Source organism: Lytechinus variegatus, chromosome 18 (genome assembly GCF_018143015.1).
Source record: "Lytechinus variegatus isolate NC3 chromosome 18, Lvar_3.0, whole genome shotgun sequence".
NCBI lineage: Eukaryota > Metazoa > Echinodermata > Echinoidea > Temnopleuroida > Toxopneustidae > Lytechinus > Lytechinus variegatus.
The window spans coordinates 12,031,067-12,103,155 of NC_054757.1; the positions used below are offsets into that span (position 1 = coordinate 12,031,067).

The window sequence follows — 72,089 nt, forward strand, 5'->3', positions numbered from 1 at the left end:
AAGCATGATAAGAAACTTCAGGGACCCGTCTTACAAAGAGTTACGATTGATCCGATCAACCTAAACTGTATTGTAATCAATATTATGTCATTTTCTACAGTTAAGTTTCACTATGTCCTTTTGTAAAGAAAGAGGAGGCACTGAATTTTTAAGAAAACGAAGAATGTATATGAATCTTATCTAGAAAACATTTTGAAGAAACGTTTCTGGGTTTCTAGAGTTTTGTTAATCGGTACAGTCACGCGATTCTTTGTAAGAAGGGTCAACATCGAATCCAGATACCTCTGTACGTTATTTTTTAATGATATTATCATCAGTCGGTTTGGGATTTGTTTCGTTGGTGAGACTGGAGCATTGATTTTGTAATTTTGTCATGCTACAGTCACATCGATGAAACCGACCTAAAACCGATCAGGGCTATCACGGTTTGTATTTGATTTTCAATTGGCATATCAGTCGGTTTGGAGCGCTTCGTAGGCGTGACTGGATAGCGCAACAAAGAAAACCGATCAAGGCTACCACGAAACCGACATCAAACCGATCAGGGGCCCGTTGCAGAAAGAGTTGCAATCAATCGCAACTCTAAAAATCATGCGCAACTTGATTTTCAACCAATCAACAGCGCGCATTTTGGACTTGCAATTGATTTTTTGGCTTGCGTTTAAACGCAACTCTTTCTGCAACGGGCCCCAGGGCTATTATGGGGGGGGGTGTTGCACCCACAAATGTAATAACGCCCACAAATGTAATAACGCCCACAAATGTAATAACACTTTACCCACAAATGTAATAACGCCCACAAATGTAATAACACTTTACCCACAAATGTAATAATTTCACCCACAAATGTAATAATGCACTTTACCCACAAATGTAATAATTTTTGATCGCCCACAAATGTAATAATGACTTTACCCACAAATGTAATAAATTTGAAGGGATTTTTGGCAAATCCGTTTTGAACTAAAATCGTATAGTAATGCGTTCATATAGCACACAAGTGCAAAGTCTCTTTTCCTGACCCGGTTAATTAACAAATTATAACATAAATCCAAAGTCTTTATTCCAGACCCGGTTGTTTCAAAAATTATAATATAAATCCAAAGTCTTTACTCCAGACCCGGTTGTTTCAAAAATTATAATACAAGTACAAAGTCTTTATTCCAGACCCGGTTATTTAAAAAATAATCATATGAGCCTAAAGTCTTTATTCCAGACCCGATTGTTTCAAAAATGATAATATAAGTCCAAAGTCTTTTCTCCAGACCCAGTTGTTTCAAAAATTATAATATAAATCAAAAGTCTTTATTCCAGACCCGGTTGTTTCAAAAATTATAATATAAATCCAAAGTCTTTATTCCAGACCCAGTTCTTTCAAAAATGATAGTATAAGTCCAAAGTCTTTTCTCCAGACCCGATTGTTTCAAAAATGATAATATAAATCCAAAGTCTTTTTCCAGACTTGGTTGTTTCAAAAATTATAATATAAATCCAAAGTCTTTATTCCAGACCCGGTTGTTTAAAAAATAATAACATGAGTCCAAAGTCTTTATTCCAGACCCGGTTGTTTAAAAAATAATAATATGAGCCCAAAGTCTTTATTCCAGACCCGGTTGTTTAAAAAATTATGATATAAGTACAAAGTCTTTATTCCAGACCCGGTTGTTTTAAAAAATAATCATATGAGCCTAAAGTCTTTATTCCAGACCCGATTGTTTCAAAAATGATAATATAAGTCCAAAGTCTTTTCACCAGACCCGGTTGTTTAAAAAATTATAATATAAATCCAAAGTCTTTTTCCAGACCCTGTTGTTTCAAAAATTATAATATAAATCCAAAGTCTTTATTCCAGACCCGGTTGTTTAAAAAATAATAACATGAGCCCAAAGTCTTTATTCCAGACCCGGTTGTTTCAAAAATAATAATATGAGCCCAAAGTCTCTATTCCAGACCCGGTTGTTTCAAAAATTATGATATAAGTACAAAGTCTTTATTCCAGACCCGGTTGTTTAAAAAATAATCATATGAGCCTAAAGTCTTTATTCCAGACCCGATTGTTTCAAAAATGATAATATAAGTCCAAAGTCTTTTCACTAGACCCGGTTGTTTCAAAAATTATAATATAAATCCAAAGTCTTTTTCCAGACCCTGTTGTTTCAAAAATTATAATATAAATCCAAAGTCTTTATTCCAGACCCGATTGTTTCAAATATTATGATATAAGTCCAAACTAAGATACGATAATGATGTTCCGGTGGAATAAAAATGAGAATCGAGCCTAGTCTTCTCTCCAGACCCAGTTAATTAAAACTGGTGGAATCAAAGTCTTTGTTGTTGTTTTAAATGATACTGAACGTATTGTAAATATACATATAATATATATATATATATATATATATATATATATATATATATATATATATATATATACATATAAAAAACTAAAACCCTATAGTAATGCCTTTATATAGCACAAAAGACCAAAGTCTTTTTCCAGACCCAGTTATTCAAAAATTATAATATAAGTCCAAACTAAGATACCATAATGATATTCCAGTGGAAAAAAAGAAAATCGAGCTTAGCCTTTTCTCCAAACCCTGTTATTCAAAAATTGTAAATAACAATACAACAACAACAACAAAAGACCCCATAATCTTATTAATGCTGGATAACATGGACATATAGCGTAGTCATTCAGCCAGACCCAGTCATTTGTTTTTCAAAATAAGGCTAAGAGTAAAAATATAAATAACTCCAAATCTAACACCAAGCAATCCTTGAACCTAAGAACATGTTTTTAAAAAGAGGTTTAGAACGTTGTCTTTATTCCAGACCTAATCATTACAAAAATTACGAAAAAAAATCTTCTAACATAAGACCCTATCATATTCTCTTGGAATAACATGAGTTGTAAAACGTACTCTTTCCTCCAGACCAGGTTATCTAAGAAATGAATTAAAAAAGAAAATCAAATCTAAAACCAGTTTTCAAAAGTTACACCCAGTAAAAAATATGTCTGTACCCCACACCCACACTCTTTTTTGCATAACAATACTAAGACCCCTACAAAACATTGTAATTATTCATTTGCAAAGAAACCGTCCATTTTCCAGACTTGGTTATTATTTAAAAATAAAATTGTCTAAAACAAATACCCAATAATCTAACTACTGTGGAATAACATGGAGATCGATTGTAGACTTTCCTGCAGACACAATTATTTCAAGAATAAAAAAACAATAAAACCCAACCCCCAACAACGAATCTAAGAACCAACAATCCTCCAAATTAAGACCAAGTACAAAAGCACATGTTTAGAGCGTTGTCTCTATTCCAGACCCAGTCATTTAGAAATTAATTCAAACAATCTTAAAAACATAAGACTTTGTCATATTCTTATTCCTGTTAAATAACATTATCATTATGCTTAGACCTTCGTCTAGACCCAGCTATTCATTAGATAAACAAATATTGAAAAAAAAATCAAAGCTAAGACCAATCTTTAAAATTAAACCCAGTTAAAATGCTTGGGTTTCGAGAGTTGTCTTTACCCCCACATCCAGTTCTCTTAAAATACAAATTAAGCAAAAGATTAATCTAAAAACTTAGACACCAGCATCTCCCAAAATATAAAACCCTGTGATAAGGCATACCACAAAAACGTCAAATTAATAAAAGGCGTCAATATTCAGATCTGAATGGTACGCGCCTTAAAAACCCAAAATAACAACAACAACAACCTTATTCTACATCAATGATGTTGTGGCGTCTTTGTTAATATTGTTTGTCTGTTTTTATCGTTTCTAATAATTTCCTATTTTGAAATAACTGCATGGGTCTAGAGCAAAGACTACACCATATTTAAAGACTGGGCGTTGTGGCGTGCGCCTGTAATCCAAGCTATGTGGGGAAGTTACAAATTGATGCAGAGGTTCGAGGTTCGAGCCCTGGTCACGTCTTTCGGATGGTGACGTTAAAGGTCGGTCCCAGACGTAAATAATCATATCTGATTGAGACACGTCTGACAAAACTCAAACACACACACGTTTGCCCCCTGGAAAGATTAAACCTCAAGATATTGATGGACCTGAATCCACCGACGGGACAGCCTAACTCCGTAACTATAGTACGGGTGTGGGAGGGGGCTCTTCTTTCTTTGCCTGTCTCTCTCTCAGTCATTTCAAATCAGTTTTTTTTCCTATCTTATCACTTCTTGATCACATAAATCCTCTCTCTCTCTCTCTCTCTTTACTTATAACCCCAGAAAATATATCTTAGGCCACTGAGATTATTGGAATTGTAAGTAATAAAAAAAATGCTGAATATATTACAAATGGTGCTTGGGACACTGAAAATTTAAAGTACCGAAGAACTTGTTAAAACGTTATCCCCTCTTGTTAGAATGATTTTCTTAATATAATATCTCATAGATCGTCGATCAACAACCTTATCGTTTACGGGAAGTAATCCCCATATTGTGTGCTGATATCTTATTCCTCAGTTTTTTGTTTTATATGTATTTAAAGGTTTTGTGTTTTTTTTCATAAAAAAAGGAATGAATATACAAGAAATAATAATAATAAACAAGTGGAATGCCTCTGACCATCTCACCTGCATCACGCGATTCAACATAGCAGCAGTGCTGACTTTGAAAACTACTATAACTCGCACAAGATGTTAAGTGATACTTGGTTACTCTTATTTCCATGTTTTATGAAGTAGACCAATACACTTACAGAGATAGGATGGTAATTCAACAAAAAAAAACAATGTGGCCAAAATTCATTGACCTCACATGACCTTTGACCTTGATCATGTGACCTGAAACTTGCACAGGATATTTAGTGATACTTTATTACTCTTATGTCCAAGTTTCAAAAGTCAGATCAATAAACTTGCAAAGTTATGATGGTAATTCAACAGATACCCCATTATGGCCAAAGTTTATTGACCTTTGACCTTGGTCATGTGACCTAAAATGCACAGAGGATGTTCAGTGATACTTGATTAACCTTATGTCTAAGTTTAATGAACCAGGTCTATATATTTTCTAAGTTATGATATTTCAAAATCTTAACCTCAGGTTAAGATTTTGATGTTGATTCCCCCAAAATGGTCTAAGTTCATTGACCCTAAATGACCTTTGACCTTAGTCATGTGACATGAAACTCTAATAGGATGTTAAGTAATACTTGATTAACCTTATGGCTAAGTTTCATGAACTAGGTTCATATACTTTCTAAGTTATGATGTCATTTCAAAAACTTAACCTTAGGTTAAGATTTGATGTTGACGCCGCCGCCGTCAGAAAAGCGGCGCCTATAGTCTCACTCTGCTATGCAGGTGAGACAAAAAGAAGTAATAAAAATAATACTAAAAAAAATTGCTACCCTACTTCTCATACAGTGGGTGGCAAAAATAGTCAATCATGACTTATTGCCAAACAAAAACATGGAATGGAATGGTTATCCCCTCTTGTTAGAATGTTTTTCTTTTATATAATATATCATAGATCGTCAATCAACAACTTTATCGTTTTCGGGAAGTAATCCCCCTATTGTTTACTGATATCTTATTTCTCAGGGTTTTTTCATATGTATTTAAATGTTTTGTTATTTAGGTTTTTTCATAGAAAAAAGGAAGGAATATACAAGAAATTATTTTTTTAAAGGACAAGTCCACCCCAACAAAAACTTGATTTGAATAAAAAGAGAAAAATTCAACAAGCATAACACTGAAAATTTCATCAAAATCGGATGTAAAATAAGAAAATTATGGCATTTTAATGTTTCGCTTCATTTCACAAAACAGTTATATGCACATCTCGGTCGGTATGCAAATGCGGAACTGATGACATCACTCACTCACTATTTCTTTTGTATTTTCTTAAATGAAATATGAAATATTTTTATTTTCTCGTCATTGTCATGTGAAATGAAGTTTCATTCCTCCCTGCAACACGTGGACATTTATTATTTTAACATTTTGTGCTTTAGGCAAGGAGGTCCTAATCGTCAAATTCGTAAAAATTGAAATAATGTATAATTCAAACAATTAAAACCAAAAGAAATAGTGAGTGAGTGACATCATCGACTCTCTCATTTGGATGTAGCTGGCTCGTTCATATAAATATTTTGTTAAAAATAAGTGAAACTTTGAAATGTCATAAATTTTACATCCGATTTTGATGAAATTTTCAGCATTGTGCTTGTCTGATTTTTCTCTATTGATTCAAATCAACATTTTTCTGAAGAGGACTTGACCTTTAATGGTTGCTGGGTCTTTGTTTTGTTGTTGTTGTTGTTGTGTTTTAATGACTTTTATAACTGGGTCTGACAGAAAGACTACGCTACATTTCCATGTTATTCAACATAAATAGGATCGTGGGTCTTTGTTTTTTATAATTATTATAATTTTTTTAATAAATGGGTCTGGAAAAAACACTTTGGACTTATAATTTTTTAATTAACCGGGTCTGGAAAAAAAATTCGCATTTTTGTGCTATATAAACACATTACTATAAAGTTCCAGCTTTTAGTTACTGGGTCTGGAGCAAAGACTATGCTTGATTTTCAATTTACAATTAGCGTCTGGAGAAAAGACTAAGCTCGATTCTCATTTTTATTCCACTGGAATATCATTAATGTATCTCATTTGGGACTAAAATTATAATCTTTTAAATAACCGGGTCTGGAAAAAAGATTTTGGATTTATATCATGATTTTTTTAAACAACCGGGTCTGGAAAAAAGATTTTGGATTCATATCATGATTTTTGAAACAACAGGGTCTGGAAAAAGACTTTGGACTTGCATTATTATTTTTTAAACAACCGGGTCTGGAATAAAGACTTTGGACTTATATTATCATGTTTGAAACAATCGGGTCTGGAATAAAGACTTTTGGATCATATGATTATTTTCTAAACAACCGGGTCTGGAATAAAGACTTTGGATTTATATCATGATTTTTTTAAACAACTGGGTCTGGAAAAAAGATTTTGGATTCATATCATGATTTTTGAAACAACAGGGTCTGGAAAAAGACTTTGGACTTGCATTATCATTTTCTAAACAACCGGGTCTGGAATAAAGACTTTTGATTTATATCATAATTTTTTTAAACAACCGGGTCTGGAATAAAGACTTTGGGCTCATATTATTATTTTTGAAACAACCGGGTCTGGAATAAAGACTTTGGGCTCATATTATTATTTTTTAAACAACCGGGTCTGGAATAAAGACTTTGGATTTATATTATAATTTTTGAAACAACCGGGTCTGGAATAAAGACTTTGGGCTCATATTATCATTTTCTAAACAACCGGGTCTGGAATAAAGACTTTGGATTTATATCATGATTTTTTTAAACAACCGGGTCTGGAAAAAAGATTTTGGATTCATATCATGATTTTTGAAACAACAGGGTCTGGAAAAAGACTTTGGACTTGCATTATTATTTTTTAAACAACCGGGTCTGGAATAAAGACTTTTGATTTATATTACAATTTTTGAAACAACAGGGTCTGGAAAAAGACTTTGGACTTACATTATCATTTTTGAAACAATCGGGTCTGGAATAAAGACTTTTGGATCATATGATTATTTTCTAAACAACCGGGTCTGGAATAAAGACTTTGGACTTACATTATTATTTTCTAAACAACCGGGTCTGGAATAAAGACTTTGGGCTCATATTAATATTTTTGAAACAACCGGGTCTGGAATAAAGACTTTGGATTTATATTATTATTTTTTTAAACAACCGGGTCTGGAGAAAAGACTTTGGACTTATATTTTCATTTTTGAAACAATCGGGTCTGGAATAAAGACTTTTGGATCATATGATTATTTTCTAAACAACCGGATCTGGAATAAAGACTTTGGACTTATATTATTGTTTTCTAAACAATCGGGCCTGGAATAAAGACTTTTGATTTATATTATAATTTTTGAAACAATCGGGTCTGGAATAAAGACTTTTGGATCATATGATTATTTTCTAAACAACCGGATCTGGAATAAAGACTTTGGACTTATATTATTGTTTTCTAAACAATCGGGCCTGGAATAAAGACTTTTGATTTATATTATAATTTTTGAAACAACAGGGTCTGGAAAAAGACTTTGGACTTATATTATCATTTTTGAAACAACCGGGTCTGGAATAAAGACTTTGGATTTATATTATTATTTTCTAAACAACCGGGTCTGGAATAAAGACTTTGGGCTCATATTATTATTTTTGAAACAACCGGGTCTGGAATAAAGAGTTTGGGCTCATATTATTATTTTCGAAACAACCGGGTCTGGAATAAAGACTTTGGATTTATATTATAATTTTTGAAACAACCGGGTCTGGAATAAAGACTTTGGGCTCAGATTATTATTTTTGAAACAACCGGGTCTGGAATAAAGACTTTGGATTTATATTATAATTTAAAAAAAACGGGTTTGGAATAAAGACTTTGGACTTATATTATAATTTGTTAATTAACCGGGTCAGGAAATAAGACTTTGCACTTTTGTGCTAAATGAACGCATTACTATACGATTTTAGCTTAGAACGGATTCGCCAAAAATCCCTTCAAATTTATTACATTTGTGGGTAAAGTCATTATTACATTTGTGGGCGATCAAAAATTATTACATTTGTGGGTAAAGTGCATTATTACATTTGTGGGTGAAATTATTACATTTGTGGGTAAAGTGTTATTACATTTGTGGGCGTTATTACATTTGTGGGTAAAGTGTTATTACATTTGTGGGCGTTATTACATTTGTGGGCGATTATTACATTTGTGGGTGTAACAGGGGGTTGAGTGGCATACCAGTCGGTTTTGTTGGTGACATTACAACTGATATCAAACCAATCAGGGCTATGACGTTTTTTTTTCGAATAGCATTAGTCGGTCGATTAGGCCTTTATCCGGAATAATAAAATTGTTATCTTTTGTCTTGTAATTCTTTCAAACAGCATGAGTTTCTTGTGATTCCCCCTTTCTCTCTCGCTCTCTCTCTTTCTCTCTTCTTCCTCGCTCTCACATTTTCTATCTCACACTTTCCCTCTCTAGATTTACCTATTCATTATTATACTTCCATTTTACATCTTGCCCTTTTTCGCATCTCTTTTAGTTCCCATTATCTACCCCTTCTGCCCCCTCCCTTCTTTCTTTCAATCTTCATTTTTCTTACCCTTCCTGCAACAAATGGTATGAACATTTTGCCTATATTTATCGAGAAAATGGTAGGGGCTACCACTCCCTATACGATTTTGTACGTAGTGACAAAGGAGGAGAAAAATAAGGAAGGAAAGGAGAGAATTCAAGAAAAAGAATTAAAATGGAGAGGTCTGGACCATGAACCTATAAAACATCCCTATAATTCAATCTTTCGGTGCCCCCCATCAAAATAATATGGCGCCGCCCTTGATTATTATTATCATTAAAATTGAAATCCATTAAAAAATAATTAATGGAAATAATCAGTTGGTTTAGAAATCTTATCATGATAATAAAATTATTCGCTTCTATTATGATTTGAATATTTGCAGCGTTAGTTTTTATTGGCTCCACCGTAATAGGCTATAACAATGGTTGAAATAATTCTATCTATTTCATAGAATGAAAATCAGTCAGCGTATTATGGAGAGATTACATAAACTCGATAGATATGTCGTTACAACCGATAATGTCGCACCAACGCATAATGTCGCAGCAACGCATAATGTCGCAATCTGCGACATTATGCCAAGAGCGTCCGACGCATAATGTCGCAGTCAACGCATAATGTCGTAGTTTTTCTAACGCATAATGTCACATGTCGCAACGCATAATGTCGCAGCAAATCGTTAACGCATAATGTCACATGTCGCAACGCATAATGTCACAGCGGTATTTTCTTCTGGGGTGGTATTCTGAGGTCATTTTATCTTTAAAATATTTTATTTTATCTCTTAAAATGAAATTGGTATTCTGAGATGAGATTTTATCTCTCAGATAAAATTTTAGATTTTATCTTGCGTATAAATTTTATCTTGCGTATCTACAGATGATACGCAACAACAATGCCTGCGTACACATACCCATCGCGTATCTGGCCATTGCAACGCAGATGATGTGCTTGCGCCCATGTTACTTTGAAGAAAAAATAAAATAAACTTAAAAGAGGGTAGAGGCTATTTTATCTCTGCGACGTTGATTTCACCAATATTTCTAGGAGAAGTAACCCCAAATGGTGACATGAAAATGAAGAAAAATTATATATTTATTGAGAATAACACCTTAACGTTGTTCCTGTACATTCAGAGAGTATTTCATAAGACTTTTCTTGACTAATATTGTCTTTGAAATGATGCTTGAAAAGATGGGATAAAGTCTTCGAAAAAAGATGAGAGTATTGTCCTTTTTGTTAAAAAGAAATCTCGGTAAAGACGCGTAAGCGTATAGTGCAAGCGTATTTGAAGTCAATAAATTGACGCAATCTCACCCCTTTGCCACACCTCCTGGTGGAATGGATTTTAATTGGTTGAGTGATATGAGAGAGCTATAAAAGCGCGTTTCTAATTGGATATTGATTAAAAAATAGGTGTGTCTTACAGAGATAAAATGAAGATAAAATGGTTCTCAGAATACCAATTCGGAGAGATTTTAAGGGTATTTTATCTCACTGATTTTAACGGAGATAAAATATTTTATTTTATCTGAGATAAAATGGATCTCAGAATACCACCCCTGGACTTGAGCTACAGATAAGATATAAAACATGCTTTTACTTAGTATTTTGAGACACGAAAAAGAGAATGAAATTATTTTGAAATCAGGATTACTCTTTGTATGGATATTTGTCGCTTTATTGCCATTTCGTCTACTGCCTTTTCCCCACTATCGCATGGTCTGATATCATTTCGTCTACCATTAGTTAGTCAACTATCAACATAGTCCAATAACCATTTCGTCTAATTACCATCTCGTCTAATAGCCAGTTGGTCTAATAGCCGTTGTGTTTATTATCATTTAGTCTAATTGTATTTTTTTCAGTTGGTCCAATATCCATTTTGTCCAATATCATTACGTCTATTACCTTTTGGTCTAATAGCCAATTGGTCTAATAACCACTTGGTGTACTCTCATTTTCGTCCATGTTCCATTTGGTCTAACTTCAGTTGGTTCGCTATCACTTTGTCTAAATCCATTTCGGCTAATACTCATTTGGTATCGTTGCCACGGGTCCAATCACCAATAGGTCCAATCATTGGTTCTAGGACAATTACCCCACGGACAATCACCCTTCCGGACAACTAATCCCTGACAAATTTACCCACCCGAGGACAATTACCCCCTAGACAATTACCCCCTGAGGACAATTACCCCCCGAGGACAATTACCCCCTGAGGACAATTACACCCCGGACAATTACCCCCCTAGACAATTACTCCCGGACAACTACCCCCTGTAAAACTACCCCGAGGAGGATTACCCCCTGAGGACAATTACCCCCCCGCGACTACCCCCTAGGGCAATTTCCCCCGGACAATTACCCCCTGGACAATTACCCCCGGACAATTACCCCCTGAACAACTACCCCCCGATGACAATTACCCCCGGACAACTACCCCCGGACAATTACCCCTTAGGAAAATTACCCCCCGAGGACAATTACCCTGCCCCGGGGACAATAACCCCCTAGACAAAGGGAGTGCACAGAGTTAGGGCCTAAATAGTAAAATTACAAGGCGTTCTTGTGTATATTATCTTTGCATATTTTTTTTGCTTACTGTATTAAAACTAAAGCCACATCTTAATCTGGAATGTGCACCAATTGTTTCATAATTCTTAGCTTCTTGATGGATGAATTGTTTTTAAAATAACAGGTTTATAGGATTTTCTTGTCAATAGTAGTGTTGATGGTTTGCGTTACCGACTTTCAATATTTCTACCTGTGAAGGTGTCTTTTTTAATGTTTTATCTATTTTCCCGATTTTTTCCTGAAATTAAACCCCAAATGAATCAAGAAAAAAACAGATCAGTTGGAATCAGAGAAATTAGGCATTTGTGATTATTATGTCTAATCGTGTCTTTTCATGAATGTTCAATTGTTCTATGAAAACTTAGTATGTGGGCCAGTTTACACATTTTCTAATGTACATATGCGTAGCTATATAGCGCAAGCCCCCACCCCCATTTTTCATGATGCAGAAGGCAATGCTAAACAAAAAGAAAGAAGGCGGAAAAGGAAGAAAAATGAAAAAGAAGAAAATGAGAGAGAGGGAGAGAGAAAAAGGGAGAAAGAGCGATATAAGAGAGAAAGTTATTAACATAAGATAAAGTAGAAAATATATTGAAAACCTGTGCCACCGACCCAGACCATTATAATGGTTCACGCCCGGGGGGGGGGCACTCAGTATATGATAATGTGCAGCGGAGGGGACCCCTATTTTTACACTCAAATTTCCGTTCCAAGGCATAGCATCTTTGTCTTATTGACAAAAAGAACAAATAAAGCCGCTCCAAGGCAAAACATGTTCTTCTTATCGAGAAAAAAGAAGAAAGAAATCCGCTACAAAGCTTGTCATATTTTTCGTTACGCCGTTCCGGTCACATCGATCTGCTACAATGAGCTTCAGATTTGGTGAAATGCGGCCGCAGAGCGCTGTCCGACCATCACCTCTGCGCGAGCACACCCGGCGGACGTTCCAAGGACCCCGTTTTTTGACTCGCCCGCGGCACATCCCTACCACTTTTTTTGTCGAGTGCCCCCTTCCCCCCTGGGGTCACGCTTGATTCGATGCCAGAGAGAAATAGGGGGGGGGATTTTCGGGGGGTAATTTTTTGGCGGTAACTGTCTGAGGAGTTATTGTCCTCGGGGGCATTTGCTGGGGGGGGGGGTAATTGTCTGTGAAATAATTGTCCAGGGGATGATTGTCCGGGGGTAATTGTCCGGGGGGGTAATTGTTCTCGGAGGCTAAATGTTAAGAGGTGGTTGTCCGGAAGGTGATTTTCTGGGGGGTAATTGTCCTAGAAACGGTGATAGGACCTAATGGTGATTGGACCAATGGCAACGATATATACCAAATGATTGTTAGCCGAAATGGGTTTAGACAAAGTGATAGCGAACCAACTGAAGTTAGACCACATGGAACATGGACGAAAATGAGAGTACACCAAGTGGTTATTAGACCAGTTGGCTATTAGACCAAAAGGTAATAGACGTAATGATATTGGACAAAATGGATATTGGACCAACTGAAAAAAATACAATTAGTCTAAATGATAATAAACACAACGGCTATTAGACCAACTGGCTATTAGACGAGATGGTAATTAGACGAAATGGTTATTGGACTATGTTGATAGTCGACTAACTAATGGTAGACGAAATGATATCAGACCATGCGATAGTGGGGAAAAGGCAGTAGACGAAATGGCAATAAAGCGACAAATATCCATACAAAGAGTAATCCTGATTTCAATATAATTTCATTCTCTTTTTCGTGTCTCAAAATACTAAGTAAAAGCATGTTTTATATCTTATCTGTAGCTCAAGTCCTGAAGAAAATACCGCTGTGACATTATGCGTTGCGACATGTGACATTATGCGTTAACGATTTGCTGCGACATTATGCGTTGCGACATGTGACATTATGCGTTGACTGCGACATTATGCGTCGGACGCTCTTGGCATAATGTCGCAGATTGCGACATTATGCGTTGCTGCGACATTATGCGTTGGTGCGACATTATCGGTTGTAACAGACATGTCGTTAAAGGAGAATGAAACCATTGGAACAAGATAGCTTGTGTGAAAACAGAAACATCAAAGAAACAGATCAACAAAAGTTTGAGAAAAATCGGACAAATAATGAGAAAGTTATGAGCATTTGAATATTGCGATCACTAATGCTATGGAGATAGCAAATTGGCAATGCGACAAAGATGTGTGATGTCACTTGTGAACAACTCTCCCCATTACTTTAGTATATATTTCACTTGAATTGCCTCTTTTATCACATCTATCCATAGATCATGTGTTCTTTCTCCATGAGGGCATGTAATACATATTCTTTTAAGAATACATCATGGATAAAGAGTTTGTATCATCATAAGAAAAAGCAAAAAGAGACATTTTGAGGGTATTTTATAGTCCACCAAAGGGAAAGTTGTTCATCAGTGACATCACACATCCTTGTCGCATTGCCAATGGGAGGATCTCCATAGCATTAGTGATTGCAATATTCAAATGCTCATAACTTTCTCATTATTTGTCCGATTTTTTTCAAACTTTCTTTATTCTTATTTTTTTATTTTTCTGTTTCTACACAAGCCTATTTGTTCCAAAGGTTTCATTCCCCTTTAAAAACATAAAATGATAAACTATATTATGTTATCTGTAGGGCCAACACTCCATCTGTCAATTCCTCCCCCCCCCCTCACTCAGTATATTCGCTTCTATTATGATTTGAATATTTACAGCGTTAGTTTTTATTGGCTACACCATAAATAATTCTGTGTATTTCATAGAATGAAAATCAGTCAGCGTATTATGAAGAGATTATATAAACTCGATGGATATGTCGTTAAAAACATGAAATGATTATGTTATGTGAAACATGTAAAATAATTATGATTGTGCAAAATAATCTATACTCTCAGAGTAAAGCACTTTTTGTTGACGCAAAAAATATCCGATTTCTCAAACTGAATTGATAACATTCATTAAGTCAAAATTAAAACAAACACTTAATTGGCGCAAAATGTTGGTATTATATTCATCTCAAATTAAAGAACGTTGGGTAAAAAAGCAATCTGGTTTGATAGAACGTTCTCTCTTTCTTTAAATAGACGGGTTTACTAGAAATGAAATTCGTCTGTGAGAAGGTATTTTAGTGAGATTTGAGATATTTTACGTTTATTGATTCTTATAGTTCTAAATATGCAATAAAGAACATTCATATTAAAAATACATCGTAAAAAATGTCACAACGAGTTCGATGCCAATAATATACATACTATAAAAAAAAACTCGGATGAAAGGATATTAAGGTGAATAAAAGTGACTTTGTGTAAAAACAAATGAAATAGAGCGGACGGGCTTGCCAAGAAAAAGCCCATGCTTGTATGATAAACAAACCCCTGTGTCTTACTTTCGATAATTATATGTATTTTACAAAATCAGTCATACAATAACGGATAGAGACGGAAGAAGATACCACCAAAAAATAACAATATATGATATATCAAAAGTTAAAACGAATGAAGTACAAACATTCATTATAAAAATATAATATTCGCTTGAGAGAAACATTATGCCAGTGCAGGCAGCGAATAGTTTAACCAACCTATTTAGAAACCAAATGATAAAACTATACAATTTTTATTCATTCACTTAAAATCCCCCTTCGTCATCATACCAATATGGTATAAGCAATAAATGTCAAACTAAAATATTTCGCGTGACACAGAACAAAATATCGAATATAACTTATAGACTAACTTGCCAGAAATCCATTTCCAAACGACAAAAACCTTAGTATTCACGAAGAGAACAAATTACTTTATTTACCAAACTGAAGACATCAGTGATATTTGTATGGGGACAGTTATCATGGTTATTGTTTTTCTATCAATGAAATATTTACAAAGTATCCTTTTCAGTCTCAATAGTTCTACAAGGTTGAACTTCAAAATTCACGTGTACGATGTTTTCTTTTAATAATAATAATAATAATTAGACCATTTATATAGCGCAGTCACTATATAAATATACTCTACTGCGCTGTAGTGTGACAGAGCTCCCAACAATGCTACTGCTCAAACAAATTAAACAAAAAACTTCTGAAAAAAGATGGGTCTTCAATAAATGTTTGAAGATGGTAACAGTTGGTGCTTTTCGTATTTCCAGGGGTAATTTGTTCCAAAGCTTTGTAGTCCAGTCAATCTAGCCAGAATAGGGGGGTGACCCGCCACTAATTGCAACACTTGATTTTCCACTGCAATGCTTTCCAGGAAGGTCCCCTTAACAACATACTAAAAGTCCCAAAAAATCCAAGCAGTGGAAATTTATGAAATTTGCATATTATGCAAATTAGCCATAAAAAGTTAGAAAAATAAGGAAAATAGTCCAAAGATTACAAATTAAGCGTCCAAAACAATTTAATTTGAGCGAAAAGTAATGATAAATAACTGTATTCAATGTTTTTATTCAAAAGCGCAAACAAATCTACCTAATTTGCATATTATGCAAATAAGCATCCTTATATGGTAATATTTCAAGATATTGTAATTGTTCTCATATAGACTGCTTGAAAACATTTGATTTATGTAGACATTTATATGCTACTATCACTAAGCATGAGAATTCATCACAATGCCTGAAAATTAATTTGCATATTATGCAAATTAGCCATTAAAAATAGGAAATAAGGAAAATAATCCAAAGATTATATCATTAAATGTCAAAAGCAATTAACTTGAACAAAATGTTAATGATGAATAAATAAGTACAATGTTTTTATTTTAAAAAGCTAGCAAAATCTGCCTCATTTGCATATTATGCAAATAGGTATCCATATATGGAAAATGTCAAGATATTTTGATTTTCTCACATTGACTGTTGTTCAAATCATTATGCTGCTATCACTAAGCATGCATATTTATCCTAATATAGTTTGTATTTAAGGGAAATACTGGAAATGTGCTCTTCACAACCTAAAGCCATGTTGTTAGTCTGACAAGATGATGCGATTGGCAAGAACAAAGCACATTATTTGAAATTGGTGAGTAGTTTGTTAGAGCTGACATCCCTTTCTTATATCGATGAGAACGACAGAAGGGAGGCCAAGAAAAGCAAACTTATGGCAGGTGAGATCTGATGAGTAGTCTCATTAAGAAGTGTAACAGAGATTCCATCTGGCCTAGTAGCTTCATGCAGATTGTTTTCTTTAACAATTTCTTCAGTAGTTTGGCTACACCCGCTTGACTCTGGTTGTGTCTGGGTCACAAAAGGGTTCCAGGACTTGCAGAGCGGCGTCATCATCATCATGATTAGTGGTAAATACTAAGACTAAAAAATCTGTTGTCTTCCAATGTAGTCATAGCGCATGATATTAAGGGCTTCCAACATGCTAGTTGTTACAGCCTGGATCATTGCCAATCCGGTCAACAAATTATGTACTATAGGCTTGTCTACAAACCATTCTATGGTCCTCCTTCATGCATTGTAGCTATTCTGAGCTTCACCTTGCTGATGCTCAACATGCGCAAGCCTTCCTATAAAACTTTTCTTCCGACACAATTTATGTCCAGTGTCTCATTGAGGCAACTTGTGTCGGAAGAAGACAAGGGTAATGGTTTGGTTCTTGTCAAAGTCCTCTTGATTGACATTCAATCTCCTATGCTCGACTTGTCGGATTTCAGTACAGAGAGTTGTATGATTGTCCAAAGTACATCTGCATGACACTATGAAATTCAGCATTCCTCCAGAAGACATCCTTAGTCGTACCATAATTTCTGAAAGGTTTAGTCCTCTGTATACCCTCACGGTATACCAATGAGTAACACAAAGTGGCAAACAAATCCTGGAATGGGTACACACTGTTTAATCAATGTTGGATGGTATTTGATAGTGATGTTAAAGGTGTTCCGTTATGTTGTGTCCTCTTGTTGGAAAGGCAATAATCTGGCTTAGTCCTTCATCTGTTAACGTCTACTTGGTTGTTCATTGTCTCACTGAGGATTTTCCATTTGCCATAAATATCAGGAAATTTATATTATTTGCATACGATTTGCTTAGAAACTATAGCTACAATATATGGAGATAGTAGCCATCCTTAGGAGATTCATCAAAGAGGAAAGAACAGAAAACGGATGCTTCATCCTGAAGCAGCAACTGGATTCAGCAAGGACGTCTAATCATGATTCCTGTATCTGAAAAGATGTCTATATACACTTTAAGCCTTTATCGTGAATTTATGAATGGCTTTCATGTCGCTCGTATGGGCAAATGCTCATTGGTATTTATAAACCATGCCCAGGGATCTCGTGATCCAAGAAAGTTACTCATATTCACCACCAAGACAAGTGGTGTGCTACAAGGACCAAATATTCAAAGCTAACGAGCTTTTATTTGTACTGGGTGTGACATCTTGTACTGATCACTTGACAATCAAGGAGCATGCTAGCGTGGACTATACTAGCAAGAAACGCAAAGACTCTACCAAGTAAAGGAGAGAGCAGGACTTGGGTAGATATATGAAGCATTCAAACAGTAAGACCCATGTAGAACTGACTCATCATTGCACAATATGAGTGGGGTATCTGCTCCGGTGGTAACTGCTCATGAAAAAAGTCAATATCAACCAAGCAAGGTCATCAAGGTTACATAATCTACGTGGAATTTTAGAGGAAAATATCACAAGTTTTCTTGATTATTTATAACATGCCGGATGCTTATTTGCAAAATATGTACATTCCACTTCAGATATTAAGCTGATAATTAATGTACTAGGCATTCTTAGTAGTCATATATTGATCTAGATTCACAGAGGGGAGACCTTTGAAGGGCCTTTCAAAGACCAAAAATTGGCAAGGTCTTATACAGCAGTCTCCAAGATCACTGAATTTTGTCATCTCTGTGGAATGGCTCAGAAAGACCCCTCGAAGAACTCTGAAAGACACCTGTCCTAGAGATCTTTCAATGGTCTTTCAGAGATGTCTATGCATCAAGTGATCCTTCAGATTTCTTTCCATAGACTTTGCCTGGTCTTTCAATTATCTTTTGATGATTTTCCAATGATCTCTCATGAGTCTTACAGTAATCTCTGAAAAAAATCTCGAGAGACTGCCGAAAGATCATAGAAAGACTAATAAGAACTTTGAAAGTTCATTGAAAGACCACTGAAAGGCCAGCAAAAACAATTTTCCTGTAAGACCGCTGAAAGACTGTTTTGAACCGTTTCAAAAGGTTTTGGACTCACGAGGATCACAAAGACCATTGAAAGATCTATCAGGAATCGTGAAAGACATCAGAGATCTTCGTTGAAAGATCAAGCAAGTTTTATGGTCTTACAGCAGTCTTTCAGAGCTCTTGGTCTCTTTGGAATGAGGGTTTAACTGTTTGTATGAGAAAAATACAAATTTCTGGGTTGTTTTTTTCATCAAGGATGCTCATAATTATATATGCAAATGATGTAGATTTATTTACATTTTTTTTATTTGAAGAATTATTAAATTTGTAAAGATTATCATAAACTTCCATTCAATTTATATTGTTTTCCGCACTTGATTTCCAAATTTGGGATTATTTTCCTCATTTGCAAATTTTTATGGCTAATTTGCATAAAATGCAAAGTTTGTGATTTTCCTATGCTTGTCTATTTAATGGCTTTTAATATGGTGTTAACTTCCTGTAACTTAAGGCATTGCCATATTCAAATTTCAATAGATAATCTACTTGCATTTTTTAAGGAATGTATCACCAGTGTGTTTTCTTGAATATTTATTACATACTTATTTGCATAATATGCAAATGACACTACAGAAACTAAGCTTAATATGAATCTATTCAACGTCCTTAGTGATAGCAGCATGTAAATTTCAACATTATTGAAATTTTCAAGCAGTCAATGAGAGAAAACTCACAATATCTTGACAATTTTCCATATAAGGATGCTTATTTGCATATTATGCAAATGAGGTAGATTTTTTGCACTTTTGATTAAAAACATTGATTAAAGTTATTTATCATGAATTTTTGCTCAAATAAAATTGTTTTGGACACTTAATTTGTAATTTTTGGACTATTTTCCTTATTTTTCTAACTTTTTATGGCTAATTTGCATAATATGCAAATTTCATAAATTTCCGGTGCTTGGATTTCTTGGGACTTTTAGTATGTTGTTCAGGGGACCTTCCTGGAAAGCATTGCAGTGGAATATCCAGTGTTGCAATTAGTGGTGGGTCAAACCCTATATTGACTGGACTATTGGAGCAGCACAACTGAAAGCACGATCCCCAAGAGTTACTTTTTGTTCTCAAGTGAGGTAGCTTTAGAAGCAGCTTATCCTGTGTACTTCGTAAGTTATGTGCATATGAATGTGACCTAAATGATATTAATTCAGACAAGTAATTCGGAGCTTGACCATTCAGTGCTTTGTAAACAAGCAAAAGTATCTTAAATGCAATTCTCTGCCTTATTGGCAACCAATGTAATTGAATCAGAACAGGTGTAATATGGGAAAACTTTGAGGAACCGGATACAAGTCTTGCACATGCATTCTGAACATGCTGCAGCTTGTTGATTTGCGAGTCTGGTAAACCAAAAAATAATCCATTACAATAATCTTTTAGTGCTATAAATACACTGTAATTGTTACTTTATTCAGCATTTCGACAAAAAAGCAATTTACTTGAGAAAAAATGTACATACACAAAAAGGACAAGGATGTTTACTAAATCTCAAGGGGCCCGTAACACAGAGCTTAGCAATGATCGTAGAACGTTTTTTTTACGACTGATTCCAGTGACTTTACAATGTACAATCAATCGTAAAAATCAAGTATACGATTGATCGCTAACCTGTGTGTTACTTTGAATTAATATTCTCAGCCCACAGGCTTTCCACCCCAACCTGGACTTGTAAGGCAACATCCACAAGAATAAAACACATTCATATACATTTTGTTATACATTAATAATTCAGATATAGAAATCGCATTTTAAAATTGAATTGATATGTATGAGATCAAGAAAATGTAATGGAATTAGAAACAAAACATGGGTCAACTTTAAGCTAATCAAAAAGGTTTGAAATTTATATTTCATGGTAATTTTTTTATTTTTTCAGGTAAATAAATTATTCAATGCATGTATTTGAAGATGTCTTAGCATTAAAATGAAGAATTAAAAAAAAAAAATCTTGCAATTCAAATGGTTTCGAATAAGTAACCAAAGAAATGAAAAGGTCATTATGGAATTGTGCATGTGCGCGCGCATCTAAAATCAGAGTTTATCAGGTTTATACATACAGTGTTCAAATTACGCAACATAGAGAGAATATAAGTATGTACATTCCAATATATTCATATACATGCAAGACATGTCAATGACAACATTTAGAAAGTAATCAATTTAGAAAAGCGAATATCAAATTAGTGCATTGATTCATTTTAACTACTATTCAATGCTTCATTATCAGAGTACATCATGCTATCATTACCTTTGAAAGAAAGACCTTATAGTATGTCAGATACATCATCTTATATTACATAATTTACAATATAATATATTCATATTGAATCAATATGTTTTAATAATCATTCATTGTTTTATTATCGGAGAATTATGTATTCTTATATTACATTAAAAATGACCCTATAACATGGCACAACACATCATCTTGTATTACATAATTAACAATAGAATATGTTCATATAGAATCAATATATTTCAATAACCATTCAATGTTTCATTATCGGACTATTATGTTATCCTTACATTATATTTAAAGGAAGACCTTATACAATATAGTATGTCACAGCACATGTTCTTTTACAATATATACAGTACTTATCACTCTATCGCGTCTTCAGTAAATACAACAACAAAGAAAGTAATCACTTTCTCCTTTTATTTTTGTTATTTATTCTCACTTTTGTTTGCTGGACAACTATGTAATTTTGTATTTGTTTTCTTTTCATCAACTATTTTCAAGCAATGATATTATAATTGGTTTCTCCAGAAAAATATCTTATATATAATCTTTGGATAGAATCAATTTCCAAGAGATACATTCTCATCAGGGAGGTGGGAAAAAACTTATTTTATCCATCTCTATGATTCTCATGTTGTTCGTAGAGCATGTCCGGATTCTCTCGAAAGAGGGCGTTATGAAACGAGCGACAATTATTTATAAAGACATAATCCGATATTCATCATTTTTATATTGAGTAATTTAATAAAATACACCATGCCATATTGGCATGATGTAACCCATTCACAATTTCTTATTTTTTAAAGAAAATCTTTATTCAAATCATCTTGATTTTTATTGATTTCAACGATGCTCAAAGTATTTTTTTTATGATTCCTTGATTAAATTATTCTATTTCATGAAAATTATTGTATTGTTTGGAAACGGTACAGGCACTGTCTGCTTTATTCATTTATCAATCTAACATATTGAAAAAAAGACGTATCATAATGTGCAATGAATCAAAATACGTATCATAATGTGCAATGTATGAAAATATTAAGTTCTTATGTGCTTATTCTTTGTTATATTATAATGTATTAAATTCTGAATAAGGCAAAACAACAGCAAAAAAAAACCCAGTTTATTTGATAAAAATATTAATGCCCTCGTAAAATTGTAATATGTTAATATCATATAATTTCTAGTGGCTATTTGTATCATAAAATCATTCAGTAAGGCGTTTTATTATAAAATAAGTATAATAATGTTCCTGTAAGTCATATTTCATAAAAACAAAATAATTATGTAGGAATCGGTTTGTGAGGACTATACATCCCACACAAATAGCTATATAGGTCTATTCATATTAATGGGTTTATGGTCGAATAGGACAGAATTCGCTGATATCCCTAATTATTATCCCTTTTCTTCAAATCATACCACTGGACAGAAAAAAATCTAAAATTTCGAGATCATATTTACGTATATCCACAACTAATAAAGACTGGCTTGCGACAAAACAGCAAATCGATTGTACACAATTTTCAAAAGAAAATCTTGACACTCACAAAATATAAAGTTCATTTAATATATTAGTCTTTCATCGATTTCACTATAACAGAGACCACAAAATACGCTGGCTTAACCATGTTAATTACACGAGTTGAATGACAATAAAAGCAATGCACTGTAAAAACGTTGTTTAAGATTTTAAGCACGTTGTTTAAAGCTTGTGTATAGTTTTGGTAAATCCACCAAAATGCACCTATCACTATTCCAATTCATTGCTAGCTAATATGAATGGATATGCCCTATAACAGTTATGATGTGGAGGATATGAAATGAAAATGTGTTTTACAGGATAAATTTTGCGATTTTTCATGGAAATTTAACTTGATCGGGTCACCCGATCAAATTAAAATATCTGTGTGTTTTTGTCTTTCAATTAAATCCTATTCCAAATCATGGAATGGGCTGAAACTTTAAAGATATGTTCTTTGTCTGTAACTTTTGGATATCTAATCACTAAATTTATAAGATAAGTGCTTGAATGCCCATTTTTTTTTAAATTTAAAACAAGCATCGCCGAGAGAGGGCGCTATATATCCAAGATTTGAATATTTGAAATTTTCTCAGAGAAGTGCAGTTGGAAAAATATCTAACGGTCTCTACGCTTCAGTAAGACTGTCATATTAGATGATATTCGATCATCAATCACATTACTGACCCTTTACCAAAGCTATACACAGGCTTTAAGCCCGTCACACTAACAACTAGTGTTTAAACTCTTTAAGCATTTTTATTTTTAAAACAACTTAAAAACTAGTTGTTTAAAATGTTTAAACAATTACAAAGAAAGAGACACAATTTGTTATTAGAGTGACAGGCTTAAACAACGTATTTTTTACTGTGTGGTTAATTCAGATTCACGAAATAGATAAAAATAATGGTCTTTTGATACTCGAGTTACATTCATAGAATTATTTTATGTGTATGAACATTTTTTATTTATGTTTTAAGTTATGTGCATACACACACCAGAAAATGTAAACAAATTAAGAAAAGTGTTAACAAAGATATTGGATTGTCATTTCAGATACACTATAAGTAATCAATAATTCATGTTATACACACTAGTGAGATACTCTTCATTACAGCGATACCTTGATGAAATATAACTTCTTGTAACATGCAAAGGCGAGTAGGTCCGGAGAGAGGGAAACCAAGTAACACCATTTCCAACCCAATGTCATATCAAGTGCTTTGAACTCAACTCTCTCCTTCAGGTTCAGACCATCAAGATCATAGAGCCTGATCACCACCTTCCTATTCTTACAATCAACACTCGCTACATACACCCTGTCCTGCTCATCCACGGCAGCATACAGGTAGACATCCTTTAGAGCTTGTAGAGACTCACCAGCATTCCCATCCCTGTCATAGACCGTCACCACGCCTGGATTGGTGAGATCACATGAACTGGTGACGATCAAACCCGACCTGGTGGATGATACCTGCCCCGTCACGTGCTTTGTTGGAACAGTGTGTTTGAGAGTGGATCCAGTCGGGTCATAGATGTAGACTTTGTTGGCAGCGTTAGCAATGAGGATCTCATTTGATGGACTTCTGTTCAGTGTGAGATAATAACCAGTCCCACTCACGTTGATTGTTGCTTTCCTGGAGCCCTTGGGAGAATACACGTGTGCTTCTGTAGAACCAGTTGAGACACATAATGCACTGTCTCGTTGAAACACAATATCTTTATAACCCACGTCATGTGGTATGTTTGTATACTGCTCCGTTCTACCAGCTGAATCAATGATATCAATACCTCGTGCATTACTCCCATATACGATGGCCACACTGGTATGAGAGTAAGATGCCATTCCAACCATTTCTCCCCGTAGATCTATACACTTCATGATTTCTAACTTGGGATCCGATCCAGAGATGCTCCCAAGGTCAAGAAAAGATTTATCTGCAGGATTCAATCTCTTCTGTGCTTTCTCCGTGGTAGCAACAGTAGAAGTGTGATCGATAGGTTCTGAGATTTTTCCAAGGTCAAGACAAGTAGCATCTGCAGGATTGAACCTCTTCTCCTGTGCTTTCTTTGTAATAACTTCCGCAGTAGTGCGATCGGTAACCTCTTTCAGCATGGCACCTAGCTCATCACAGAGCAAATTATGAGCAGAAAGACTGTCCGTCTCAAGATGACCCAGTCTGTCATTATCTACCAATGTAATCGAACTACAAATGCTCTTGATCCTCTGTCGATCCTTGGACTTTAAGATGTTGAGATCATCCTCGAAACTTCGCTTCAATTCATTTATTTGCTCGATGAGATCTTGAAGATTTCCTTCCAGCTCCTTGACCTTGATGCTGTAAGCCTGCCTGACATCATCTAGTAGTTTCTGCATGGCAGTGTGTACCTCATGACGTTGTTCTTCTATATTCTGAATGTTCTTTTCCAGCTCAGCTTTCTTAGCTGCACATTGCTGGGCAAGGGCTGTCACCTAACAGAGAGAGAGAGAGAGAATAGTTACCGTTTGCTGTAAAATAATCATTCACGTAAACATGGTGAAAATGTAGTTTCTATATTTAGAGAAAAATCAATTAATATGCCTATTATAACATCTGACTTGTATGTACACCCAGGAAGTTGTCATATCAATATTTCCGATCTCTATTCTGGACGAAGGGGGGGGGGGGAAGGGGGAATTGGGTAACAAAGGATGTGATTGACAGTTATTATCATTATATGAGTGGTCGTATTACTATTGTTATGTTATCTTTATTAATTATAGTTTTTATTATGATTATCACCATTATAATTAATAGAGATTTTCCTAAAATTGATAGAAGTATGATTATTACTATAATTACCACTTTTATTATTATTTCTAATCATTATCATCATCATTGTCATTATTATTATAAATATTATTATCATCATTAGCATTATAGGCCTAAATATGTCTTGAAAGCATAATCATTATATTTGCAAAAAGTGTCACCTTCCACATATTTTGATACCATATTTATGTGGTGTGTCTTCACGCTTAGATAATCAATAGGTATTCTTTGCAGTGGAAATTTGATTTGCGCCAAAGTTAGGCATGACTGTGATGAATGAATCTATATGCCAATGATTTCATAATCTTACATGAGAACTAGACCTAGACCAATAAACTTACAGAGATATGATGGTTATTCAACAAAAAACCCCAACATGGCCAAAGTTCATCAACCTTACATGACCTTTGACCTTGATCATGTGACCTGAAACTCGCACAGGATGTTCAGTGATACTTGATTACTCTTATGTCCAAGTTTCATGAATCAGATCCATAAACTTTCAAAGTTATGATGGTAATTCAACAGATACACCCAATTCGGCCAAAGTTCATTGACCTTTGACCTTGGTCATGTAACCTGAAATGCGCACAGGATGTTCAGTGATACTTGATTACTCTAATGTCCAAGTTTAACAAACTAGACCAATAAACTTTCAAAGTTATGATGGTAATTCAACAGATACCCCCGATTCGGCCAAAGTTCATTGACCCTAAATGACCTTTGACCTTAATCATGAGACCTGAAACTTGCACAAAATGTTCAGTGATTCTTGATTACTACTATGTCCAAGTTTCATGAATCAGATCCATAAACTTTCAAAGTTATGATGGGAATTCAACAGATACCCCCAATTCGGCCAAAGTTCATTGACCCTAAATGACCTTTGACCTTGGTCATGTGACATAAAACCCATGCAGGATGTTCAGTGATACTTGATTAACCTTATGTCCAAGTTTCATGAACTAGGTCCATATAGTTTCTAAGTTATGATGACATTTCAAAAACTTAACCTCAGGTTAAGATTTTGATGTTGATTCCTCCAACATGGTCTAAGTTCATTGACCCTAAATGACCTTTGACCTTGGTCATGTGACATGAAACTCTAATAGGATGTTCAGTAATACTTGATTAACCTTATGGCCAAGTTTCATGAACTAGGTCCATATACTTTTTAAGTTATGATGTCATTTCAAAAACTTAACCTCAGGTTAAGATTTGATGCTGACGCCGCCTGTTAAGGCCCTAAACCGCAAATTGCACCTAAACCGCAAATCGCCGCCTAAGCTTGTAGAGAAAAAGTATTTTTGAAACGAAGGACCTTGGATGAGAGGTTTCACTCCCCTGGTAACATTTAGTATTAAAGATTGAAAATTTTTTAAAATAAGCTACTATTACTACTACTACTACTACTACTACTACTACTACTCCTACTACTACTACTACTACTACTACTACTACTACTAAAACTACTACTACTACTCTTACTGCTACTACTACTTCTACTACTGCTACTCCTACTCCTACTACTACTACTACTACTACTACTACTCCTACTCCTACTACTACTCCTACTACTACTACTACTACTACTACTACTACTACTACTACTACTACTACTACTACTACTAAAACTACTACTACTACTACTCTTACTGCTACTACTACTACTACTACTACTCTTACTGCTACTACTACTACTACTACTACTACTACTACTAAAACTACTACGACTACTTCTACTACTGCTACTCCTACTACTACTACTACTACTCCTACTCCTACTACTATTTGATTTGATTTGATTTCTTGTTTTCTTCTGCATCCATAACATTTGTATAATACATTTTTCATAACATAATACACATAATATGTTAGCATTTTTGGCATAAATTGTAAATAAAGATTACTAAAAAGATAATTCCAGACAAAAATGATTAACTATATGATGTTCACAATTTGCAGGAGAAGGATTGTCATCATAAGCAGATTGCTTGAAAAAAATGACAATCCCAAACTTCTTCTACTCCTACTACTACTATTAAAACTACTACTACTACTACTACTACTACTACTCTTACTGCTACTACTACTACTTCTCTTACTGCTACTACTACTACTACTACTACTACTACTACTACTACTACTTCTACTACTGCTACTCCTACTACTACTACTACTACTACTACTACTACTCCTACTACTACTCCTACTACTACTACTACTAAAACTACTACTACTACTACTACTCTTACTGCTACTACTACTACTACTACTACTACTCTTACTGCTACTACTACTACTACTACTACTACTACTACTACTACTAAAACTACTACTACTACTACTACTACTACTACTACTACTAAAACTACTACTACTACTTCTACTACTACTACTACTACTACTACTACTACTACTACTACTACTACTACTCCTACTCCTACTACTAAAACTACTACTACTACTCTTACTGCTACTACTACTTCTACTACTGCTACTCCTACTCTACTACTACTACTACTACTACTCCTACTCCTACTACTACTACTACTACTACTACTAAAACTACTACTACTCTTACTGCTACTACTACTACTACTACTACTCTTACTGCTACTACTACTACTACTACTACTACTACTACTACTACTACTACTACTATTTCGTACTGATTATGACTATAATAATATGAGTACATGGCTTCATTACCCTCGTAACATTTTGTATTAAAGTTTTAAAAAGATTATAATAAATATTTTAAAAATTATTTATAGCGATTCTTTCTTTATTTTCCGCCTTTCATTTCTTCCCTTTTCCTTTTCCATTGCTTAAACCTACAGGCGTTACATTATACTAGGGGAGGATACACAAAAAAAAACACCCAAAGGGCGGCAAACATAAATCGCAGAAGGATAGAGGTTGAAGAGCGAGGAATTAGAACTAGGGCGCTGATCTCATTTTTATGAGAAATGTTGTTGTTGATCCCTTTGTTGATACACGTATTTATTTATTTGTTTATTTATTTAAATATTTTACCAGGGTGCTCATTCAACATAAAGTTGGTCTCCCATGGGGCCCTAAAAGGCTATTATTATTGTTCTTCTTGTTTGTTGGTTTTGGACTCTTGGTTATGGTGGGAGTTGGGCAACTTGGGCTGTACATAGTGCCGTTTTTTGTGTGTTTTTTTTGTGTTTTTTTTGTGTATCCCTAATTCTCCCCTAGTATAATCTAACGCCTGTAGGTTTAAGCAAAGGAAAAGGAAAAGGGAAGAAATGAAAGGCGGAAAATAAAGAAAGAATCGCTATAAATGATTTTTTAAATATTTATTATAATCTTTTTAAAACTTTAATACAAAATGTTACGAGGGTAATGAAGCCATGTACTCATATTATTATAGTCATAATCAGTACGAAATAGTAGTAGTAGTAGGAGTAGGAGTAGTAGTAGTAGGAGTAGTAGAAGTAGTAGTAGCAGTAAGAGTAGTAGTAGTAGTTTTAGTAGTAGTAGTAGTAGTAGTAGTAGGAGTAGTAGTAGGAGTAGTAGTAGTAGTAGTAGTAGTAGTAGTAGTAGTAGTAGGAGTAGCAGTAGTAGAAGTAGTAGTAGCAGTAAGAGTAGTAGTAGTAGTAGTTTTAGTAGTAATAGTAGTAGTAGTAGTAGTAGGAGTAGTAGTAGGAGTAGGAGTAGCAGTAGTAGAATTAGTAGTAGCAGTAAGAGTAGTAGTAGTAGCAGTAAGAGTAGTAGTAGTAGTTTTAGTAGTAGTAGTAGTAGTAGGAGTAGTAGTAGGAGTAGTAGTAGTAGTAGTAGTAGTAGGAGTAGTAGTAGGAGTAGGAGTAGTAGTAGGAGTAGGAGTAGGAGTAGTAGTAGTAGTAGTAGTAGTAGTTTTAGTAGTAGTAGTAGTAGGAGTAGTAGTAGGAGTAGTAGTAGGAGTAGTAGGAGTAGGAGTAGTAGTAGTAGTAGTAGTAGTAGTAGTAGTTTTAGTAGTAGTATAGTAGGAGTAGTAGTAGGAGTAGGAGTAGTAGTAGTAGTAGTAGTAGTAGTAGGAGTAGCAGTATAGTAGAAGTAGTAGTAGCAGTAAGAGTAGTAGTAGTAGTTTTAGTAGTAGTAGTAGCAGTAAGAGTAGTAGTAGTAGTAGTTTTAGTAGTAGTAGTAGTAGTAGTAGTAGTAGTAGTAGTAGGAGTAGTAGAAGTAGTAGTAGCAGTAAGAGTAGTAGTAGTAGTAGTTTTAGTAGTAGTAGTAGTAGTAGTAGTAGTAGTAGTAGTAGTAGTAGTAGGAGTAGTAGTAGGAGGAGGAGTAGTAGTAGTAGTAGTAGTAGTAGTAGTAGTAGTAGGAGTAGCAGTAGTAGAAGTAGTAGTAGCAGTAAGAGTAGTAGTAGTAGCAGTAAGAGTAGTAGTAGTAGTAGTTTTAGTAGTAGTAGTAGTAGGAGTAGTAGTAGGAGTAGTAGTAGGAGTAGTAGTAGTAGTAGTAGTAGTAGTAGTAGTAGTAGTGGTAGTAGTAGTAGTAATAGTAGCTTATTTTCAAAAAATTTCAAACTTTAATACTAAATGTTACCAGGGGAGTGAAACCACTCATCCAAGGTCCTTCGTTTCAAAAATACTTTTTTTCTACAAGCTTAGGCGGCGATTTGCGGTTTAGGTGCAATTTGCGGTTTAGGGCCTTAACAGCCGCCGCTTTTCCGACGGCGCGCCGTCGGAAAAGCGGCGCCTATAGTCTCACTCTGCTATGCAAGTGAGACAAAAACGTATTCTGAAATGGATTTTGCACCCTTGTAAGATTCGGCCATCATTGACATCTGGATTCATTAATTGCAGCCATGTCTTTGGCGCAAATCAAAATTTATATCACTGCACAGAATACCTCCTGATCATCCAAGCGTTAACACATACTACACAGATATGGTATCAAATTATTTTCAGGCCATATATAATTATGTTAATGACATATTTTCCCCCTTGAATTAGGGATTCGTGAGGTGTCTTTTATTTTTACTCACACAATAGTTACAACATTGGGGCCTTGGAATAGTTTTGACAGCGGGGGCTCATCCAAGGGTTAATTGCAAATCCGTCCACTGCCAACTCGTCCACTCACCACATTGTCTCCAGTCATTTAGTCTAATGCCATTCCGTCCATCAACATTTCGTCTAAAAACCATTTGGTCCAATAACCATTTGGTCCAATCATCACTTCGTCTAATCACAATTTCGTCCAATCGAAGTTGGTCTAATGCCCATTTTATTTTCATTCATTTCGCAAAATTAACATTTTAGTTTTATTAGACAAATGGTATATGTACTAAATGGCTATTGATCCAACTGGTTATTAGACGGAATGGCATTAGACTAAATGAAAGTAGACCATGTGGTGAGTATATAACTGATGATAGACCAAATGGTAGTAGTCAGTAGAGGAGTTGGCAATTGGACGAATTGGCATTAGACGAATTGGAAATGTATAGCGATCCGAGAAGGAGGGGGGCGGCATGAAACATTTTACAATGAGATTGTCATTTTAGTTTTTTGTACATTTTTACTGAAAATAATCGGAGGTCTTTAAGTAGGCCTATACCCCAAATTGGTTCCGCCCCCTATATAAGGAGGGAGGAGGAGGTCAGCGATATTAGTAAAATAATAGCTAGCATCATCATCTTTTTCTTCTCCTTCAGCGGCAAAATCTACATCAGTATCTTCTTAAAATGTTATTTTTCTACTTTATATAATTTTTTTTGAATGACCATTACCTTTCGCCTCAATTCCTGCTCGAAGTCAGACTGGTTCTTGATGTTATGGGCCTTATGACCAACGACCACGCACCTGAGACAGACACGGACCTTACAATCATCACAAAACATATCTTTGTTCTCTTGTTTGTGGATGGAGCATTTCTCAAATTGATGACCAATGCTGACCTTCCCTTCGATGACATCCTCCATGGAGACAATCTCGTGATCTTCAAAAAGTGCCATGTAGTGATGGCATTGTAAACATTTATCACATATGTAGTTATTACATGTTCTGCAGAAGGAGAGAGCGTCTTGCTGAAACTTGCAACCAGTACATTTTGGACGCATCTCAAGGACAGCATTCATCCCTCCACCCTTGGCGTGGTAGTCGTCTACACATCCGTTGATGGAGACATTGAGGCGGAGATCGTCGACACGGTTGGCAGACAACTTGGTGATCTCCCTGCAGAGAGGACAGACCATGTGGTCAATGTCCTGGTGGGTCAGATCATATTTCTTGAGACACTTTCGACAGAAAGTGTGTCCGCACGTCAGGATCGTCGGTTCATCAAAAATATCAAGACATAGCGGACATATCAGGTTCTGTGATGAACTAGAGGTTTTCTCTATTTCAATCTTTTCAGCCATTGCTATATAAACTCTAGAGAAAACTATTTCAACGAAACTGTGTAGCTGTGAGAGATATCTACTCGTGACACCATGATATACATGTACACATAAATGTATTATAATTATCATGCACGTTGTGAAAAGACTGTGTGTGCGAAACTCATACTACACTATGAAAGAGCGAGCTGTGATATAATTATTACAATAGAAGATCGTCTGCCAGAACTATAAATAGAACTGGTTTTTCCCAGCTACCTTTGAACTTGATGGAAGCATTTGTCATCTTATCGAGAGAGGGCGTACTATATTTACCAATTTTTGGATCATTGAGAGATACGCGTACTGTATTATCTCTATACAGTAAAAACACTGTACAATGCTGTTTACTGTATGAATCGTATAGACCAGTTCGTAGTTACTTCATGGGCAATTTTGGTCAAATGACCTTTGATTTCTTTCATCATGATAGGCAGATTTCAAAGCAAGATATTACGCAAGCTTGCCTTACATAGAAAAAAGAAGGGATTGAATAGACCAGGTGACTAGAATAGCACACCAATGGACACTTAATAAAGGTATTTGTTGCATTCCTACTTTGAATGCATATCTTAAGCATGTTGCACAATGTACTTGACAAACTGTGAAATACCAGTCGTTCGTGGAAGCATTGTTGTTTTTTGTGGATGTAAATGAAAACGACAATTCGAAAGAATATATGAATAATCAAGACATCAAAGTTGGTGCTTATTTCGTTAGATTTTAAAGCACCATGTCACTTCAGTACAAAATGACCTTCCTCTGATCATGCGTAGAATCTTTTGATCATGCGCAGAAAGGAACTACGAACTGGCTGATTGTTTGAACAGTTTAACAAGTGTGTAAAATCTTAATCAATACAATATATATATATATATTGTATATTGATTTCTCAATAAATTAAGCATAATTGTTAATGTTCACTCTACACAGTAAACAGCATTGTGTCAATTCAAGTCAGCGTTTTTACTGTATTAACATGATTAAGGGGATCCTCAAATTGGTAAACCTTCTTTAAAGTTGCTGATTTTGTCTTCAACTTCCCATTTGTTTGAATACTTAGTATCTTTTTTTTCTTTAATTTCTCAGATCTCTGGTTACCTCTTTTTGTTTAAGATTTCAAACTCTTTTTGAATATGTTTAAGCTGTTTATACAACTTCTATGAAGTTTATATAGTACAGCGTATTGTAAATGTTTTTTAAACATAATTTCCATAATCCATACTGTGTATGAATTATCGATCCCAGTCGGGGTCATGATGTAGCTCCCTTTAATATCAGACATTTTTTTTTACTTAAAAGCTTCCTTAAATATACTTCCAATATTTTATCAAAACGTCTTGAAATTAATTCGCAAAATAACTTTTTAAAAGGCTCATGATAAACATACTTGTATACAAAATAATATCTGTAGCTTTTGATTTACTCTGTTTGGAAGGATGAGGAATTTTAAATTCCTTCTACGTTATTTTTCGACAATGATCCCTTTAAAAGGGGGAGAAAATAAGGGAAGGTTAACATGTAAATGAAACGAATAGATAAACCTTATTATGGATTACATTGATTGTTAGGAAAGAAGGGTCATTTTAAAAATTTTGGATAAAAAATAATGATTAGACCTTATTTTTCCAAACGTGGGCCACCTAATATATGCTGCAATTCATTTTTAAGTGAAAAAGGGGCAATTGCCCTCCCCCTTTAAAGGGGGAATTGTGAAAACTTACACTTCTCTGAAAATCTTATCAAAATTTACCAAAATAGTAATTCACTTATAATCTTTTTTACCATTCAAACTCAAAAAGTTCCTCTAGTGATTACTCGGTCACTTCAATCCTTTGCTTTCAGGATTCTAAAAAAAAAAACATAATGACATGTTCCCTCCTTAAACAAATGAACTAGGATCCTAAAAATTATGACTTGCCTCCCCTATATACCTTCCCTCCAAAAATGATAACTCCCCCATCCAGACTTCCTTCCATTGCGCCTGCATTCTTTATGTCTTTCTTGGTATTTCATTCCTATATCTCTATTTCTCGAAATGATGGTAACATTTTTCTTACTTTCTTCATGTTACGTGCCTTCGAATACAAAAAGATATTTCAGTATTCCTTGCACAAGGCTGAACAATGCTGAATTGGTTACTAAATTATTTTGAACAATAAGTGTTTATTACAATTCCACGCCATGTCATCCGTTCCCAGGAATATCGTCTTCATCCCTTTTCATTGATCAACTCGTTCTTCCCCGTCCCTAAGTCCCTCATTTCAGGCGTCAGTTCATGTTAAATTCTACTTCCCAAGCACCCCCATTTGCAGAGTGCATTCTTTAGCACCTCATTTCATAAGAAACTTCAGGGACCCGTCTTACAAAGAGTTACGATTGATCCGATCAACCTAAACTGTATTGTAATCCATATTATGTCATTTTCTACAGTTAAGTTTCACTATGTCCTTTTGTAAAGAAAGAGAAGGCACTGAATTTTTAAGAAAACGAAGAATGTATATGAATCTTATCTAGAAAACATTTTGAAGAAACGTTTCTGGGTTTCTAGAGTTTTGTTAATCGGATCAGTCACGCGATTCTTTGTAAGAAGGGTCAACATCGAATCCAGATACCTCTGTACGTTATTTTCTAATGATATTATCATCAGTCGGTTTGGGATTTGTTTCGTTAGTGTGACTGAAGCATTGATTTTGTAATTTCTTTGTCATGCTACAGTCACACCAATGAAACCGGTTAGGGCTATTACGGTTTTTTTTAAATGTCATATTAGTCGGTTTGGAGTCGGTTTCGTTGACGTGACTGTAGCGTAGCAAATAAAACCGACCTCAGACCGATCAAGGCTGTTACGGTTTTTTTTCGAATGGCACATTAGTCGTTTTTGAGTCGGTTTCAAAGGTGTTATTGAAGCATAATATAGAAAACCGACATCAAACCGATCAGGCGTCCGTTGCAGAACGAGTTGCGTTTAAACGCAAGTCAAAAAATCAATTGTAAGTCTCAAATGCGCGCTGTTGATTGGTTGAAAATCAAGTTGCGCATGATTTTTAGAGTTGCGATTGATTGGGCTATTATGGGGAGGGGGGTTGAGTGGCATACCAGTCGGTTTAGTTGGTGACATTGCAACTGATATCAAACCAATCAGGGCTATGCTTTTTTTTCGAATAGCATTATTCGGTCGATTAGGCCTTTATCCGGAATAACAATAAAATTGTTATCATACGTCTTGTAATGTGATATTCTAAGTACTTTCAAACAGCATGAGTTTCCATCCCCCCCGCTTCTCGCTCTCTTCTCCCTCCCTCTCACCTTTTTCTATTTCACTCTTTCCTTTTCTAAATTTACTATTCAATATTATACTTCCATTTTACACCTTGCCCTCGTTCGCATCTCATTTAGTTCCAAACCTTTCCCTCTTCTGTCCCTCCCTTATTTCTTTCAATCTTCATTTTTCTTACCCTTCCTGGAACAAATGGTATGAACATTTTGCCTATATTTATTTATCGAGAAAATGGAAGGGGCTACCACTCCCTATACGATTTTGTACGTAGTGACAAAGGAGGAGAAAAATAAGGAAGGAAAGGAGAGAATTGAGGAAAAAGAATTAAAATGGAGAGGTCTGGACCATGCATGAACCTATAAAACATCCCTATAATTCAATCTTTCGGTGCCCCCCCCCATCAAAATATCATGACGCCGCCCTTGATTATTATTATCATTAAAATTGAAATCCATGAAAATGATTAATGGAAATAATCAGTTGGTTTAGAAATCTTAATTGTCGGATTTGATTATGTCATTCTATAGTAAGGCCAACACTTTGTCAATTTCTCCCCTCACTCACATGATAATAAAATTATTCGCTTCTATTATGATTTGAATATTTACAGCGTTAGTTTTATTGGCTACACCATAATAGGCTATAACAATGGTTGAAGTAATTCTGTCTATTTCATAGAATGAAAATCAGTCAGCGTATTATGAAGAGATTATATAAACTCGATAGATATGTCGTTAAAAACATGACATGATATACTATATATGTTATGTGAAACGTGTAAAATATGATCGTGCAAAATAACCTGTACTCTCAGAGTAAAGGCATTTTCGTTGACGCAAACAATTTTCGTTCGATTTGTCAAACTGAATTGATAACATTCATTAAGTCCAAATTATAACAAAAATAAATTGGCGCAAAATGTTGGTATTATAATTCATCTCAGAGAACAGTGGGTATAACGAATTGCATCCTGGTTTGATACACCGTTCTCTCTTTCTTTAAATCGATGGATTTACTAGAAATGAAATTCGTCTGTGAGAAGGTATTTGAACATATTTAATATTTATTAATTCTTCGTTCTTAAAATGCATTAAAGTACTTTCATATCAAAAATACATTGTACATAAATATCACAACGAGTTCAATTCCAATTACAATGTACATAATATAGAAAAAAATCGGATGAAAGGATGTTGAGGTGAATAAAAGTGACCTTGGGTAAAAAATAAATGAAATGGAACGGATGGTCTTGTTAAGAAATATCTCATGCTTGTATGAGAGACAAAACTTGTGACTTACATGTCTTATTTATTTATTTATTCATTCATTGCAACCATGACAGTTGGATTATTGACAATTCAAAGAAGTACAATTAAAATTCACAATTACATATCAAATAAATATTTAAAAAACCAGTGAGAAATTTGTAACAATATAAACTGTACATTAATACCAAAAACAAACAGGAAATAATCAGTATAAGAAGGAAAACGGAATATGAAGAATAAGCAGGGAATGAAAACAAGAATATCAATTCAAAGCTGACAAAATATTCACATGAAAGAGGGTATGGGGGTAAACAACCTGAACCGCAATTCCTAATAATGGTCAAACCAGATCATTCAGAATAAATTAGGATAGTTAATAGATAATTCGGATGGGGAGGAGAAAGAATTGGGGGAAAAGTAATGAGGAATAAGAGGAAGGAAATAAAAAGGAAGAAAATGAAGAAGAAAAAACATGGTGAATATGAAGAGAAGCAGAAGAAGAAGAAAGAAAAAAATACAAAGAGGAGGAGGGAGTACGAAAAGGGGTAAGGGGTCAAAAAGGAGAAGGAATGAGGAAAGGAATAAAAATAAAAAAACAATTAAAAAAATAGATGAGAGAGAGAGAAGAGGAGGAAATGGAAACATAGAGAATGAACCTGGGAGATATTGTACATTGCATCACTTTCAAGTATACAGACTCAACACTATAGCGAATCCAACGCAATATTTAGATATAAAAATGTATTAAATGTAGTTTGGATATATGCATTTTACAAAATCAGGTTACAATAACGGATAGAGACGAAAGACGACACCTACCAAAAGAATAACACTATAAAATAAAAATATCTAAAGTTGAAAATGGAGTACAAAATAAAATATGAAAATATGATATTCGCGGGAGAGTGCAGGCAGCGAATAGTTGAACAAATATATTCAGAAATCATATTATGAAACTATGCATTTTTTTATTCATTCACTTAAAATCCCCCTTCCTATGTGGTAAGACTATAGTCTATCTTGCCAGAAATCCATGTGTATACATTTCCTAACAACAAAAACCGTAATATTCACGAAGAGAACAAATTACTTTATTTACCAAACCGAAGACATCAATGATATTTGTATGGGGAGTTATTGTTTTTCTATCAATGAAATATTTAAAGTACCCATTCTTAGTATAGTCCTACAAGGTTGAACTTCAAAATCCATGTGTACAATTTTTTTTACTCCGTGCTAGGAGTCCTCTAAATGTACATAGTTATTGTTATTTTTGTTCAGTATATCAACAAAATGAAATTTTCAAAGAGAACACATATACAAAAACAAAAGAGACGAGGATGTTTACCAATTAATCTCCAGGGGCCCGTAACACAGAGCATAGCAATTATTGTAGAACATTTTTCTACGATTGATTGCATTGGCTACAATATACAATTGATCGTAAAAATCAAATATGCAATTAATCACTAATCTTTGTGTTACGGGACTCAGGTTGCCTGGGAAAGGAAAACGTAAAATAAATTACTACCGCCCAAAGGCCTTCCTCCCAGATCAGAGCTCCGTAACACAAGGTTTGCGATGAATAGCAAATATGAAAGAATACTTCTGATTGGTTCCCAGTCAGTATTTTGCGACACATGCTCGTGTAATGTTGATCTTGATTGGCCAGTTCATTTAGCGAGTGATCGCTAATCTTTGTGTTCCGGAGCCCGGGACTTGTAAGGTGACATCCACAAGAATTAAAAACACATTCATACAATTTATATTATACAATAATAATTCATATAAAAATCGCATTTTAAAGTTGATTGGATATGTACAGGTATTAGAAACAAAATATGGGTCAAATTAAATCTTAAAAAAGTGTAAAATTTATATTTTGTGGTAAACATTTCCATACATACACTATGCACACTATAATATAGAGAATGTAATAGCGATATGAATTTCAATATTTAATAATGTACACAATATCAATGCAATTTCACGCAAGAAATTCCATTAGAAAATAAAATATATACATAGATACAGAATATATATTTTTCAATAACCTCTCAATGCTTCATTATTAGAATGCATATGCTATTCTTTTACTAAAAGGAAGACCTGATAGGATGTCACAATTATCAGTATTATCTTATATTACATAATTTACAGTACTAATCGTCATTCTGTCACTTCCAAGAGATTAATGTCAAATCTAAGAAGAAAAAAGAGACCAATCACTTCCTTTTTTATTTTTTTATTATCCTTTTGGGGGGTTGGACAACCGTATGTATGTACATTTGTGTTGTTTCTTTCCATCAATATTTTCTAAAGCGGTGAATATGATAATAGATTTTCTCCAGAAAATAATTCATTGTATAATCTTCGGAGAGAATCAGTCTCCAATAAATACCTTTCCATGTTGTTCGAAGATAGAGCATGTCCTGATTCTCTCGAAAGAGGGCGGTGCAAACAAACGGCAATTTATAAACACGTAGTCCGATATTCATAATCATTTTTATATTGAGAAATTTAATTTAATACACCGTGTTATATTGGCTTAATGTACACCATTCATCTTTCCTCATAAGAAATTCCTTGTTCAAATTATCATGATTGATTGTGATTTCAATAATGTTCAAAGTATTATTTCTTTATATGATTCATTGTTTTGATTAATGTATTTCATGGAAATAATCATTTATTAGGCTAACATGAATTTTGTAAAAAAAAAATAACGTATGACAATGTGCAATACAAGAAAATATAAGTTCTAATCTACTTATACCTCTGTTATATTATGATGTATTGTATTCTGAATAAGGGCAAAATAATTGAAAAAAAAGAATAACAAGTTCTTTGATATAAAAACATGTCTATGGATGCCCCCTTTAAATTGGAATATGTAAATATCGTAGAATTTGTTGCTGCTGTTTATATCACACATTCATTCAGTAAGGCGTTTTATTATAAAATAAATATAATAATGTTCCTGTAAGTCATTTTTCATAAAAAACAAATATAGGGATCGGTTTGTGAGGACTATACATTCCACACAAATAGAAATATAGGCCTATTCAGATTAATGGATTTATGGTTGAATAGGACAGAATTCGCTGATATCCGTAATTATTAGGCCTTTCTTCACATCATAACACTGGACAGGAAAATCTAAGATTTCGAGATCATTTACGTATATCTACAACGAATATAGACATGCTTGCAACAAAACAGCATATCAATTGTACACAATTTCATAAAGACTAATCTTGACACTCACAAATATAGAGTTCGTTTAATATATTAGTCTTTCATCGATTTCACTACAACAGAGACCCCAAAATACGCTGGCTTAATCATGTTAATTACACGAGTTGAATGACAACATCAATACATTGTAAAAACGCTATTTTAGATTTTTCCACGTTGTTTAAGCCTGTCACTCTAACAACTACTGTTTAAACTCTTTCAGCATCTCTTCATTTTTAAAACAACTTAAAAACTAGTTGTTTAAAATGTTTAAACAATTACAAAGAAAGAGACAACTTGCTATTAGAGTGAAAGGCTTAAACAACATGCTATTTTTTTACTGTGTGGTTAATTCAGATTCACGAAAAAATTAAAATTAGTGGTCTTTTGACACTCAAGTTTCATTGATGGGATTGTTTTATGTGAATGAACTTTTTTTCGATTCGTGTTTAGTTCTGTGTATAATCATACACACCCGAAAATGTAAACAAATTAAGAAAAATGTTTACAAACATTTTTTATTCTCATTTCAGATACACTATAAATGTTCTCATAAAAATCAATTGTTCACATTATACACAAAGGTGAGATACTCTTTATTACAGCGATACCTTGATGAAATATAACTTATACCTACAAGCAAAGGCGAGTAGGTCCGGAGAGAGGGAAACCAAGTAACACCAAGTAGAACCCAATGTCATATCAAGTGCATTAAACTCAACTCTCTCCTTCAGGTTCAGACCATCAAGATCATAGAGCCTGATCACCACCTTCCTATTCTTATAATCAACACTCGCTACATACACCCTGTCCTGCTCATCCACGGCAGCATACAGGTAGACATCCTCTGGAGCTTGTAGAGACTCACCAGCATTCCCATCCCTGTCATAGACCGTCACCACGTTTGGATTGGTGAGATTACATGAACTGGTGACGATCAAACCCGACCTGGTGGATGATACCTGCCTTGTCAAGTAGTTTGTTTGAACAGCGTGTTTGAGAGTGGATCCAGACGGGTCATAGATGTAGAATTTGTTGGCAATGTTGGCAATGAGGATCTCATTTGATGGACTTCTGTTCAGTGTGAGATAATAACCAGTCCCACTCACGCTGATTGTTGCTTTCCTGGAGCCATTGGGGGAATACACGTGTGCTTTTGTAGAACCAGATGAGACACATAATGCACTGTCTTGTTGAATCACAATATCACCATAACCCGCGTCATGTGGTATGTCACACCGCTCCGTTCCACCGGCTGTATCAATGATATCAGTACCTCGTGCATTACGCCCATATACGATGGCCACACTGGTATTAGTGCAAGCTGTCATTCCAACCATCCACCCTCGTAGATCTATACACTTCATGATTTCTAACTTGGGATCTGATCCCAAAATGCCCCCGAGGTCAAGACAAGTAGCATCTGCAGGATTGAACCTCTTCTCCTGTGCTTTCTTTGTAATAACTTCCGCAGTAGTGCGATCGGTAACCTCTTTCAGCATGGTACCTAGCTCATCACAGAGCAAATTATGAGCAGACAGACTATCTGTCTCAAGACGACCCAGTCTGTCATTATCTACCAATGTAATCGAACTACAAATGCTCTTGATCCTCTGTCGATCCTTGGACTTTAAGATGTTGAGATCATCCTCGAAACCTCGCTTCAATTCATTTATTTGCTCGATGAGATCTTGAAGATTTCCTTCCAGCTCCTTGACCTTGATGCTGTAAGCCTGCCTGACATCATCTAGTAGTTTCTGCATGGCAGTGTGTACCTCATGACGTTGTTCTTCTATATTCTGAATGTTCTTTTCCAGCTCAGCTTTCTTAGCTGCACATTGCTGGGCAAGGGCTGTCACCTAACAGAGAGAGAGAAAAAATAGTTACCGTTTGCTGTAAAATAAGCATTCAGGTAAACATGGTAAATGTAGTTTCTATATTTAGAAAAAAATCAATTAATATGCCTATTACAACGTCTGACTTGTATATACACCCAGGAAGTTGTCATATCAATATTTCCGATCTCTATTCTGGACTATACAGCGCGTCCCAGAATAAACGAAACCGAGATTTAGCGATCATTTATCATAACTTAATCATAAATAGAATAGACAAATGACCTACCAATTTAAAGCTTAGAATCTCCTCTTTCATCTGATATTACTTTGGTTATTTCTTATTCACGCATGAGTGAGTAAAAACAATTTGAAGAAAGGATACCAAAAACTCATTTGGCGGGGGTTATCTGGGTTTCAAAAAGAAAACCACATTTCTGAAAAGTTCAATATCTGCTCTTTGATTTGGTACCAAAATTACAAAATATGGTCAAGAAATAAAAAAGTTCTGTTCATTTGAAATAAGGCTTGTATTTCCATAATTTCATGAGATAAAGTGTTTTCACCGATTTCCCACAGAAGCTTTCGCATGGTGAACAAAAGATTTAATGCATGGCTGATCGTCAACAAAACAGAGGGTCGAGAGAGTTTGAAAGCCATCCTGGAGAACCTCTTCATTTTATGAAATTATTGAAATTCAAGCCTTATTTGAAATGACTAGAACTTTGTTATTTCGTGACCATTTTCTGTAATTTTGGTATCAAATTAAAGAGGAGATATTGAAATTTTCAAAAATGTGGTTTTCTTTTTGAAACCCAGATACCCCCCGCCAAATGAGTTTTTGATATCCTTTCTTCAAATTGCTTTTGCTCACTCATGCGTGAATGAGAAAAATTCTAAGTAATATCAGATGAAAGAGGAGATTCTAGACTTTAAATTGGTAGGCCATTTTTCTATTTTATTTATGATTAAGTAATGATAAATGATCGCTAAATCTCGGTTTCGTTTTTTCTGGGACGCACTGTATAGGGGAGGGGGAGGCATAGGGAAGGCAACACAGGATATGATTGACAGTTATTATCATGATATGAGTGGTCGTATTACTATTGTTAAATTATCTTTAGTAATCATACTTTCAATTGTGATTATTATCACCATTATTATCATTATAATTAGAGATTTTGCTAACATTGATAATAGTATCATTATTACTATAATTATCATCACTATTATTGTTTCTAATTATCATCATCATAATAATTGTTATTATTAACATTATTAACACCATTAGCAGTATACCGTGTGAATAAAAAATCTCGCCACCTCATAAGTCCCTAATTGAAGGGGAATATATGTCTTGAACGCATAATCATAATATTTGGAAAAAGCATATCTTCTTCCACAAAATTTAATTCCATCTTTAGGCGGAATGTCTTCACGCTTAGACAATCAGTTGGTATTATTTTGATTTACCCCAAAGTTAGGCATAACTGAAATGAATGAATCCGTATGCCAATGATGTCAGAATCCCACATGTGTTAGTAAATATATTTGCAAATCCCTTCAGTGAAATCTACTTGAGAATTAATACTTAAAAGTCGTTATTAAACAATTAATGTGAATTATTGATAACGTATTCTGAAACGGATTTTGATGGAACTCTTTTATAGAATTATGACATCACTGACATATGTAGTAATTCATTGCAGCCATGTCTTACTTTGGCGCAATAAGATTGTCATTTTAGTTTTTTGTATTCATTTACTAAAAAAAAATCGGAGGCCTATAAAAAGTATCATACCCCCAACTGGTTCCTTGTCCACTAGATGAGGGGGGGGTCAGGGGTATTAGTAAAATAATAGCTAGTGTCATCATCTTCTTCTTCCCCTTCAGCGGCACAATCTACATCAGCATCTTCTTTTAAACGTTTTTTTTTTACTCAATATCCTAATTGACCATTACCTTTTGCCTCAACTCGTGCTCGAAGTCAGACTGGTTCTTGATATTATGGACCTTGTGACCAACGACCACGCACCTAAGACAGACACGGGCCTTACAATCATCACAAAACATATCTTTGTTCTCTTGTTTGTGGATGGAGCATTTCTCGAATTGATGACCAATGCTGACCTTCCCTTCGATGACATCCTCCACGGAGATAATCTCATGATCTTCAAACATGGTCATGTACTGGTGAGGTTGTAAACATTTATCACAAATGTAGTTATTACATGTACTGCAGAAGGAGACAGCGTCTTGCTGAAGTTTGCAAGCCGTGCATTTTGGACGCAACTCAAGGACAGCATTCATCCCCCCACACTTAGCGTGGTAATCGTCGACGCATCCGTTAATGGAGACATTGAGGCGGAGATCGTCGACACGGTTGGCAGACAGTTTGGTGATCTCCCTGCAGAGAGGACAGGCCATGTGGTCAATGTCCTGGTGGGTCAGATCATATTTCTTGAGACACTTTCGACAGAAAGTGTGTCCGCACGTCAGGATCGTTGGTTCATCAAAAATATCAAGGCATAGCGGACATATCAGGTCCTGTGAAGAACAAGAGGCTTTCTCTACTTCAATCTTTTCAGCCATTGCTACATAAATTCTACAGTCAAATTAGTAACAACACGATATTATGCACGTCGCTTTCTACAAATATTATCCGACGCTGTGAACATCGAAATGATTGTGTGCGAAACCTGTATTATGACTGTGTATATTAAACAAGATAGAGGAAGGTGTAACTAGTAGGCCGTCTGCCAGAGTATTTTAACAGAACTAAAAATATAATGTTTTTATACAGCTACCTTTGATCTTCCATTTGTGTAACCATTAACCATCAAGTGGATAGAGGGTGTGTTATATTTACCCATTAATGAATCATTGAGAGCCTCATGAAGCTGTACAGGTAGTATGGGTTATCACATTCACACAAGATCCCAGACGCGGTTAAGATAAACGAGGGGCGACTGATAAGTTTTTGACCCCAGATAGAAAGGATTAAAATACAAAGGGCCTCCTTGACATTTTGAAGGATGTGATCAACATTCTCTAGAGTGGTTGCTTTGAGCGGCCTCCATGACCTTGCGAAGGATGAGATCAATATTCTCTGGAGTGGTTGCTGTGAGTGGCCTCCATGACCTTGTAAAGGATGAGATCAATATTCTCTGGAGAAGTTGCTGTCAGCGGCCTCCTTGACATTTTGAAGGGTGAGATCAACATTATTTGGAGTGGTTGCTGTCAGCGGCCTCCATGACCTTGAGAAGGTGAGATCAACATTTTCTGGAGTGGTCGCTGACAGCGGCCTCCATGAACTTGTGAAGGATGAGATCAATATTCTCTGGAGTGGTTGCTTTGAGCGGCCTCCATGACCTTGCGAAGGATGAGATCAATATTCTCTGGAGTGGTTGCTGTAAGCGGCCTTCTTGACATTTTGAAGGATGAGATCAACATTCTCTGGAGTGGTTGCCTTGAGTGGCCTCCATGACCTTGCGAAGGATGAGATCAATATTATCTGGAATGGTTGCTGTGAGCGGCCTCCTTGACATTGTGGAGGATGAGATCAACATTCTCTGGAGTGGTTGCCTTGAGTGGCCTCCATGACCTTGTGAAGGATGAGATCAATATTCTCTGGAGTGGTTGCTGTGAGCGGCCTCCTTGACCTTGTGAAGGATGAGATCAATATTCTCTGGAGTGGTTGTTGTCTGCGGCCTCCATGACCTTTTGAAGGATGAGATCAACATTCTCCGGAGTGGTTGCTGTCAGCGGCCCCCATGACCATGCGAAGGATGAGATCAATATTCTCTGGAGTGGTCGCTGTCAGCGGCCTCCATGACCTTTTGAAGGATGAGATCAATATTCTCTGGAGTGGTTGCTGTGAGTGGCCTCCATGACCTTGTAAAGGATGAGATCAATATTCTCTGGAGAAGTTGCTGTCAGCGGCCTCCTTGACATTTTGAAGGGTGAGATCAACATTATTTGGTGTGGTTGCTGTGAGCGGCCTCCATGACCTTGAGAAGGTGAGATCAACATTTTCTGGAGTGGTCGCTGACAGCGGCCTCCATGAACTTGTGAAGGATGAGATCAATATTCTCTGGAGTGGTTGCTGTCAGTGGCCTCCTTGACATTTTGAAGGATGAGATCAACATTCTCTGGAGTGGTTGCTTTGAGCGTCCTCCATGACCTTGCGAAGGATGATATCAATATTCTCTGGAGTGGTTGCTGTAAGCGGCCTTCTTGACATTTTGAAGGATGGGATCAACATTCTCTGGAGTGGTTGCCTTGAGTGGCCTCCATGACCTTGCGAAGGATGAGATCAATATTATCTGGAATGGTTGCTGTGAGCGGCCTCCTTGACCTTGTGGAGGATGAGATCAACATTCTCTGGAGTGGTTGCCTTGAGTGGCCTCCATGACCTTGTGAAGGATGAGATCAATATTATCTGGAATGGTTGCTGTGAGCGGCCTCCTTGACCTTGTGAAGGATGAGATCAACATTCTCTGGAATGGTTGCTGTCAGCGGCCTCCATGACCTTTTGAAGGATGATATCAATATTCTCTGGAGTGGTTGCTGTGAGCGGCCTTCATGACCTTGTGAAGGATGAGATCAATATTCTCTGGAGTGGTTGCTGTGAGCGGCCTGAGTGCGCGTTTCCGTTTTACACCCTGGCGAAGACATTTTCCGCAAATATAGCTAAAAAGCGACTAGTGAAGAGTCTACACCCGTCGCTGGTTATTGAGAGTCCGACACTGGCGAGTTTCCCCCACACACAACCGCATGCAATCTCAGTGGCTATACACGGCCACATAACTTCATATGTACACAGAGCTTTCATATGAATTAAATCTGAACATATCTTGCAGTGCCGATTGTGTACTCAAGGAGGTGAAAAAATTAGAATTCGGGCGATAGCCAAAATTAATTTAGTAAGCAGAATAATGATAAGACAAAAATAACAACAATAGTACCAAACGAAAGAGAATCTACAGCATGTTGAAAGAAGTCCAGTTGTTTCGAACTATAATTGTTTAAAAATGATTCTAAGTTACGATGAATTAAAATATTACCACCGATACTACTACTACTGAGTACTACCATGACTACTGTTGCTACTTCTACTGCTGCTGCTACTACTACTACAATGTACTACTACTACTAATTATGATAATTATAATTATAATAATAATAATACATAATGATAATAATAAAATAATAATAATACATAATAATAGTGATGATGATAAGAAAAAAAGCAAAAGAAAAGGAAGAAAACAAGAAGAAGAAGACGAAGAAGACTGAGAAGAAGAGAAAGAAGAAGAAGGAAAAAAAGACTGAGAAGAACACTGAGAAGAAGGCCGTAGGAGAAGAAGCTAGAACAAGACGAACGGTAATAATTAAATAATTAATAACAGTATAACTACTAATACTGTTCATAACAATGACGCTCACAATATAATAATGATGATAATAATATTAGTGATCATAATGATGATAATATTGACAACAAACTATGCAATTTATAATAACAGTTTCAAAATGATGCTAATGAAAATAAAGTATGATATACTTCTACTACTACTACTACTACTACTAACCATGATAAAAATATGATAATAATAATAATAATAATAACTTATCATATAGCAATAATAAATGTATAACTACATTAACTACTAAATGTACCACTATTATTACTACTACGACGACGATGCGGCGACTACTAATATTAATACTACAACTAATTATAGTTATAATTTGGAAAACAAAGTAAAAACTACTTGTAGCAATTTATAATCAACAAAGTATAATTTGTCCAGTTAGTTTCCCCTTAAAGGAATCGTCCAGGCTGAAAATCTTAATAAATAGAGTAAAATTCACAGAGCAAAATGCTGACATTTTTATCAGAATCGGACAAGTTTTAAAAGTTTATTAATATTTTGTGAAAACAGTTATATGCACATCATCAAGGTGGGCTGATGATGTCACATCCCCACTTTCCTTTTACCTATGTTGATTTTTTTTTCATTTTTTCATAAATCTGTAAATGATTTGTCTCCATTATGATGAAATAAGTTGCGGCAATAAATAGATAATGCACTTAGTTGTCAATCCAATTGTTTTAGTTCTTGGTAGAAAAAACAATTGAATAAACCTAATTTCATGAAATAAAATACAAAATATGACATCATCAGCCCATCTAATGAATATTCATGAAGACATGCCTAGAATTGTTTCAAAGGAATGATGCAAATCTTTAGAATTCAATTATTCGCTATTTGTTATCCGACTTTGATCAATATTCCAGCATTTTGCTCTGCGAATTTTACTCTATTTATTGAGCTTTCATGTCTTTTATCACTAACACACGGCCCCAAATACCATCGTCAAATTAAGGTACAAAGTATACAGTACTTTACATCAAACAAAGTTAACAAAAAACAAATAACATAAACATTTCTTGCCAACAAGTGAATAGATAATATATGAATAAATTGTTTGAACATATTGTATTCATCAAGCTTGTATGAATCTTAATCTTACATTAATAATGCAGTGATCAACAAACATTGTCTTACGTATACCCTATAGGCTATAATGATTGTTTTTCAAAAATAAACTTTAATAGGTCTATTTTACATCCTACTCATAGAATGCAGTGTCATACAACGGTGAATATCATCTTCTTCCGTGATAGTGAGGGGGCAAATTACCACTGAACTATACCACTACGTTGTAATAGGTCCATCGGGTGCAAATTACCTGCAATTCGGCAAAGGCAAATGATCAAGGCAAACATTCGTGTTGAACCCGAATACAGCTGCATAGAGCTCTATGATTTGAACATGTTCTGTTGTTATCTTCGGTGCGGACTTTTGCATCGCGCGCCCAGCTGATAATGTAAACAAACGTAGACTCTTCACTAGTCGCTTTTTAGCTATTTTTGCGGAGAATGCCTTCGCCAGGGTGTAAAACGGAAATGCGCGAGCGGCCTCCATGACCTTGCGAAGGATAAGATCAATATTCTCTGGAGTGGTTGCTGTCAGCGGCCTCCTTGATATTTTGAAGGATGAGATTAACATTCTCTGGAGTGGTTGCTGTGAGCGGCCTTCATGACCTTGCGAAGGATGAGATTAACATTCTCTGGAGTGGTTGCTGTCAGCGGCCTCCTTGACCTTGCGAAGGATGAGATTAACATTCTCTGGAATGGTTGCTGTCAGCGGCCTCCTTGACCTTGTGAAGGATGAGATCAATATTCTATGGAGTGGTTGCTGTCAGTGGCCTCCTAGACCTTGATTCATCTTCAGCATTGTCTTGCCACGTTTGAACCCATTTACCAATCTTTTCACTTAGGCATAATTTTGGAGGATAAATTTGGTTATAGCATACTTTTTAATATTATGAAAGGGTATGTTAACCAAATTTATCCTCCAAAACCTTATAGATCTCAGTTGGGGTCACGCCTTCAGCTGCAGATGCTGTTTTGATGACATTAAAGTTTTTCCATTTATCATGAGACACTTAATACAAAGATTATAGGAGACTGTAAAATACTGAGGAGTGGACACTCAGAAAACATGTTTAACATGTTACATTAAGGTCACGTTGGGTACACTGTTTCCCTTCTTCGAATCCTGAGCCACAGCTTTGGGAGTTCTTATACGGGACTTATCTCGACTAAGTGTTAGAGATTATTAGCTCAGTTTGATAGTCATCTTTTAATTATCACGGGCGCATCCTGGATATTTCACTTTAATTCTAATGTTTATAGAAATGCGTTGCAACATTTCCTCCCGTTCTGTCTAGTTATGCGAAAATCAAAATGGCCAAATCGACTCAAGGGCTCCGTCTTACAAAGAGTTATGATTGATCAAACCAACCTCAATTCCTCAAATATATGGAAATCCACCATTTTCATAATGTTTTACTACAAAAAATGTGCACAATAACAGTGTACTTTGTAAACAGAGAGGAGGAAACTGAAGACAACGATGACCATACGAGTATGCATCATATATAAGCCAGTTCATAGTTCCTTTCTGCGCATGATCAAAAGAGTCTACGCATGATCAGAGGAAGGTCATTTGTATTTAAGTGACATGGTGGTTTAAATTCTAATGAGATAAGCACCAACTCTGATGTCTTGATTATTCATATATTCTTTTGAATAGTGGTTTTCATTTACATCCACAAAAACAACAATGCGTCCACGAACGACTGGTATTTCACAGTTTGCCAAGTACATTGTGTAACATGCTATGATATGCGTTCAAAGAAGGAATGCAACAAATACCTTCATAAAGTGTTCATTGGTGTGCTATTCTAGTCGCCTGGTTTATTCAATTTCTTCATCCTGCTATGTAAGGCAAGCTTACGTAATATCTTGCTTTGAAATTTGCCTATCATAATGAAAGAAATGAAAGGTCATTTGACCAAAATTGTCCATGAAGTAACTACGAAATGGTCTATTAGAATCAAATATTTTGAAGAAGCATATGTATGTAACTATAGACCAATAGCCTTATTACCTACTTTGTCTAAAGTTATGGAAAGGGTAATCTACACAAGATTATTAAATTTTTTGAATAAATCTAATATAATTTCCGATTTTCAATTTGGATTTCGCCAAAAAAATAGTACATCTCATGCCACTCTCTCATTGACAAAATCACAAAAGCTATTGACAACTTTGAACATACAATAGGTGTTTTTCTTGACCTCTCCAAGGCCTTTGACACTATAAATCATGAGATACTGCTCTACAAACTTGAAAATTATGGAGTTCGTGGGAAGGCCTTGGAGTGGTTCAGAAACTACCTCTTAAATCGCAAACAATTCATAAGCATAAATGAACAAAATTCTTCTCTACAAAATGTTAACTGGGGTGTTCCCCAAGGTAGCCTCCTGGGTCCTCTTTTGTTTATTATCTATATAAATGACATCCAGAACTACTCTGAAATATTATCTTATGTCCTTTTTGCAGATGATTCAAATGTACTCTACTCTCATCCTAACCCCGATATTTTAATTAATGTACTGAACACTGAACTGGTTAAATTGGTACAATGGATTAAGGCTAACAAATTGTCAATTAATGTTCAAAAAACGAAATGCATGCTTTTTAGTAATTCTTTAGAACAATTGCCATTTAATATTAAATTAGACAATGTAGACATTGAAGTTGTTACTACAACTAAATTCTTAGGCCTCATAATAGACAACAAATTATCTTGAAAATCGCATATTGACTCTTTATATATATTGGTGTTATCAACAAAGTTAAGTTTTTTTCTTCCAACTTCCTCCCTAAAAATGCTTTATTCAACATTAATTTTACCATATCTAAATTATGGAGCAATTGTTTGGGGAAACACACACTCAACCTACCTAGATAGAATATTGCTTTTACAAAAGAAGGCATTGCGTGTTATTTTCAACTTGTCCTGGAGATCTCACACAGATGAGTTGTTTTTAAACAATCACATTCTAAAAATAAAAACACTGTACCAATATAATTTAGGTCAATTCATGTATCAGTTGAACAATAATATGTTACCACCCATATTTAATTTTTCATTTAACAAAAACAAAACCCTTCACAATTATCCCACACGTCAATCCGATGAATTTCATTTACCACTACCCCGGACCATCCTTGCAAAATCAGTTTTTACTTTTGAAGGCCCTAGACTCTGGGGAACTATTAATAGTAACATCAAAGAATCTCCAAGCCTTAATTCTTTCAAATATAAGTTAAAAAATTTCTTCAAGATAACCATTGAATTTAACTCTTCATCACTCAAGCTCTTGTATTTTTTTAATCAAACATGTATATCATGTCACGTACACTTTTACATCTCTTTCGTTTTCCTGTTGATCGGCGAGGTCCGTCTGTGAGTGCTGGGGCTGGATTCTGGAGACCTTTAATCTCTCTTTTTCTTATTTCCTTTTCTATTTTTATTTCCCATTTTCTTTTTAATTCAACTGGTCATGCTCAAGTTGTTACTTTATTTTTTTTATATGCTAAATAACTGCAAGAATATTTATTAGGAGGCTGCACTCTACAAGCTCTGCTTTTTAGCAGCCCCCTCCATTTCCAACCTGATTAGTAATAATCTTGAATATAATTTTCTGTACAGGAATATTTGAAATATGTTTTGTTATTTATATATGTCAACATGTACAGAAGAAACTGTAATTGTTGAAAATGGAAATAAACGAATGAAATGAAATCTAGCGTTGCTGGCGTTACATAGCTATGGTCGATCGGATCAATCGCAACTCTTTGTGTAACGAGGCCCAGAACTACTATATACCTTATTATCATCAGTCGGTTTGGTGTTTGTTTCGATGGTGTGACTGGAGCATTTATTTTTTTAAATTTATTTTACATGCTACAGTCACATCGATGAAACCGACATCAAACCGATCAGGGCTATTACGGTTTGTATTTGTTTTTCAATTGGCATATCAGTAGGTTTAGAGTCGGTTTCGTTGGCGTGACAATAGCATAACAAAGAAAACCGACCTGAAACCGATCAGGGCTATCACGGTTTCTTTTTGTTATTCTAATGGCATATCAGTAGGTTTAGAGTCGGTTTCGTTGGCGTGACAGTAGCATAACAAAGAAAACTACCTCAGACCGATCATGACTATCACGTTTTTTTTTAATGGCATATCAGCCGTCGGTTTGGAGTAGGTTTTGGGGGGCATTAATGCAGCATAATCTTAAGTACACCTACACATGTATATCGGACCTAGATTTCATCCGGAATAACAATATATGTTTTATCTTAATATTTCAGATACTTTCAAACGATGTGGGTTTCCTTTCATTCCCCTTTCTCTCCCTCTCTCCTTCTCTCTCTGCCTATTCTCCTTCCCTCTATCCCTTTCTTTCTTCTTCTCCCCTCTCCTAAATTAATATTCATTATAATACTACCTTCTCTTTTACATCTTACCCTCTTTCGTATTTCCTTTGATTCCCAACCTCTAATCTTCTACCTCCCTCCCTTCTTTATTACAGTCTCCATTTCTCTTACCATTTCTGGAACAAGTGTTATTCAAATTTTTACTGTACTCAATTGTATAAACCATCTGAGTGAATCTAACAGATAAATATTAATAATAAAATGATATAACCAGGGAGGCGTTAGGAAGTAAAGGGAAGGAGAGAAGACAATAAAAATGGAGAGATCTGGACCAGGTACCTATACAATATCCCTATAATTCAAATGAGAAAATATATGACGTCACCTTTAGGTAGTATTGCCCTGCCCCCCTCATCAAAATTTTCTGGCGCCTGCCCTGATTATATGATTAAAATTGAGATCCATAAAAAGTGAATGGAAGGTAATCGGTTGGTTTAGAAATTTAATTCTTTCGTACACTCCACTTTCTCCGTCACTTAATCCTCCTCACACTCATATATGACAATGAAGATATTCGCTTCTATATTTTGAATATATACAACTTAAGATTTCTATTAATTAAATCATACAAGGCCATAATGTTTGAAATAAATTTGTCTATTTCACAGATGGGAATCAGTCAGCGCATTGGCGGCGGAAGCCAGAAAACTTGATTTAGGGGGTGTCCACCTGGACACAGGTAAAAAATTTGACAAGCGCCCCCAAAAAAGTTTTTGAACATAAATTTTATGAGTTGCTAACCAAAAATTTGTTCGCAAGCAAAAAAAAAAGTCATCAACCTAGATTTTAGGGGGGAGGACAACACACGTTTCAGGGGGGCCACGTGAATTTAGGGGGGACGCAGGAAAAAAAGTTGACAAGGAAAAAAAAAAGGTTCTCAAAACAAAATTTAGAGGGGACCTCCCCCAACTAAAATTTAGGGGGGGGACACGTCCCCCCCCCCCCCCCGCTTCCGCCGCCTATGAGTCAGCGTGTATGACGAGATATAACTTGATTTAAACATGTCATATGATTATGTAAAATATGATTTTGCAAAATAATCTGAACTCTCAGAGTAAAGCCATTTTGTTGACGTGAATAATTTCCATCCGATTCGTCAAATTCGAAAAAGGGGATATCTAAATTAATAATTTTCATTACGTCCAAACTATGACAAACAACAATAGATTGACGCAAAATGTTGGTATTATAATTCATATCAAAGAACGGTGGGTAAATGGCTTGCTTCCTACTTTGATGAACCGTTCTCTTTATTTCTCTTCTAAAAAATCGACCGATTTGTGAGATTTGAGATTTATTAATTTCTCGTTCTAAAAATACATAAAGTACCCTCAGGTAAAAGTACATTGTAAAATACCAGAAAAATTCAATGCCAAGAAAAGTATGAATATATAAAACAAACTCGGATGAAAGGAAATTGAGGTGAATAAAAGTGACTTTGGGTAATAAACTAAATGAAATAGAACGGAGGGGCTTGCCAAGAAAAAACACATGCTGTGAGAAACAAACCCCTGTGTTTTAGTTTCGATATAATTATGTATTTTACAAAATCAGTTTGCAATATAGAGATGGAAGACGACACCCATTCAAAATATCAATATAAATATTATAAGTTAAAACGAATGAAGTACAAAAATGAATTGTGAAAATATAATATTCGTGGGAGAGAAACATTATGCCAGTGCAGGCAGCGAATAGTAGAACAAACATATTTAGAAATCATATTATAAACATATACATTTGTTTTATTCATTCACTTAAGATTCCCCTTCCTCATCATGCCAATATGGTAAGCAATAAATGTCAAACTAAAATATTTCACATGACACAGAACAAATACCGAACATAAATTATAGTATAACTTGCCAGAAATCCATTTCAAACGACAAAAACCTTAATATTCACGAAGAGAACAAATTACTTTATTTACCAAACTGAAGACACTAATGATATTTGTATGGGGACAGTTATCATGGGTATTGTTTTTCTATCAATGAAATATTTATAAAGTATCCTTTTCAGTCTCAATAGTTCTACAAGGTTGAACTTCAAAATTCATGTGTACGAAGTTTTCTTTTAGTGCTATAAATACACTGTAATTGTTACTTTATTCAGCATTTCGACAAAAAAGCAATTTACTTGAGAAAAAATGTACATACACAAAAAGGACAAGGATGTTTACTATATCTCAAGGGGCCCGTAACACAGAGCTTAGCAATGATCGTAGAACGTTTTTTTTACGATTGATTCCAGTGACTTTACAATGTACAATCAATCGTAAAAATCAAGTATACGATTGATCGCTAACCTGTGTGTTACTTTGAATTAATATTCTCAGCCCACAGGCTTTCCACCCCAACCTGGACTTGTAAGGCAACATCCACAAGAATAAAACACATTCATATACATTTTGTTATACATTAATAATTCAGATATAGAAATCGCATTTTAAAATTGAATTAATATGTATGAGATCAAGAAAATGTAATGGAATTAGAAACAAAACATGGGTCAACTTTAAGCTAATCAAAAAGGTTTGAAATTTATTTTTCATGGTAAATTTTTATTTTTTCAGGTAAATAAATTATTCAATTCATGTATTTGAAGATGTCTTAGCATTAAAATGAAGAATTAAAATAAAAAAAAATCTTGCAATTCAAATGGTTACGAATAAGTAACCAAAGAAATAAAAAGGTCATTATGGAATTGTGCATGAGCGCGCGCATCTAAAATCAGAGTTTATCAGGTTTATATACATACAGTGTTCAAATTACGCAACATAGAGAGAATATAATAATGTACATTCCAATATATTCACATACATGCAAAACATGTCAATTACAACATTTAGAAAGTAATCAATTTAGAAAAGCGAATATCAAATTAGTGCACTGATTCATTTTAACTTCTATTCAATGCTTCATTATCAGAGTACATCATGCTATCATTATCTTTAAAAAAAAGACCTTATAGTATGTCAGATACATCATCTTATATTACATAATTTACAATTTAATATATTTATATTGAATCAATATGTTTTAATAATCATTCATTGTTTTATTATCGGAGAATTATGTATTCTTATATCACATTAAAAATGACCCTATAACATGGCACAACACATCATCTTGTATTACACAATTAACAATAGAATATGTTCATATAGAATCAATATATTTCAATAACCATTCAATGTTTCATTATCGGACTATTATGTTATCCTTACATTATATTTAAAGGAAGACCTTATACAATATAGTATGTCACAACACATGTTCTTTTACAATATATAACTTATCATTCTATCGCGTCTTCAGTAAATACAACAACAAAGAAAGTAATCTCATACTTTCTCCTTTTATTTTTGTTATTTGTTATTTATTCTCACTTTTGTTTGCTGGACAACTATGTAATTTTGTATTTGTTTTCTTTTCATCAACTATTTTCAAGCAATGATATTATAATTGGTTTCTCCAGAAAAAAACATCTTATATATAATCTTTGGATAGAATCAATTTCCAAGAGATACATTCTCATCAGGGAGGTGGGAAAAAAAACTTATTTTATCCATCTCTATGATTCTCATGTTGTTCGTAGAGCATGTCCTGATTCTCTCGAAAGAGGGCGTTATGAAACGAGCGACAATTATTTATAAAGACATAATCAGATATTCATCATTTTTATATTGAGTAATTTAATAAAATACACCATGCCATATTGGCATGATGTAACCCATTTAAATTTTCTTAGTTTTTAAAGAAAATCTTTATTCAAATCATCTTGATTTTTATTAATTTCAACGATGCTCAAAATATCTTTTTTATGATTCATTGATTAAATTTTTCTATTTTATGAAAATTATTGTATTTTTTCTTTTATTTTTTGGAAACGGTACAGGCACTGTCTGCTTTATTAATTTATCAATGTAACATAATTAAAGAAAAGACGTATCATATTGTGCAATGTATGAAAATATTAAGTTCTTATGTACGTATTCCTTATTATATTATAATGTATTAAATTCTGAATAAGGCAAAACAACAGCAACAAAAAAAAACAGGTTATTTGAAAAAAACTGAAGCCCTCGTCAAATTGGAATATGTTAATATCATATAATTTCTGGTGGTTATTTGTATCATACAATCATTCAGTAAGGCGTTTTATTATAAATTAAGTATAATGTTCCTGTAAGTCATTTTTCATAAAAACAAATATAGGGATCGGTTTGTGAGGACTATACATCCCACACAAATAGCAATATAGGCCTATTCAGATTAATGGATTTATAGAGGAATAAGACAGAATTCGCTGATATCCGTAAATATTAGGCCTTTTCATCACATCATAACACTGGACAGAAAAAAATATAAAATTTCGAGATCATATTTACGTATATCCGCAACTAATATAGACTGGCTTGCAACAAAACAGCAAATCGATTGTAAACAATTTACAAAAGACAAATCTTGACACTCACAAAATATAAAGTTCATTTAATATATAAGTCTTTCATTGATTTCACTATATCAGAGACCCCAAAATATTAAACGCTTAATTACACCAGTTGAATGACAACAAAAGCATTACACTGTAAAAGCGCTGTTTAAAACTTCAAGCACTTTGTTTAAGCCCGTCACTCTAATAACTGCTGTTTAAACTCTTTAAGCATCTGTTTATTTTTAAAACAACTTAAAAACTAGTTGTTTAAAATGTTTAAACAATTACAAGAAAGAGACACAATTTGTTATTAGAGTGACAGGCTTAAACAACGTATTTTTTACTGTGTGGTTAATTCAGATTCACGAAATAGATAAAAATAATGGTCTTTTGATACTTAAGTTTCATTGATGGGATTATTTTATGTGTATGAACTTTTTTTTTCGAGTCGTGTTAAAAGTTTTGTGTATATACACACCACAAAAGGTAAACAAATTAAGAAAGGTGTTTACAAACATATTTGATTCTCATTTCAGATACACTATAAAATAATCGCATAAAAATCAATAGTTCATCTTATACACACTAGTGAGATACTCTTCATTACAGCGATACCTTGATGAAATATAACTTCTTGTTACAAGCAAAGGCGAGTAGGTCCGGAGAGAGGGAAACCAAGTAACACCAAGTAGAACCCAATGTCATATCAAGTGCTTTGAACTCAACTCTTTCCTTCAGGTTCAGACCATCAAGATCATAGAGCCTGATCACCACCTTCCTATTCTTCCAATCAACACTCGCTACATACACCCTGTCCTGCTCATCCACGGTAGCATACAGGTAGACATCCTTTGGAGCTTGTAGAGACTCACCAGCATTCCCATCCCTGTCATAGACCGTCACCACGTTTGGATTGATGAGATAACATGAACTGGTGACGATCAAACCCGACCTGGTGGATGATACCTGCCACGTCCTGTGCTTTGTTGGAACAGTGTGTTTGAGAGTGGATCCAGTCGGGTCATAGATGTAGACTTTTTTGGCACCGTTAGCCATGAGGATCTCATTTGATGGACTTCTGTTCAATCTGAGATAATTACCAGTCTTATCCACGTTGATTGTTGCTTTCCTGGAGCCATTGGGAGAATACACGTGTGCTTCTGTAGAACTAGTTGAGACACATAATGCACTGTCTCGTTGAAACACAATATCTTTATAACCCACGTCACGTGGTATGTTTGTATACCGCTCCGTTCCACCAGCTGTATCAATGATATCAATACCTCGTGCATCACTCCCATATACGATGGCCACACTGGTATGAGTGTAAGCTGTCATTCCAAACATCCGCCTTCGTAGATCTATACACTTAATGATTTCTAACTTGGAAGCCGATCCAGAGATGCTCCCAAGGTCAAGAAAAGATTTATCTGCAGGATTCAATCTCTTCTGTGCTTTCTCCGTGATAGCAACAGTAGAAGTGTGATCGATAGGTTCTGATATTTTTCCAAGGTCAAGACAAGTAGCATCTGCAGGATTGAATCTCTTCTCCTGTGCTTTCTTTGTGATAACTTCCGCAGTAGTGCGATCGGTAACCTCTTTCAGCATGGCACCTAGCTCATCACAGAGCAAATTATGAGCAGACAGACTATCTGTCTCAAGATGACCCAGTCTGTCATTATCTACCAATGTAATCGAACTACAAATGCTCTTGATCCTCTGTCGATCCTTGGACTTTAAGATGTTGAGATCATCCTCGAAACTTCGCTTCAATTCATTTATTTGCTCGATGAGATCTTGAAGATTTCCTTCCAGCTCCTTGACCTTGATGCTGTAAGCCTGCCTGACATCATCTAGTAGTTTCTGCATGGCAGTGTGTACCTCATGACGTTGTTCTTCTATATTCTGAATGTTCTTTTCCAGCTCAGCTTTCTTAGCTGCACATTGCTGGGCAAGGGCTGTCACCTAACAGAGAGAGAGAGAAAATAGTTACCGTTTGCTGTAAAATAAGCATTCAGGTAAACATGGTAAATGTAGTTTCTATATTTAGAAAAAAAATCAATTAATATGCCTATTATAACGTCTGACTTGTATAAACAACCGGAAAGTTGTCATAACAATATTTCTGATCTCTATTCTAGACGAGGGGGGGGGGATAGGGGAGGCAACACAGGATATGATTGACAGTTATTATCATATGAGTGGTCGTATTACTATTGGTAAATTATCTTTAGTAATCATAGTTTCAATTATGATTATTATAATTACACTTAGAGATTTTGCTAACATTGATAAAGTATCATTATTACTATAATTATCATCATTATTATTATTTCGAATTATCATTTTTTTTTCATTGTCATTTTTAACATTAACACCATTAGAAGTATACCGTGTGAATAAAATCTTGACACCTCATAAGTCCCCGAAATATGTGTCTTGAACGATTTGGAAAGAGTATCTTCTTCAACAAAATTTAATTCCATATTTATGTGGCATGTCTTCACGCTTAGATAATCAGTTGGTATTCTTTGCTGCGATGTAAATCTTGATTTGCGCGAAAGTTTGGCATTTCTGCAATGAATGAATCCGTATGCCAATGACGTCATAATCCATCATGAATTAGTAAACATATTAATTTGCAAATCCCTTCAATGAAATCAGCTTGAGAATTAATACTTAAAAGTCGTTATCAAACAATTAATGTGAATTATTGATAACGTATTCTGAAATGAATTTTGATGGAACTCTTGTATATATTATGACATCACTGACATATGGAGTAATTTATTGCAGCCATGTCTTACTTTAGCGCAAATCAAAATTTACATCAATACTAAAAGGAATAAACGAATATACCTCCTGATCATCTAAGCGTGAACACAGTCCACATAAATAAGTTATTTGGGAAAATATATTCTTTCAGGCCATATATGATTATGTATTAAATGGCATATATTTTCGTTAAAATAGGGATTTATGAGGTGTCATTTTTTTTAACTCACACGGTAGTTATAACAACGGGACATTGTTTTGAGAGCGGGGGATGATCCGAGAGAGGGGGCATGTAACATTTCACAATAAGATTGTCATTTTATTTTTTGTACACATTTACTGAAAGAAAAATCAGAGGCATATAAGTATCATACCCCAACTGTTTTCGCGTCCCCTAGATGAGAAGAGGGGGGGGGGGGGGAGGTCAGGGGTATTAGTTAAAGAATACCCAGTAGTATCATCTTTTTCTTCTCCTTCAACGGCACAATCTACATCAGTATCTTCTTTACGATATTTTTTCACTTAATATCCCAATTGCTAAATGACCATTACCTTTCGCCTCAACTCGTGCTCAAAGTCAGACTGGTTCTTGATGTTATGGACCTTATGACCAACGACCACGCACCTAAGACAGACACGGACCTTACAATCATCACAAAACATATCTTTGTTCTCTTGTTTGTGGATGGAGCATTTCTCGAATTGATGACCAATGCTGACCTTCCCTTCGATGACATCCTCCATGGAGACAATCTCATGATCTTCAAACATGGTCATGTACTGGTGAGGTTGTAAACATTTGTCACATATGTAGTTATTACATGTTCTGCAGAAGGAGACAGCGTCTTGCTGAAGTTTGCAAGCCGTACATTTTTGACGCAACTCAAGGACTGCATTCATCCCTCCACTCTTGGCGTGGTAATCGTCTACACTTTCGTTGATGGAGACATTGAGGGGGAGATCGTCGACACGGTTGGCAGACAACTTGGTGATCTCCCTGCAGAGAGGACAGACCATGTGGTCAATGTCCTGGTGGGTCAGATCATATTTCTTGAGACACTTTCTACAGAAAGTGTGTCCGCACGTCAGGATCGTAGGTTCATCAAAAATATCAAGACATAGCGGACATATCAGGTCCTGTGAAGAACTGGAGGCTTTCTCTATTTCAATCTTTTCAGCCATTGCTATATAAACTCTAGAGACAAACTGTTTCAACGATATTTAGTACTCCTTTTGTGAGATAGCTCCGAGTAACACCACAGTATATGTACATAAGTATTGTGCACGTCGTGAAATGACTGTATGCGCGAAACTCCTATGATTATAATATGTCTTTGTGTACATTAATAAAGAATGAGGAAGTTGTGATATATTACAATAGTGTAATTATAAATAGAACTGGTTTTTCCCAGCTACCTTTGAACTTGATGGGAGCATTTGTCATGCTATCGATAGAGGGCGTACTATATTTATCAATTTTTCATCACTTTAAGTTAGAGATACTCGTACTGTATTATCTCTATACAGTAAAAACACACAGTGTTTTTTACTATATGAATCTCATTGTTCAAACAGTTTAAACAAGTGTGTAAAATCTTAATCGACAAAGTTTACTTTTTTATACAAAATTACTGTTACGTACTTGTATATATATTTAACAGCATGCATTGTGTCAAATCAAAATCACTCGTTTTTGCTGTAAGCATGGTAAGGGGATCCTCAAATTAGTAAACTTGTTTCAAAGTTGCTGATTAATTTTTTCTTCTCTCCATTTGTTTGTATGCAGAATATCATACGTTTTCTTTACTTTCTCATATTTCTGATTTCTCCCCTCTTGTTTGACTGATTTCAGCTGTTAACCTGCCACAATAATTTGTGTAGAAAAAACTACTAAATTTTCTTTTTGACCTTTGAGATGATGCAGAAAATCCTTGCTTGGTGCGAATGAGTGGAATTTAATCCACAGACACAACACAAAAAATATATATATATATTTTTTTTTCAATGCCTATATTGGTGGCATTAAAGAAAAAATCAATTATTACGACTGCATAGATAATAATATGAATAATTTCAAATTGCGTCCATTGCACGCTAGCGGTTAAACACTTGTTGAACCGTTAAACAGCTACTATAAGATTCATACACTATACAGCGTATTATAATTTTAAAACAAACGTTTTTACTATGAAAGGATTTTCGATCCCAGTCGGGGTCATCATATAGCTTCCTATAATATCAAACAAATCTCTGCTTAAAATGCGTTATTAATTTTTTTGGAAAGGCTCGTGATAAACATGCATTCAGACAAAATGATATAGTGAAAATACTGTATATCTGCAGTTTTTCATTTACTCATTTACTCTGTTTGGAAGGATAAGAAATTTTAAATTCCTTCCCCATTACTTTACGATTATGATCCTCCCCCCCCCCAAAAAAAAAAAGGGAACAGGCTAGGTGAAAACGAAGGAGAAGCGAATAGATAAAACTCGATACGGAATACATTGATGGGAAGCAGGGTCGTTCTAAAAATTTTGTATGAAAAATATACCGGTAAGACCTAAGTTTTTCCCTCCAAGCATGATGTCTTACTGATGTTATTTGTTTATAGCGCCCTCAACCATCCGATCACTTTGAAGGTTTGTGAGGCGACAATTTTTTTCATAGAGGTCCTGTCCACACACACGCTAACCAGCTAACGCACACCACTGTAACACAAACACTAGTATTACACACCCACAGCCGAATGCACACACACATCATCTCTTTCCATGCTCTCTCTCTCTCTCTCTCCCACATACACCCACACCCATTCTACCTCCCTCACACACACACACTCGCACACATCGATCCATGTACACATTTTTTCTCTCTTTTTCTCAAACACACATGCACAATCACCCTCACCCACACGCTACGCCCCCCCCCCCCCAAAAAAAAAAAAAAAACAGTATACACACATGGGAACAAAATTTAGCCAAAACACAAAATAATATTTACTTCTTCTCCCAACAAAAATCGACAGATATTTGGGAGTTTTTTCGAACTTTTTGGGAGTGTCGACAAGAACATAATGATGTAGTGTATGTACGTCGTTCACGAGTGACAGTAAGATAGAGAAAGAAAGTGGGAGAGGTGAAAACAGAAGAGGGTGGGGGAGTGAGATCGTTGTGGATGAAAGTAGGCCTGTAACGGAAGGAATCACCCCTCCCCCCCTTCCTTTGCGGCGAGCTAGCACCGACTGATCACCAGGCGCTGGGGCCTGGCGCCGACGTCTTTCCTAATATGGAAGAGTGGATTCCTTGGTCCGTCGTTCCGTCCCGGTCCGACCTCTCTACTCTCTGAGATCCAACTTCGTGCGTCAATACACAGATAAGGCTTCCACGTCACCACTCAATTCAAACGTTTGTTTCTTGTTGCAAAGATGGAGAAACAATGTCAGGTGATGCTTCTTCATAATAGGATGCAACCGTCATCGGTCAACAACCCATAAAATTATTTCACAGTGTTCCATGTATTTTTTCTGCCATTTTTTTTTATTTTTAGCACCTTTTGCTATTACATCATCCCTATTATCGCAATTTCAATTTAACTTATTCACTTATACAAAATTACGAACAAGGAAAAGGATAAACAGGAATCATCACCTATTTAAATTTCAAAAGTTCAAGTTGAACACTCTCATGAAAAATAACCCTAAAAAGATCATTTGTGCATAACTTAAATTTTTATTGTGATTTCTCAAATTGTTTTCTCAAAACTATTTTTTTGAAAATGCGTGTAGTCAATTCAATAGCGTCAGAACACGCATTGTGACTGGGAGAAATATATTGAAAGCTTTGCTCGTCAATGGGAAGAGAAACGAAACCCCTAATCTTGTATCCAGTCACAGCCACCAAACTGACTCGAGATCGATCGAAGCTATTTCGTTACTACAAATGGCATACCATCGTTAGGTTCGGATCGAATCCTTTGGTCTGACCGCTTCATTTCACTCAATCTTTATGCATGTATGACATCAAAGGTTTATTGAGGTACTAGCCTCGTTTCTCGTCAATCGCTGTAAATTGCTTGAATGAAAATGTTTCAGCCCACAGATGTAATGTGCTTTATTCTGTTAGTACCAGTAACCATAACGTGCAGGGTTTACCTGGTTTTGAACCTGTCGGATGTTGTGTTTTCCATATCGCACACTTCCCTATAAAAGCGATATTCCCATGAAACCATAGATTCATAATCTTTCAAGCGGATCCTAGACTGAGGGCATATTCCAGACCAAAATTCCATATCACCCCCTCTCCCACACAAACACACATACATCCATTACCTAAACCCACCAACTTAACTACATTTTGCCCGGGTACAGGTCCTGGAGAAATAATAAATTAATTTATAAAGGATCGATTTAAAGGATTGGATTACAGTGATGAACCATGTAGGAACGGTTGTAATTGTTTATCACAGTTACCCTAACTCTTTGTCCCTTGATCCGACTCAAGCTAACCATCATGGGGGATGTTAGATCCTTTATGCTAACAAGAACTGATAGCATCGAAATGTCACGCCGATACATTGACACCACGTACATCCTTCCCAAGTCATTATCTTGCATCACTCGTCGTTTAACATGAAACATTTGAGTCTATGACTTGAAATCACTAAAGTTGGAAGATCTGCATCATCTATGCAATAGTGTTTGTGGTTCGCTTCTCTCCCTCTCAACATCCGTTTGAGCGTCCCCCCCCCCCTCCCCCTCTCTCTTACTCTCCCTCTACTTCATACCCGCTCCACACATGTCCTTTTGCTGAATTCCCCTCTCACTCTTTCTGTCTGTCTCTCCTTTTTTATTTTCTCCTGCCCCCCCCCCCCCTTCCCTCTCTCTCCAGCTCTTCCCTTCTCCCTTTCTCTTTCCTCGTGGCCCTGGGAAACAGGGTGCTCGGGGTGCGTGTCTTACTCTCCAAAGAAATCTGGTAGTTATGCTAAATAACAGAAATGTTATCCAATTAATGACCTACATTTTTTTACTGAAATCTCCTTTTTTGGGGGGGGATCCTTCCTTTTTTTAATTGTCAAATTTCTCCTGTAAGAAAATCTTATTTTTGTAGCGAAACCCCCATTTTTTACCCGCACCCCCTGTAAAAAAAATGTTCCCAAGGCTCTGTCTTTCCCTTTCATTTTTCTACCCATCTTTCTTTCTTTCTTTCTTTCTTTGTCTGTCTTTCTGTCTTTCTTTCGGTCTTTCTTTCATTCCATCTTTTTACCTCCCCCTCACTTTCTTTGGATTCCATCCCATCATGGTCCCGTAACACAAAGGTTAGCGATTAATTGTACGCTTGATTTTGTACGATCAATGTAATCAATCGTACAAAAAATGTGTCTATTAATACGATCATTATTGCTAATCTTGCTGTTACCGGCCCCATATTCATATTCTGTCCAATCACCCATGCTAAAAGACACATGCCTGTGCAAACTGAGAAAAAAAGGTCTTTTTGATGTTGAAATCATCATTTAAGCAACTCGACTCTGAAGATAAAATCGTGAAAATGGTGATCTCGAAATTCATGTACAGATTCAAACGAATTCTAAGATATCATGATTATGACCTTAAAAAATAAATTGACGGTATTATCTTGATTTAATATAAAAGGACATGGAACAGTTTGTCTTGGCCAAGGGCAACTGTTAGTCATTTAGTTCCCCGCGCATATATATCATCGTTGATTCATATCTCATGAGGAAAAAAATGATAATGTAAAAAGGGAATGAATGATTGATTGATTGATTGAATGAAGGAAGGAATTAATGAATGGATAAATGTACAAAAATATTTTAATAGTTGACGTCCTTTAAGCCCAGCGCATAATACGCGATCCAATCGGACGCGAGTTTTTTTTTTCAATAAATCGCATTTTGCATTAAATAAGTTCCAAGAAGTAGAATTATTTTATTTAAAGTTCTTCATGATGTTAGGAATAATAAAATCCTAATTTTGCTTTGTCGGAAGCCCTGTGGTCGGAGCAAAATCCATATTGGCTTCAAGTCGCAGCCTATGATAACGTCATGACGACTTGGAATTGAATTTTCTTTCATTCCTACAGGGAGGCTTGAACAGGAGTGAGTTTCGATTTCAGTAGTCCTACAACTATTCTGAACTCTTGGATGATCAGATCGCTAAGTTTTTTGTAGGTGGGAAAGTTCATTTCAAATATTATCACAGCTTCTTTGAAATTCGTGTATCTTGGTTCTATTTGGTTAATTTTGTAATAAGAATATTAGACAAACGGACTTTTTAAAGATAGAAAATTCATACGAAATCGCACCATTTTTATAAAGACTTGCGTTTAAAGAAGCTCTGTCGTTTTTGTCACTACCGTTGAAACCTTGATTTTGTTCGTTTCTCCTTGTACCTGTGACCATAATATAAAGTTCGTTATGAAGATCTCTCCCTGACCTCTCTTCCAGTGAACACTTCTTAGGATTCATGTAAAAAAAATTTAATCTGGGTGGGGTAGGGAGGAAACAGGGCCCAACCCTTATTGCATACAGCTATAGTAGCCCCGTGGTTGAAGGACCATTGGATCCGGTTATCAACTTGTGCAACAGCAGGGTATGCCTACATGTTTATTAAAAAAATGATGTGGGAAAGAGAAAAGTCTTAAAACTCTGGCGACATTTGCAATCTCATCTGTTTACTCCAAGAGAGACCCCAACAAAGTTGTGCTATCGTCACACCAACGGGACCGACTCGAGACCGATCAAAGCTATTACGTTATTTTCAATGACATACCATCGACCGAGTTGGACCTGGTTTCGAGGGTGTGACCGTGTCATCCATGGTCATCACGCATGGGGAATGCAACTCGGCTGTATATACCGCCGTGAAGACAGAAGTCTCTCGCGCACCAAAATGGACTCTACCATCTCCGGCGTAGGGTAAACAAAGAGTACCTCTTCTCTGCATTCGAGTTTGCCCATCCCCCATCCTCGCATCGCTGGCATCAGTTGACATAAGTTATTTCCCCGCCTTGTCTATCTTATCTGCGTGCATAATCAAACCAGCCCAGCACGACAGCCGTTTCCTTCGCCTGGGCCCCCAGCTTTACACTTGGATTACTTCAAATGCACCAGTTCACGGGGGTTAAGTGAAAACTCATGCGCCCGGGTAGGGAACTTTAAAAACCGCTATCCACCCGGGCGGGGGGAAAACGCTAACCGACCCCCGGCGATACGTCGATATCTACCGCTGACGAAACTTTTCAAAGTCGGACAAGTTTCGGGATATTTCCCCCATCGGGTTTTACAAGTGGAAAGTAACCATCGGATTTGACTGACGCCATTTTGGATTGTCTATTGCTTGTGAGGGAGGCTTACATAGGAGTAACGCATTGAACATGGTTAACATGGAGGAGATAGTGAGAGTTCGGATGACGGGAGGTCCACCCTGGGGCTTTCGGCTGCTTGGTGGTATAGAACAAGGTCTACCAGTAACCGTATCTAAGGTAAGAAAATACCAACATGATTATCATAATCGAAAACATCTTTTTAATATTCACTGCCAATAAGGGACCCAATCCCTTTACTGAAACTTACTTGTCTGGAGCTCTTTAATTTTCGTTCATTCATCATTTGTTTTTGCTTGGCAATTTTGTTCATCATTTAACGTAGCTAATTGAAAGAGTCTGTTGATAAATGTCTTCCTTGATTTGAGCACAATATGTGCATGATAAAACTATATGAATGAGTCGGGACTTATATATATATATATATATATATATATATATATATATATATATATATATATAATTATATACATATATTAAGAAAATACTTCGGTTAATGATAGAATAGTACTATATATCTTTCGCTTTTATGACTATCCCTTCATATTGTTGATCAAATGGACTTAGCAAATTTAGCCTTCAGAAAGTAATATAATGTATTATTTTGTAATGTACTACTAACTTTTTTTCTGAAAAATATATAGCGCCATTTTGAAGAAAGTTATGTTTATTTCTATTAAGCGAAACGCGCATTCTGGAGCGCGAAGCGTGGTCGCAAATCTACTTTTAATATCGTCGCTTTGGTCGATTAACGTATCGATAGCTTACAACAATGCGATGATCGTCGACGGAGAAAAACACCAGCAAGTAATCGAAATCACAGATGAGCTTTCATTCTATATCAGTCGGCAATCAATAACGTTCAAGTTATTTTTTCTCTCTCTTTGATGTTTCTTTGTTGTGGTGAGATGAAACAAATAAACTGTTGATCTCTAATTTCATTCTGGCCAATACAACTTTTCTTAATACAATTCTTTGCTTAAAAAAAAAAACAAGTGCACACCTAGTTACCATTAATGCATATAGCATTTCCATTTATTTTCAAGCAGGATAAAATAGCATTGTAGATTAAATGCCTTGCTCACAGGCATATCTGTATGCCGCGGCCGGGGATCGAACCCCGGACTTTTTCATGTATAGCCAGGCGCCTTAGACCACTCGGCCACGGCACCTCCTTTATTAATTCGATTATTTATTCATTTACATAATTTATTCGACAATGTTCGAGGTAACAAATCCCTCAAATCAGATTTGACATGCCTCATTCTTTACTATTTCCATCGATTTTAATCATTAGTCGCTTCAACACCATTCTTGTATATCATAAATTGTGTTTGATAGACCTATATTGATAATTTAACGGGTTGATTTCATTAATCTGCATCCCATTATTCATTTTCATGATACAGAATAAAAACAACTTTTGTCTTGTCTTGAAAATAAACAAAAAATACACAGTTTAACAACCGGATTGTTTTGTTGATGTAGGCTGATCATCGTCTTAAAGGACAAGTCCACCCTAACAAAAACTTGATTTGAATTAAAAGACAACAATTCAACAAGTATAACGCTGAAAATTTCATCAAATTCGGATGTAAAATAAGAAAGTTATGGCATTTTAAAGTTTCGCTTTATTTCACAAAACAGTTATATGCATATCTCGGTGGGTATGCAAATGAGGAACTGATGACATCACTCACTATTTCATTTGTATTTTATTATGTGAAATATGAAATATCTTTATTTTCTCGTCATTGTCATGCGAAATGAAGTTTCATTCCTCCCTGAACACGTGGAAGTCCATTATTTTAACATTTTGTGCTTCAGGCAAGGACATCCTAATCGTCAAATTCGTAAAAATTGAAATATTGTATAATTCAAACAATAAACAAACAAAAGAAAAAGTGAGTGAGTGACATCATCGACTCATTCATTTGGGTGTAACTGGCTCGTTCATATAACTATTTTGTTAAAAAAAGGCGAAATTTTGAAATATCATAACTTTCTTGTTTTACATCCGATTTTGATGAAATTTTCACCATTGTGCTTGTATGATTTTTCTCTATTAATTCAAATCGACATTTTTCTGAGGTGGACTTGATCTTTAAACAAAACCTACCATTTCCAAAAATACAACTTAATGATTGATAAGGTGGAAAAAAAACCCAAAACGTTCATCGGAACAGAGACGAGAATTTTGGAGGGTTACGTTTACTGCTCTGCATCGTATACATGATATAGCAAGCTGGCAACAATATATCTGCTCGATTCTCGAATCACTTGGTCGTAAACTTGTATGGCCTTGGCTGCTTTTGGCATCATGCTGCTTCAGACAATGTACACATACCATAAAATATTGTCTGCTAACTTCAGCGCGCTCAAGTGTTAATGACAAAATTCCTACATGTAGGCCATAATACTGATTTTGTCAGTCAATGCAGTTGACAAAGTTCACTTATTTGGAGGGGTTACTTATTCAAAATATTGATATTGAATCGTTTTTGTTTGTTTGTTTGCTGTTGGTGTTTGTTGATTTTACTCATCATTTGGGTAAAATGCTCATGAAAGAAATTTAACTCGATATTTCAGAACGTGTTAATAACGAAGACAACAAATCAACGCGTAAGATCATGACAACATTGATCCCTTTTCAAATTGTATTTTACTTTTATTTTATGTTTATCCATTTTCATCATTTTTTTTTCAAAACATCTGAAGAGAATTTAACATGACATATGTTATGATTATTACATACTGTTATTTTAGGGAACTTGCCTTGTAACAAGCTTTGCTTTTTTGCATGTTCCCCCATATCCAATTTTGTTCATTATTATTATATGCTTTATCGTTCAGTAACATCAATTGTGTAATTTGTGTAATATCATGGATATGGAAATAAAATGAAATGAAATGAAAATATCGTTTCAAACACATCTAAACATAGTTTTTAATTTTCCATATTTTTTCTGAATTACACAAAGTTATTTGACCAATATATTTTTGGTCCTTTTAAACCATGTTCGCATTTTCTGTCTTACCCACTGTGCTTTTAAAACTAACTCCCCCTAAATATACATTCATTAAACATGTTAAAGATATCTAAAACACTAACTCTGTCACTGTGAATCTACGTTTTCTTTGTTTTAAGACTTTGTTTCATATCAAATAACGTTGTTTTTATCTTGATCACATTGTCTTTTATTCATGCCCAAATTTAACCCCCAGAATCGCACCATCCTACCCAAGAAATGAAACCTGTTTCTAAATAAGCTATTTGCCAGTTTTGCCACTGTTTTCTTTCATATTATTCGATTTAAATACAAACTTATTTTTCTTTCGATTGACATTTCATTCATTTTTTTTTTTCATTTTAAGTATACGCATCAAATATGTTACAAAACAATGACTAGAAATACAACATTTGAATTATGTGAATAAAAGTAGGTGTCAAACTTTACTACATCCCCGCGTTAAACTTTGTTATATTTCTGCTTTTCCATCTTAACTTCCATTATACGTCGTTTGCACTGTCGTGCGATCCTTTACAAAAGCCACGATTGGCCTCTCATAATTGATCGCGAACATTTTGGAACCATTCAATTTTTTCTACAATCATAACGATTACCACGACTGATCTAATATGATCTGATACGATTTGATAAGATCATTACGATTTCTCCACGATTAAGTACGCCGTTGAATCGTAGCGCTAATCCTGACAGTTGGGACAGGGTATTATATCATTTAGTACCTGACACATCGTATTTTTCTTGTCATGCTGGTGGAAGTGTTTCGCAGCTAGCTGGAGCGATAGCCGAAATCTATTTAAAGCAGTGATCTTTAACAGTAGAGCGGTTCACCTTTAAAGGAAGGTGAAGGCGACAGTCACACCAACAAATCAGCCTTTGACCGATTAAAGCTATTACTAGTGGAATATCGTTGGTCAATTTGTAGTTGAATTCGTTGGTCTGACAGCAGTATGAGGGACTCGTTAAAGGGGTACTCTAGGCTGAAAATAATATGGTTGTAACAGATAAACAATGATAAGACAAATAAACAAAACACTGAATTTTGATCAAAATCGGACAAGGAATAACAAAACTATATGGCATTTTGTAGATTTGCATTATTCCAGTGAAACAGTTGTAGGCATCTCTTCATGAATATGAGCAAACTAATGATTGCCCCGCTTGTTTTTTATACTTTATTATATGAAATCAGGTTTATTAAAATATTTCCCTCCAAGAATGAAAAAAAATGATTAACTGATTTAGTGCATTAGATATTTTTTCATTATAAGGGAGTCATATCATTCACGCAAGGATGAAAAAACAAAACAATCGTGATTTTATGTTATAATATTGAGAAAAGTATACTGTGGATATGGTATTATCAGCCCACCTAATGAATATTCGTGAAGACGTGCGTGTAACTGTTTTCACAACAGTTCGCTAAATTTTAAAAATAAAAACTTTATTTGTTATCAGATTTTAATGGAACTTTTAGCATTTCGCTCTGTGAATTTCGCTCTAATATAATGAATAACTTGTTTTGAGGGTTCCAAGATTTACAAGCACAGCTTCACAGTGGACCTCTCCATTTCCAGCATGTTATTTTCAGCCACAAATATTCCATAATCCATATTAAGTTTCAAATGTATAATTTAGATGAATATATATATATATATATATATATTGTGTTACATGTTTCTTTATTACATTTCAATTGTTATAACTGTATTTATGATAGATTTTGTCTATATACTGTTTTGTTGGAAATGAGAAAAAATAAAACTGAATTTTACTACATCTATTTAGAAATAGATACTGTCAGCCCGGTGTTCGATTGGGAGTCCAGTGGGTTTATCATCATGATCTTTGCGTAATACGAAACATGCGACTGTGTTCCGAGGTGTTGCCTTTGGTAAATAACAGAAATGATAGGGGCAATGGCGGACATCATAGTGGGGCAGGGCTGTCACGTGGAAAGATGTAAGGCATGATAGGAATGGGTAGCTTTAACTGTTACCATGGTTACATAATCGTTATTTACTCC

At 35.2% G+C, this 72,089-nt stretch overlaps 3 protein-coding genes and 1 long non-coding RNA gene across 4 annotated transcripts; 1 reads left to right on the forward strand and 3 right to left on the reverse strand.

Annotated features, from left to right (window-relative positions):
* The first annotated feature begins 14,429 nt into the window (after window positions 1-14,429).
* LOC121432265 lies at window positions 14,430-20,222 on the forward strand. The gene is made up of 2 exons (XR_005972186.1): window positions 14,430-15,923; window positions 19,985-20,222. It is a non-coding gene; the product is annotated as an uncharacterized LOC121432265 (long non-coding RNA).
* A 3,595-nt stretch (window positions 20,223-23,817) lies between these two features.
* Window positions 23,818-32,282, reverse strand: LOC121431957 (E3 ubiquitin-protein ligase TRIM71-like). The gene is made up of 2 exons (XM_041629752.1): window positions 31,281-32,282; window positions 23,818-25,200 (listed from the first exon to the last, which is right to left on the reverse strand). Exons 1-2 carry the CDS (start codon window positions 32,019-32,021, stop codon window positions 23,839-23,841), a joined length of 2,103 nt encoding a protein of 700 aa, XP_041485686.1. The 5' UTR covers window positions 32,022-32,282; the 3' UTR covers window positions 23,818-23,838.
* An 8,030-nt stretch (window positions 32,283-40,312) lies between these two features.
* LOC121432188 (tripartite motif-containing protein 45-like) lies at window positions 40,313-46,638 on the reverse strand. The gene is made up of 2 exons (XM_041630044.1): window positions 43,511-46,638; window positions 40,313-41,572 (listed from the first exon to the last, which is right to left on the reverse strand). Exons 1-2 carry the CDS (start codon window positions 44,138-44,140, stop codon window positions 40,313-40,315), a joined length of 1,890 nt encoding a protein of 629 aa, XP_041485978.1. The 5' UTR covers window positions 44,141-46,638.
* Window positions 46,639-56,357: 9,719 nt separating this feature from the next.
* LOC121405561 (E3 ubiquitin-protein ligase TRIM71-like) lies at window positions 56,358-61,026 on the reverse strand. The gene is made up of 2 exons (XM_041596487.1): window positions 60,244-61,026; window positions 56,358-58,881 (listed from the first exon to the last, which is right to left on the reverse strand). Exons 1-2 carry the CDS (start codon window positions 60,871-60,873, stop codon window positions 57,520-57,522), a joined length of 1,992 nt encoding a protein of 663 aa, XP_041452421.1. The 5' UTR covers window positions 60,874-61,026; the 3' UTR covers window positions 56,358-57,519.
* Window positions 61,027-72,089: the final 11,063 nt, after the last annotated feature.

What these genes read in the sequence shown, in the direction of transcription:
- LOC121431957 (XM_041629752.1), bottom strand. Translation starts at nt 32,021, where the DNA reads ATGATAATTATAATACATTTATGTGTACATGTATATCATGGTGTCACG. An exon ending in AGCAGGAATTGAGGCGAAAG is followed by an intron (nt 25,201 to 31,280) that starts GTAATGGTCATT and finishes TCTCTCTGTTAG; the next exon opens with GTGACAGCCCTTGCCCAGCA.
- LOC121432188 (XM_041630044.1), bottom strand. Translation starts at nt 44,140, where the DNA reads ATGGCTGAAAAGATTGAAGTAGAGAAAGCCTCTTGTTCTTCACAGGAC. An exon ending in AGCACGAGTTGAGGCAAAAG is followed by an intron (nt 41,573 to 43,510) that starts GTAATGGTCAAT and finishes TCTCTCTGTTAG; the next exon opens with GTGACAGCCCTTGCCCAGCA.
- LOC121405561 (XM_041596487.1), bottom strand. Translation starts at nt 60,873, where the DNA reads ATGGCTGAAAAGATTGAAATAGAGAAAGCCTCCAGTTCTTCACAGGAC. An exon ending in AGCACGAGTTGAGGCGAAAG is followed by an intron (nt 58,882 to 60,243) that starts GTAATGGTCATT and finishes TCTCTCTGTTAG; the next exon opens with GTGACAGCCCTTGCCCAGCA.